The sequence below is a fragment of the Mangifera indica genome, chromosome 15 (assembly GCF_011075055.1).
Source record: "Mangifera indica cultivar Alphonso chromosome 15, CATAS_Mindica_2.1, whole genome shotgun sequence".
Taxonomy (NCBI): domain Eukaryota; kingdom Viridiplantae; phylum Streptophyta; class Magnoliopsida; order Sapindales; family Anacardiaceae; genus Mangifera; species Mangifera indica.
This window is the reverse complement of record NC_058151.1, coordinates 11,427,367-11,496,908: the sequence shown is the minus strand read 5'-3', so window position 1 is coordinate 11,496,908 and position 69,542 is coordinate 11,427,367. Positions and strand designations below refer to the sequence as shown.

Sequence of the window (69,542 nt, the reverse complement as noted above, 5' to 3'; positions counted from 1 at the left end):
ACCAGCAGAAACTTACACAGACCTTCTGGATTCTGCAACCTCATTAAACAAAGGAAGGGCTGGTGATCAAACAGTGATTGAACTTATAAACCAGATTTCTAGATTCCTGCATAGTATCAATTATGCTGGGCTAGGATTAACAGGAAGCAAGCTAACTTATGCAAAGGATGTTATCTTGAATGCCGAGTTGTTGTTTGGAAACACGAGTCTTCTAGGTGAAGTGAGAGACTTTCTTGTATCTTCGGTTGTACTTGATGAACTTGAAGTTCTTGCTACTGCTATGTGGCCAAATTTCAATTGCCTTCTTGGGTTTGAAGAGACAAAAGAGAGTGTTCAGCTTAGAGGATTTCTTTTTGACTGTGTAATAGAATGCTTTGATGTAAAATATGTTAGACACTGTAACTCCGGATTCAAAGCTTGGACAAGATTGCCATTACGAATGAAAGCAGAGATGCTGATCCGAGAGGTTGGGGAGGAGGTTATAAGGTGGACTCATTCGGCTGGTATGACCCCTGACGAGGTGATAGAATGTGAGATGAGTCATCATTCCTTGGGAAAATGGACAGAATTTGATATAGAAACTTTCGAAACAGGTGCTGAAATCGGCTTGGACATACTTCAGATTTTGGTTGAGGAGACTGTGATGGACATCTGGGAGCGCAAATGCTTTTGCATTTCATGAAGCCCTTCTATTTTGTGAGTTTCTTTTGTTGGGAAGATGGCCTTTTTTGCACAAATTGAAGGGATAGTCTTTATTAACAAGGGGGATCAGTGGATTCTTAGAGAGTATTGTAATCATGCACATGGTTCTTTTTGATCATCTGATGTAACTTCAAAAAGGCTAACAGCTCTTGACTAGTCTTTCAATTGGTAGTGTATGGTGATGAAATTTGCAAGGTGAAAATCTTTTCGGTTCCCTCCCGTGACATTTGATATAGTGACCGTGGGGTTAATTATTAAATCTTGTCTCAAATAAAGTCCCAATCTTTTACATCTCATTTGGGCTGTCAAGAATGATTATGTTCTCACTTCTAACTTCCAAATTTAATTACCTCTTATAATCCTGACAACTAAAACTTTAATCTTTTCATCTTATCATCACCAATTGCTATTCTTTTCCATGTTTTTTGAATTGCATTAGGTATCGATCTGATGGTAGAGACGATTTAGTTCAACTAGTGATTCAATCAGTTAACCGATGGTTAAACATGTTAACTGTTTAAAAATAACATTTAAAAATTTGTTATATAATTGACCATTAATTATATAATTTAACTTATTTAATATTAAAATAACCTTAATTTGATGGTATTATATTCAAATGTGATAACGAAATCTTAGGTTTAAGTTTTTACAATAAATTTTTGAAAAAAAATTAATTTTTTATGTTGATCAAGTTAAAGCAAGTTTATACGAATCAAAACTAGTTTGATTAGTGGTTGACGGTTCAATCCATCGGACTGAGTGATTTAATCCAGTTTTTTAAACCATGACTCCTACTTGAAAACACCCAAGAAAATCAAGAAATAACACAGTAAACTGCACATTGAAAGTAGGACTTCATTCATTACATAATAATCACATGTAAACAAAGATTATACCATATCATATTCAGAGCTTTACAATCTATCAAAAACATTGAAAAAAAGGTCTTGAACCGTGAGCAATTCCACCGTTACGAATCAAATCAACAACCATTAGAATCGTGAAGAAGGTAAAAAGAATTGAAGATGATGATGAGAAAACAGAGCAACTTAACCAAACATTGAAAACTGTCTACTAGCAGAAGCACCCAGAATAGTCTTGGCTCTACCATTTCTCCCTCTGTTTTCACCACAAATCTCCCTTGAAACCCCCATTGACAACCCCTTCAATTCTTCAATACTAGCGTAACTCTTCCTGGTCATCACTCCTCTCTTCTCCCCTGCATTGGCCGACTTACTCCCTCGTGAATTCGATAAATTCCCATTCATTCTTGACCAATTCTTCGCCGGAGGAGTCAACTCAGGTGTACTAGTCACCGGTTTCCGATTCTCCTTCCGTAAAGTCGCGGAAAAATCAGGCACTGACTGGGCCAACACATTCGAAACAGAGGACCCTTTTCTTGAACCAGTCAGATTCGCTTGAAACCTCACTTGTTTCTTCAAAGGCGATCTTTTTGGCTCACAAACTTCATAAACTTCTTCTTGTTGTCTCTTTCTTCTCAACTTTAGTTCTCTGAGTTTTGCGTATTCTTCGTACCTGGGTCCTCTCTCCATGAAGAAACTCTCCGTAATAAGTTTGAGCGAAACCGGTGGGTTTTGAGGATCAGAGTTTTGAGAGAGAAGAAGCGAAATAGGGTCAAGTGAATGAACGAGAGATTGAAGAAAAGCGGGGTTGTTTTGCTGCAGAGAGCCGTTAGTCTCTGCCATTTTTGTCTACCAAGATTTGCTCTGTTTCAGAAGAAATTAATTTCTTTTGTAGTTTCTCTCTTGGGCCTTTAAAATATTTCTTTCCTTGGCTTTCCAACGGTCATATAAAAAGAGGAACTTGTTTTTACTGGGTCCCTTTTGAAAATCTCCAAATAGGGTTTGATTTGTTTGAATCACATTGGATTCTATACCAACCGTCCGATTCTATTGGAAAATGATGATGGGTTTCTTAACATAGAAGCGGATACAAGGGGATTTGTGTCGTTTTATGAAGGAGATTTGTGTCGTTTTGTAAAGGAGTCCTTTTGTATTGGCTTTTGAGAAGCAGACGGTCAAGCTTGGTTTCTCCAAATGGCTTGGAATTAGGCTCTCCCATTTCTTGTTAATCATTTTGTTTAGTCTTTAAACACCCTTTTAATTTGAGATATAATTACACTTAAATTTTTTATTGTTGTGATAAATGAATAGGCAGGAGAGTCATTTCACATGCATTTATTAGTTAAAGTACTTCAAATTTAATATAAAATTATACATACATATTTTTTACACATAATTTAAAAATACAAATAATATATTATTATGTGATTAAATAATTTTGAAATAAAAATAAAGTAACATTTAATCATATGATAACATATTATCTATGTATTTAAATTATATATAAAAAAATACACACGCATAGCATTGCCCAAAAAATTAAACAATGCCCATTTTAACACATTTTAATCTATATTTGATGCATCAAAATAAGTCAATTCAAGCTAAATTTTAAGCCTTTCTAAAGAGATTCTAATTTAACAATCGCTAAAAAGAAAATCTCCCAAAGCCCCAAGACTACATAAATTCAACAGTAAACCATCAAACCAAATCCCTACCTATTGTACCGTATTTAGACCCACAAATTTGATAAGATCCATGACACAACCCAGAGGTATGTTCTTGTGGGCTAACCCATCATTTTAAATATTTTTTTATTATTTTTATCAAATCGATTTCGTACCCGAGAGCTTGATATGACCCACAAATCTAACACAAGTTACAAAATCCCCAAGACCTTGGTATGACTCACATGACCCATGGGTTTGACACAGCCCACAGTTTTGTAAACTGTACCCTAAAAATGGTCTGGGTCGACCCTAGCCCTCTTGACAATGTCTAATGTCTAATGCCATATGTTAATAATTCAAAGGAATCGTTTAACAATTTCATAAGAGAAATTTTTGAAGCTCCATTAGAGCAGTTACATAATTACAGATAATCTATATGGCATAAGAAACATGGAAAGCTACAAGAGAATTGATCGTTTGGGGTATCTAAATTTCGTATTCTTGGTTTTGAATGGTCATACTTTGTGATACTTGTACTTCTGCCCCATATTAAATTGAATGGTCATATTTTGTGATACTTGTACTTCTGTCCCATATTAAATCTAGTGACATTGCTGCTGAATCCATTGAGCACCAACGATCTCACTGCCTCAACTCCTTGTTCTAATGCCAGATCAATCTGTCCAAAATCAAAATCCCCAAATACAATTGAAGTTAGCAGTGGAAATTTTCGAAACATAAGATGCATACACCCACATCTGAAAATTTGTGTTGTGTTTTTGGGCTTGAGCATTTGTGTGGCATTAGCAAACAAATCTGTGAATAATTTGGAGATTTATGTCAAGCTGCCATCTTTGCATCAATACAAATCCTTCTAATCGCATAAATAGTAGATTATTCTAAGGGGATCTGAAACTAGTAAAACTAACACAAGGAGACAATCAACATAATTCTTAATTGTTATAGTGTTGTACAACTTTATGGTTCATATGCTGAGGCTGCAGCAGATGGACCACAAAGCCACTAGACATCCTTGTCTGAGTAGGCTTGGAACAAGGAAGGATTAAGTCTCAGCTTATGTTTATCAGCCATCAATGACTATGTCACTATGTCTAGTTGCTAAGAGATCAGCAAATATATCTTCAAGGTGGCATAAGGAATTGTATACCTGTTTCCGCTCCTCGGAGCTGAATTTCTGTAGAAGAAATGCTTTCATGTCCATTTTACCAGGAGGATTTCCGATTCCTGTGACATACAAAATTTTGAAGTTAAACTGTGTTGTACAATCATCGAAATCACCAGATAAAAAGAAAATAACCAAAAAAAAAGGAACAGTTTTTTGAGAAGAGAGGGCTGTAAAAATGATGGCACCCAATGAACCAACCTATAGACAATCGAGGAAAGTCACGACAACCATCCAAATGGCCCATAACACTTTTCAACCTGTAAGACAAAAGATCAGTAATTACCAATATATACTATATACACAGGAGAAAAGCATCATCTTGAGCAGGGACTTAGACACATGAACATGAATTTCATACAGCAATATTTGCAACAGTATCACTCGTGCAGGAAACTAAAGCTGGGTCAGCCATCGACACACAGCAGTTAGTTACTATTGTTTTTTTCATCTTGTCATAAAAATTTTATCAAGTAGCCTTCCCAAACATGTTGTGAGCTGCAGAACACTCAAAGACTTTTATCAAAACAAGCCAAACATATGCAATTGCTACACTGCTTAACCAGTCAAAAGCAAAAGCAGTCCTTCAGGGAGAAGAATTTTCTGCAGGATAAAATGGAAGGTGCAATATCCTTCAAGAAAAGTTGGCACAACTTAAACATTTGTAAAACATGTGTAACAATTGATATTCAGATAACCAACCCATTGTGATGACCATGGCCTCCTTTTGGCTGGAGTCGCAGAACACCATTCATCAGACTCATCTCATCATAAATCTACCAAGGGCAAGTCCCAGAAAAAATTATGTCAAAACACCATACTAAATGTAGAAAGCCATTAAATTTCTTTTACAGAGCTTGAAGTTTAATAGTGGATACCACTAAGATATGCCGCAAGGGTACTTGATAATGTGCAGCAAGTGGCCCAACCTAACAGTAGTCAAGAGAAAGAAAAAGTTACAAATAGAACTGGCTATCATAAGTTGGCAAGAACTGAATCATGTCAAAAAGTTAACTAATTAGCCCAATAAAAAGCAGATGAGAAGGGAAAGCACAAGGAAATTTGAGTAATAAATATGAATCACTTAACCATTCACAATGAACACTTAATTGATGACAAACATTATGCCAAACCAACATCAAGATATACTAAAATAACTTTGTGCCTGCAGCTTAAGAGGTGTAAAATTCTCATATATGCAAAACGTCTCATTGACTTCCAGAATAATTAGCAGCTTGTGATATATATGCAGAGATAATTTCTAATAAAATAGCACCCAGTCATAAAGATGCCTCAGTGCCAACCCTAAATGAAACATAGATGCCTTATAAAAATTTCTTAAATATAATAATCTAGTCTGCAGAGTCAAATCAAGTGTCAAAATACTAAGTCCATTTGCAAACTGCTATTTACACAAGTACAACAATCTTGTCACTGTGAATTCATTTGAGAGCTGGAATTCAAAGATGAAAACTCACTGATTCCCCACTGAAATTCATGTATGCCTGAGGTTTTGCCAACAAAATTGGTACTTCACCAATGGAACCTGTACTGATCATACAAAGAATCTGAATAAACAACTGAGCATCAAGCGAATCATAACGGCAGAAAGAAGTCCAATAACAAAAGAAAAAGAAAAGAAATAAGGAGGAACAACAGAAAAAAAAAATCAACTGAATGAGAACCTATTCCAATTAATGCCTTTGATTGAATTGTATTCATCAATACTCCTTGTGCTTGAGCAATGTGATCAATCATTTCAAAACCAACCTGATACAGAGTACCTCGGATAATCATAAACTGGTAAAAGGGAAAAAAGAGCTAAAAAGACAAATGCATTTGGTCAATATTCAATTACATTGTGCCTGGTTCCATGGTACTTATTCCCAGGGTTACCCAAACCAACAATCAACCAAGGTGTGTACTCCACTTTAAATCTACCATTGTCATCTGGCAATGAGGCATGCACACAAAGGCTTGTTGAAACTAGATGCTTTTGAGGAAACCGAAGACTTCTTGGACAGAAAATGCTAGTGTTAGGGGCAGAGACTGCATGCAACATTGACCTGTTAACAGAAAGAACACACTATTAACATTCATTAAAATTTTCGCAGGTTTTTTTAACTACCGGAAGACACTTGGTTCAAATGAATGAAAATTTCCCTTCTTTTAATGGAAAAGAAGATATTATTTAACTGAGTAAAGTAGTTGTGTTAGGCATGGTTCAATTGCTTGTAAAATTTACGGAGAAAATTAATGTGTGACTGCTGCTCAATCTTCTATACTTCATGCTACTGGCATGCATATCAACATAAAGTCAGCCTCCTTAGTTAGCTAATGAATCAACATATGAACTATTGTGCTAAGTGGTCAAAAAGTAATTAGGTGTCATTGCCATTTCTTTTGCCAGTCGATTCCTCCCCATTCCCTCCTAGCTCTGATTGCTTTCTGCAGCTACCTAACTACCATCTACTGGCTTCCTCTATTCCCAATGCCATCTTGTACTTGCTTGTATGAGTCTCAAGGAGGAATAGCAGCAGGGGAAATGAAGAAAGAAATCTCTTTCGTTTATCGTTTTTTCAATTAGATTAAGTTCATTAGCCAAGCTTCCAAGGGGGCTTGTTTGCTTCAGTGGGGCTGGAACATTACAAACGTCAAACGTAATAAGATACCTTAGCTTACTCTGGAAAATGCCACCTGCCTTTTCCCCAAAGAATCTATCAATGAATTCGCCAGCTCCGGCTGAACGAAGGGAGAGGAAGCGAGTTCAGCTCAAGAATGAACAATTTCATAAAGGAGGGGAAACTGAAGATTTTTTCTTCATTCCATAAATTTCTAAGAAAATGACTATGGCCGGAGGGAACAAGCAGATTAATCCAAACAATTATAATAACAAGCTTACATTACTTGGTTTGAAGCCACCAGGCTAACTAACAAACCATAAAACATTTGGGAACGAACAGGGAAAACATAACATATACTTTAGAAAAATAAAAAAAAAACACTTTCATTCCAGTAAATTCTTAAAAATGAAATCATGTCACACTGAACCCAGTAATGATAACACGCAAAACAGAAGTACAAACAGTTCATATTTTAGAGTAGAAAATGCGAAATAAGAGAGAAACCCACATCACGAACTTAAAAACTGAATAAATTAAAAGAAGAACTGACCTTCTCTTTCGTTTTAAAAGATTTCCACTTTGATTCGAAGACAAAGTGTTGCAGAGTTCGGTTTGAGTTTCAGGGTTGTTCCTGTAATCGTCTTAGAGATATTTGAATCATTTCGAGGACAAAATCTACATCTTTTCAGTGGGCTTCATTTGGGCCTTTACTACTTCAACTTATATGGCCAATTTGAGCCCATCTTTGACTTTCCCTTCACCCCACAACCAAATATATTTTTCTATGTTCAAATAACTTAATTAATTAGGACAAATATGATAAATATTATTTAGCGTATTTATCTATTGTAATTGAATTGCATAGTATAATATATATTAAAAATTTAATATTTTTGATATTGTGTATTATATTGTATCGTAGACTATACCTTTCTCAAAAATAATATTAAAATAATAAAAATTATAAATATCACGGTATATCTTAGAAAATATCATAAACATTTCTTAAATTTTAAAAATTTTTTAAAGGCATTCTTATTATATTATCACTTTTTTCAAAAAAATATATCGATTTATATCGATAATATGTGTTGTATTTCAAATATATATATATATATATATATATATATTATATTATATTAATTCAGTATGTTGTACGATATATACCGTCTTCTATCTATATCATATCGTATGTTAAATATATGTAGGGTATAAAAATATGTAGATAACTATACACTTAAAGTGTAATTATTTAACCAAATTTTGTCATCAGTTATGCGTGAGCTTTAATATATTTGTAGAAGGGATATTATTGTAATCAATAAAACAATTTATTAAAGTGTAAAGTTATGTATACATATTTTTTATATATAATTTAAGTATATAGATAATATGCATCATGTGATTAGACCATAATCGTCTAAACCAGTAACTATGAACCAGACAAATCAAACCCACAAATACGAACCGAATAAATTAAAGATAAACTTTATTATAATATATTAAGTTAGGTCACTCAAATTTTAAATGTTTTATAAATTATTGTTAACTTATACGATCCCTAAGTCAACTATAATATTATTTCACTATTAATATTTGTGTATGTCGACATTCATGATGCTTGCAAGCGTGCACCAAATATATTATATACCTTAACAAGTTAACATATAAAATACTTTAACTTGATATGATATGTCGACAACTGAACTTGTTCTTCAATAATCCATTCTTAGCTTAAAAAAAAGAGATTAAATTATTTATTTTAAAATATTATCTATTTTATTTTTATCTTAATATTTTTAAATAATATAAAATACGTATATATATATATATATATATATATATATATATATAACATCTCACATATTTTACTAACGTGGAATTCGCATATACGGGTCACATTTTCTCTCCATAAATTAAAAGAAGTTAACTACTTGATTAACAAAAAAGTTAAGAGATTGGAAAGATTTTACAATTTAAGGCACAGCGGGCCCAATTCCCAGTTGCAAATCCAATGCTACCCCCCTTGACCTATCATTGACAGCCGGGACCGGAGGAGCCGCAGTCACCATTTTCACATCCTCCCCGACGCGTCGCCCTCCCAAGGCAGAGTTTTTCTTATTACAAACATTATAATAAGCACTACCATACTGATGACTTTGAGGCACCGGCAATGGCGACACTACAGTGTTGTTCCCATGCAATACGTAAAACGACGAGGCATGATACGGCGGCGGAGTAGCTACCACCGGAGCCGGGGCAAGGAGGCGGGGGAGTGATGACGTGTACGGCCGTAACATGGGGTCTTGAAAATGTACAGAAGAAACTACAAAATTCCGAGTGGCTTGCATTTGTGCACGTTTCAAGATCCGCCTCTCTTTCTTGTGGGCGTTTTGGTGGCCGCCCAACGCTTGAGAATTGGCGAATTCACGGCAGCAATATTGACACTCGTATTTACGAGTCAACAAATCATTCTTATCTTTAGATTGAAAAGAGAAGTCGTTGAATTCATGATCTATCTGATGAGTTTTGTTTTTAACGCGATGACCTTCCTCTGATGAAAGGTTGAAACCGAAGAGCTTCAAGCTAGCTGGGTTATTTGGTTTTGTTTGGAAATGATCTATGTCGGCCATTGCAGCGACGGAGAAGGGAAAATCAGTGAGAATACTTGTGTTTTGAATTGTATATATATAGAGAGAGTGAAGAAGAAGAAGGGTTTTGATTAATTACAGGAAACAGCGTTGGTTGAGAAAATTCTGAAAGAGGAAAGACTGCGAGTAAACTAAGCAAGGCCTTTCTAATACTCCATCTCCGTTTATATATACACCAATAGGTTGAGATCTAGGCACAAACCAACAAGAAAATTGAGATAACCCCATTTGGAAACCCTAAAATATACCAAGAAATATTATATGTGTTTATTTTAAGCACAAAAATAAATACATATTTATATATGTTATAATGTGATTAGACGTTATTTTAGTTTTAATTCAAAATTATTTAATTATATGATGATATATATAAATATATATATATATATATATTTATATATTCAAAATAGATACGTATAATTTTATTGAATATATAAATTGAAATAGATAGAAAAGTTTTCGATTAGGTGCAATTTCTTAAAACGTGTTAAGTTTTATTTAAATAGCAAATCCAAGCATAAAATTTAGTTACTTACTAGTTATACCCTTAATTAAATAGTAAATGTTATAGTACTAATGTATGACATTAGATTATGTAGACTCGATTACGGTTTGGTAATTTTTTTTAGGCAAAAAGACTATTTCCTACCAAATGTTTGTTAAAATAACAAATTATCACATTTAAATTTTAAAAAGTCTACTAAGTCAAAGGGTGAAAAAGTTATTTTATATAAATTTCTCACCAAGGATTGATAAATTATGTTTTGTTTGTGTTATTTTGGATTTTAAGATAATTCTATTAGGTGTATGGATGATTAAGATAAAGTAAGAGTTGAGTCAAATTTGATTAAGCTCGAAAATGAGCTCAATCAAATTTATCCAAAACGAGTTCGGCTTAAACTTAAGCTTTAAAAGTATTTGATTTGTCAAACTCATAAGCTTAAAAAACTTTAATACGAATGTTATAAAATAATTCATTTTAATTAATATATATTAAAATAATATTATTTTAATCTTTTTTTTATTTGATTATGATATTAAATCAAATTCAAATAATTTAAAAAAGAGTTTGATGAATTTAAATTTAAATTTAATCTTATTCAAATTACGATAAACTTGAATTCAACGTGATTCAAATCTACCCCCCCCTAATGGAAAACATGAAGTACCTGCTAGACAGCACATAATTGAAGATTAGACAGAGAATAGGACAGAGGGTTTAGTTGAGAAAATTGGAACCTAACATGAAGAAGGTGTTTTAAGGGGGCCACCAGGTCCATGAGATGAGTGGACATGTATTAAGGGAAACATAACATGTTTGCGTGATTGACGTTGAGATTTAGCTTTGTGAAGACAAAATCTTCACGAATCTTACTTACTACCATTAATCTTATTTAATTTCAACTAATTAATTAATTAAGCCAATAATTTTTAAGCCGCCTCTCGTCACCCGAACTTCTGACTTCTTGACTCATTTCATCTCCCTTTATTTTTTAAACTACAGTCTTATGTTGTCCAAATTTAATTAACTCAATTTCAAACTCTTTTATTATCCAGATAATTAACCTAATTTATTATTAAGTAATATTATGCATAATATTAAAAAAAAAAAATTTTCCTAGATTTGAAAAATGAATAATTTCTCTTAGAATTAAATTTGAAAAGTTAAATTTTGTCTAAGAGGGTTTCTATTTTCCAGATAAAACTTTTGATGAATAACTAACGCTCTATCTCTCCTAAAAATGTTTCTCCCTCTTTGCAGCTGCTGTCGACGCTCTCTTTAAGCAACATTCAGACGCTTTTTATTGGCTCATCTGAGATGAGACGAAAAATCATCTTCATCAATTATTAGTTTTTTAAATTTAGAAAGAAAATAAGATAAAATTTTAATTTTTTAAATATTATTTATAAAATGATAATTTTACTCTTGAAACTAACTTATTCTATTAGTTTTGACGGTCCACAGGGTGGAAGTTTGAATTTTTAATAGTTAACCGGTACTAGTTTGAGATTGCATCACACCTTAGGTGGAAATAAGTGCTTTGGCCTTCAGTCATTTATTCAAATAATGCAGGTGTAGGTGTGTGTTAACACTGAAACATCACCTGGATCACCAAACATGTGCCACTCCCACTCATATATAGCGATAGTAAATATATAAAAAAACTTAATAAACTATATAATATACAAGGAATATTATTTGTACTAAGTAAGCAGCAATCGATACTTAATATATGAAACATGAACTATAATTGAAACATGATCTTGTCGTCACTGAAACGCTGAAGATTGTCATCTTTTGTTTCTTTCGTCATATAATATTAAGCATATCCATATATGCCTTCAATCCGATCGCACAAGTGGTTTGTATTTTTTTTATAGGGCAAAGGGGTTTATTCCCACCTACGGTTTAGTAGATTTCTAAATTCTGATCCGTTAAGTTTTAAAAACTTAAATATTTATTTATGAGTAGTTAAAATTAAAAAAAATTGTTATTTCTTGGAACAAAGTTATTATTTAATCAGTAATATTAAAAAAATAAAATTTTATTATTATTTTTTAAAGCTTTAATATTATCTTATTTTCTTATTTTCTCTTTGTTAGGTGAAATTAAAATTTTATCTTATTTTCCTCTTTAAATCCTAAAAAATAATAATTTTCTTCAAGATAAAAGTTTTAAAAGTTACATTTTCACCTCTACTAGGTTTTTAGTTCTCCCGCAATGTCTCTCCCTCTCTAACGTATCTCTCCTTTCCAGCTATCTCCTCCCAACGTCGATGACCTTCCCTAGTGTCTTTGTCTTTAGACGAAGATAGTCGTCTCGTCGATAGACTGGAAACTAGCAAAGGTAAAGATTTAATTTTTTAAAGTTTAATTCTAAGAGAAACTGTTAGTTTTTAGGGTTTAGAGAGAAAATGTGATGAAATTTTATTTTTTTTAATATTATGATTAAATGATAATTTTACCCTTAGAACTAACAGATTTTATTAACTTGAACAATTTATTAGTAAATATTTAAAATTTTGAAACTTCATTGGTAGGAGTTTGACATTTAACTAAACCCTGGGTGGGAAGAAGTCCTTTTCCTATTTTTTTTAATTGTCAAGGCAATTAAATTAGATGCTTACTGAGTCATATATTTATATATTTATTGGGTCATAATCAGAAAAGTCTAGTTTTTCCAAATTGTTTCTATCCTCCCACTTCACATGATTGGTGGAGTTTTGGTGATGCCATCTCTAAGCTATAATATATTACAGGTCTCTCCTTCTTAGATAAGTGCTAGACAAAACTTACCCAGAAAGATAAATTATGATCATATCTTAAACACTTGACTTCGTAAACACTGTTGTAAGTTGAGAATCTTTCGAAAAAGCTGAGTAGGTATAAGATTTCAACACATGAAGACTACCTAAACGGAAGACAAAGTCACAGCTGAATGAATAAATTACTCGTGCATAAGCTCGAAACTGAAGGATACAAGTATGTTTTATTTATTTATTTATTTATTTATATATAATATTTGCAGGAAGGTTAGATAGATTTTTATGGAGTCTGTCTGTCAGCATCTAGAAGCGCTGAAATATGTGAGTATTCAGTAAGCAGTTCAAAGACTTTAGACGAAGATGGTGATATGAACTTGGATCTTAATCTACATCACGTTCTGCCATTCCAATGTTCATATGGATTGGTTTTGCGATAACTTAACATCCACACTCGTGGTGTTGGTCTAACGATTACGATTAAGAGATATGATGATGGCTTTAATACTAAATTATATGAATTTTAAAAAAAATTATATTTCAAATATTAGTTATTGAGATTTAAGAGTCTAAAGGTATATAAAACTCATATTAGAATTAGAAACTCTTATTTTATAATATAAGCTCTACGTCTCGTAATTACACAATTTTAAATATATATTTAAGTATACAGATAATGTGTTATTATATGATTAGATATTTTATTTTTAATTTAGAATCATAGTTTTTAATATTATACGATATATGATATGTATCCTATGATATGCGATATGTATCATATGATATAATACATATCTATGATATGATACATGTGAAAAATAATATATATCATAAGATATATCAAATTAATACGATACAGTGGACGTATTATACGATATGATACTTATTCTACGATACAACACATATCACCAATACGGACGACATATTTTTTATAGAAAATAATTATTAGTAGAGATATATATGCGAAATTTTAAATTTTTTAAGACTGTTTATGATATTTTTTAAAATGAGGACATATCAATTAAATTTTTTATTATTTTATTTTTTAAAAATTATATTATAAAATATGATATTTGATACATAATACAGAAAATTAAATTTTTAATATACAATATAATACATAATTTAACTATCATATTTAGAATTATTTTATTACATAATATATCATATATACATTCAATAAGTATGCGTATTTTCATTGCATTGGATATTGTTATAAATATAATGAAATAAATGGCAAAGTGATTGACTCGCCAAATGAAAATTATGATTTTATTAAGCCAAACCCATGGCAAAAGCAAGAAAGAAGCAAGAAGAAGCAAGAAGAAACGTATCTATTACATGAAGAGAGGGGGGGTATTTATAAGAGAATTGCCGCCCCTCCAGCCAGTAAAAATAACTTTCTTCCAAGCTAAGTTTCTAAAGCCATTAATGCATTCTCATTGCCTTTTGGCCAAAGTCAACAATATGGGGTAGAAAAATCTACCATCTGTAACACTCCCTCTTAGATTTTCATCACTTACAAATAATTATATTAACCTTGCTAAGGAAAACCCAGTGGGATAAAAACCAAAGCAAAGGAACATAATTATTAAATGTCCTGTAAGTTGGCGTTGGACGTACTTAAACTACCTCATTAAAAACCTTACCAGGAAAACCCAGTGGGACAAAACCTAGTGAAGGGAAAAAGAGTACAGTGCATCTTTTATCCAATATTTGATAAACTTTAGAGCTTTGCCTGATGAATGCTCCCTCTGATGAACGCTCCCCCTCTTTATAGTAGGATTAACTTGGTTGCTTGTTGAGCCGTTGTATACTGATGTTATACACTAACTTCTCAAATGTTGATGTCGGTAGTGTCTTAGTGAACAAATCTGCAAGATTCTCACTGGATCTTATTTGCTTGACATTAATCTTTTTACTCTGCTGGAGCTCAGGAGTGTAAAAGAACTTCGGTGAGATATGTTTGGTTCTGTCTCATTTGATGTACCCACCTCTAATTTGGGCTATACATGTTGCATTGTCTTCATATAATATGGAAGGAGTGTCTGTTGTAGAAGGAAGACTGCATGCATTCTGAATATGATGGATGACAGACCGTAACCATATACATTCTCGGCTGGCTTCATGGAGAGCTAAAATTTCTGAATGATTTGAAGAAGTGGCAACCAAGGTCTGCTTGGTAGAGCGTCATGATATAGTTGTGTCATTATAAGTAAAAACATATCCCGTTTGTGAACGGACCTAATAGGGGTCAGAAAGATAACCAGCATCTGCATATCCAATCAAACTAGGATTTTTAGGGGATTTGACAGAATAGAATAATCTCAAATCTCTAATTCCACATAGGTAACGGAGTATATATTTGAGTCCATTCCAGTGACAACGGGTTGGTGCAGAGCTAAATCGGGCCAATAAATTAATTGCGAAGGATATATCTGGTCTCGTGCATTTGGCCAAATATAATAAAGCTCCAATGACATTAAGATATGGTATTTCAGGACCAAGTATCTTTTCATCTTCTTCTTTAGGACGAAATGGGTCCTTTTTTGGATCAAGAGACCGAACAACCATTGCGGTGCTCAAAGGATAAGTCTTATCCATATTAAAGCGTTTTAATAATTTTTCAATATATGCTGATTGATAGATAAGTATTCCATTTGAATTGTGCTCGATCTGCAGGCCGAGACAATATTTTGTTTTCCCCAAATCCTTCATTTCAAATTCTTTTTTCAGGTATTTAGCAGTTTTTGAAAGCTCTTCAGGAGTCTCAATTAAATTTATGTCATCAGCATAAACTGCTACAATAGCAAATCCTGATACTGACCTTTTGATAAAGACACATGGGCATATAGGGTCATTTACATAGCCCTCTTTTTTCAAATATTCACTGAGGCGATTGTACCACATACGTCCGGATTGTTTTAATCCGTACAATGATCGTTGTAATTTAATTGAGTACAAGCCTCTTGAATTGACCCTTTTTGCTTAAGGCAATTTGTATCCTTCAGGGAGTTTCATATAAATTTCAGTATCCAAATTTTCATATAAATAAGTAGTAACTACATCTATTAGACGCATATCCAGTCTTTCAGAGACTGTTAAATTGATTAAATATCTGAATGTGATTATATCCATCACAGGTGCATATATTTCATCAAAGTCTATACTAGGCCTTTGGGAAAAGCCTTGGGCTACAAGCTTGACTTTATATCTAGCAATTTCATTTTTCTCACAAATACCCATTTATATCCAACGGGTTGTACGTCTTTAGGTGTTGGAACTACGGGCCCAAACACTTGACGTTTTACTAGAGACGCTAATTCTGTTTGAATTGCTTCTTCCCATTTAGGCCAATCATGTCTTTGTTTGCACTTAGTCATAGTACGTGGCTCAAAATCATCATCATTCAGTATTTCAGTAGTTACTGCAAATGAAAATATGTCATCAATTATAAATGTTTCACGATTCCATATTTCTCATGTATGAACATAATTTAAAGATATTTCAATATTCTCATTTTCCTGTTATACAGGATTTTGTACCACTTCAGAGGTTTGTGTCACTTCAGGGGCTTGTGTCTCTTCAGGGACCATAACCTTTTCTAAATGAATATTTGTTTGATTATTTGTCTTTCTTTTTTGAGGAATAGTGTCCTTTGAGCCAACAGGTCTACCATGTTTCTGGCGTGAGGTAAATTGATCAGTCACGGCTCGAATAGACTATTCAGCAATCACATTGATTCTTGCTGGTGTATTAGTAGCTGAAACATGTGATCTTGTCACTTTTGCCTTATCCACAAATGCATCGGGGTATTTGGTTGGCAATAATTTGTAATCGCACTATCCTTTGCACTTCAGTTTCATTTTGGGATGTGCGAGGATCTAAATGAGACATGGTAGGTACATACCAAGTAAGTTCATGCCTAACTTCAGAAGGCATTTTCTTTTCCCCTAAAGATGGGAAAGTTGTCTCATCAAAGTGACAATCTGTAAATCGTGCAGTAAAAAGATCATCTGCTAATGGTTCTAGGTACCTGATAATGGATGGTGAATTATATCCAACATATATTTCCAAATAACGTTGGGGTCTCATTTTTGTGCGTTGAGGAGACGCAATAGGGACGTATACAGCACAACCAAATATTCTCAAATGAGATATATCAGGTTGGTGACCAAGAACCAATTGTAGGGGGGAATATTGATGATAAGAAGAAGGTCGCAAGCGAATTAACGCTGCAGCATGTAATATAGCATGTCCCCACATAGAAGTAGGTAATTGACTTTTCAGTAATAAAGTTCGTGCAATTACCTAGGATCGTTTGATAATAGACTCAGCTAATCCATTTTGTATGTGGACATGCGAGACTAAATGTTCAACCTCAATCTCCATTGACATGCAATAATCATCAAATGTTTTGGATGTAAATTCACTAGCATTATCTAGCCGTATTGACTTGATCGAATAATCTGTGAAATGTGCCTTTAATTTGATAATTTGTGCTAACAGTTTAGCAAATGCAACATTTCGGGTAGACAATAAACAAACATGAGACCATCGTGCATATGCATCAATTAAGACCATAAAATAACGAAATGGCTCACTTGATGGATGAGTGGGTCCACATATATCCCCTTGAATCATTTGCAAGAATGATGGGGATTCACCTCCAATTTTGGAGGGGGATGGTCTTATTACTAATTTGCCTTGAGAACAGGCAGTGCAGAATTGTTCATTGGACAATAAAATTTTATGATTTTGTAATGTATATCCATGTAAATTTTCAATAATCCTACGCATCATTGTAGATCTTGGGTGGCCTAAACGATCATGCCAAAGCATAAATACTTTTGGATTAACGAACTTCTGATTCGATACTGCGTAGGTTTCAATTGCCTTAATGATTGTATAATACAAACCAGATGATAAAGCATGCAATTTTTCTAGTATAAGCCTTTTTTCGAAGGCATTACTAATTATACAGATGAATTCTGCACCATTTTCACTCATGGTTTCAAGGTGATAATCATTTTTTCTTATATCTTTAAAACTCATTAGATTTCTTCTAGATCTACTTGAATATAATGCATCATCGATGTTTAATTTGGTCTCATTGTTTAACATAATTGTGGCTCTTCCGAAGCCTTCTATCAGATCAATTGATCCTGATATGATATTTACTTTAGCTTCAATTAATGCTAAAGATAAGAAAAATTTCTTTTCTTTGAGAATTGTGTGCGTTGTTGCACTATCCACCAAACATATGTCTCCCACATCAACTTTTGAAGTCAACGCTTCAATTTTAGAGTTCATTTCCTTTCATTCAAAAATTACGTTAGTTATAACGTACACAAAATATTGAAAGGAAGAGAACATGATACCAAAAGACAAAATAATATTTATGAGTCCAAAATAAATATGATGAACTTATAAAAATCTTGGGCATCCTTGTCACTATTCAAGTGACCCATATTGTTATTCTTTGAAAGAGGATTTGAAACATCAAGAATCATTAGATCGACAAGATCTAACTTATTAAAAATTTAATTCTTATGGGTGTTTAATATAGATCCACCCAACGTTTGTGTGTACTACAGGTACACCACCAATGACATTTATAACTACACTTATTATTTTGTAGTTTACTCTGCATTACAACTACTTCTGGTAGTTGCATTCACTTCAGGGAACGATATAATACAAGAAAATATTAATTCAGAATTTTCTTTTCCGATATTGTTACTACAGGAACATAAAATAAAATGTGGGGAATATTTTATCTGCCACATTCAAGAAAAGATTCTAAATTTTGCAGAGTTATACTAAATATAGAGTCATTGAGAGTATTATTAAATTTGATGTTCAAATCTATCTTTCAAATTTCTGCACAAATTTAATGGATTTATCATTATATCCATATTTCGGCTTGCAATCCTTCAGGGATATGACGCCCAAAAATAATAGTCTTGTATTTGCCCTTCTGAAACATTTTATTTAGTTAGTTTTTCAAGGCTCATAAATTCTAAGTGGAGACTAAAGCAAAAAACTCATTTAATATTATCCATCCAATTTTAGGAATTTTAGGTTCAATTATTGTCATATTTACAAAACTTCTGATTTTGTAGACAATATATATAAGTTAATCTTTGAAACTTCAGGTTCAACTATTATCTCATATTTACAAAATAACTGATTTTACAAGAGAAATATTATGATTAATTTTAGAAGCTTCAGGTCCATATATTATCCCATATCTACAAAACTTCTAGTTTTGTAATTAGTATTCAGAATATTATAATACGTATTCTGATTATATTTCGGACTTCAAGTCCATATTTTCACACTTTATGCAAACTTCAGGTTGCAAATGTGATATCATTATAAAGACTTTGATGAAACTTGGGACTTCCGGCCCATATATATGTATTCTCATGATTTTACAAACTTCAAATTGTAAATCGTAAAACTTGAGACTTCGGGCCCATATATATATTCTTACGATTTACAAGCAAGTTGTAAATCGGATATAAATAAAAATAAAGATTCAAATAAATAAATATGCGAATAAATAAGTATTCAAATAAATGGAATACAATAAAAATAAATATTTAAATAATATCAGGACTTCTGGTCCAGATTATTGGTTTTTGTAAACTTCAAGTTACAAATAATATTTGTGACTTTAGGTCGCAAATTTATAATTTCGTAAACTTCGGGTTACGAATGATATTCAGGATTTCAGATCCAGATCATGATATTCAGGACTGCAGGTCCAGATTCATAATTTTGTGAACTTCAAGTTACAAATAAGATTAAGAACTTCGGGTCCAGATTTATGATATTTCAAACTTCAGGTCTAAATTCATAATTTTGTAAACTTCAGGCTACAAATAATATTCAGGACTTCAGATCTAGATTCAAGAGTTTCAAGACTTCAAGTCTAGATTCAAGAGTTTCAAGACTTCAGGTCCAAATTCAAAAGTTTCAAGACTTCAGGTCTAAATTTACAATTTTGCAAACTTCGGGTTGCAAATATTGTATGATTATAAATAAAAATTAAGCAGAAATATAACAGAAATTAAAAGTCAACTGGGATATCCGTATTTATAATATTTAAGTAGCATAACAGCATAATAGAAAGATATAATATACCTGAGCTGATCGTGCTGATAACGTATTATAAATATAATGAAATAAATGGCAAAGTGATTGACTTGCCAAATGAAAATTATGATTTTATTAAGCCAAACCCACGGCAAAAGCAAGAAAGAAGCAAGAAGAAGCAAGAAGAAACGTATCGATTACATGAAGAGAGGGGGGTATTTATAGGAGAATTGCCGCCCCTCCAGCCAGTAAAAATAACTTTCTTTCAAGCTAAGTTTCTAAAGCCATTAATGCATTCCCATTGCCTTTTGGCCAAAGTCAACAATATGGGGTGGAAAAATCCACCATCTGGAACAGATATGACCATTTCTATTAATTTTCATTTCGTACTTTATTTCCTTTTGCCTTGTTAATTTATGTACATATTTCATTATTTCTGGGCACATTTCGTTAAGGACTCGGGAAAATAAGTTTGGGCCTAAATATTTGTAAATGAAGGCCCAATAAGTAATCTACGGCTCAGGAGAACAATGCTGTAAGCCTTCTCTGAAAGTAGTAAGGCCAGTAACGGTGTTTAAATCTGATTAATTAAATCGGCTTAATTTTTTAAATCAAATTAAATTTTTTATTTAAAAAAATTATAAATTGAAACTAAATTAATTTAAAAATTAATCGATTTTAAATCAAATCAAAAATACCAATTAACCGAATTGAAGCTTTAGTTAACTAGTTTTTGAACTGAATTTTAAAAAATTATCACATTTTATTATTTTTTCTAATTTTTTTGAAAATATATTAATTTTTTATTCAACTTTTTAAAAACCGGTTCGGTTTGATTAACCAATTTTAAAAATTAGATAAACCGATAATTGAACTAAAAAACTAGTTTTTCTATATTTTTTAATGTGAACTGGTTTTTCGAATAACCTATTTTTTCATTCTATTTTTAGTGTAAAAATCTATTTAGTTCAGTTGCCAGATAATTTTGAACACTCTAAAGGTAAGAGAATGAAGCAATTTGATCTTCCTCTTTGTTTGGTTTGTTAGTTTGAATCATATTACAAAAATGCAAGAGCAATGCTATAATTAATATAACATATGATTGAATGTTAAAAGATAAAAATTGTATAAAATACACGTTTTATATTTTTACCATATTAAACGTGTATTAAATAACTATAGTATATGTTGTTGTATTTTTGAATTTGTTCTTTGACAAAAGATAAAACAACGTTGTTATACGAAACACAAAACCACACTATTTTACACAAAGTATATATAACTCATCCTAAGTAATAACAAGTTGTGTTCATTCTCTTTCAAAATTGAGAATCTCTAACAATCGTAGGGGTCATTGTAAGGAAAGATTATCTTAATAATCTATCTTTTTGTTACTTGTATTATCTTATTTAGTTTGTTAATAATAAAATATTATAATAATTTTCTATTCCCAATAATGTCGTGACAAGTAATGTTAATGATAATTTAATTATCAGGTATTAAAAGATTATTAATATAATATTGATTTTATTATAATTTTATCTTTACTTACTTTTTAGAAGTAAAATACTCTTATTTTTAATTAATATAAGAAGTAATATGAAATATATTTTAAAATAATTATACTTAAAGACAGTTAAGTAAAATAATATTTTAATATTCTTTTATTACTTTCAATCAAACATAATAATTATTTATAATTATCAATTTTTATCAAATATAATAATAATTTATACCAAGTAATTTTCAAAGTAAACAGAAAATTTATTATAAATAGAAAAATCAACTATCCTAATTTATTAATTAGTTCTATTAATTACTCATTAACTTTAAAAAACTTAAATATTCACTCATCTTTTAAATTTTAAGGTTATTATTAAGGGTAAAATTGTCATTTAGTTAAATATATTTAAAAACTAAAACTTTATCATATTCTCTCAATTTAAAAATCTAAAATTTTCTTCTATCCAAGGTTTAAAAAATGATCATTTTCTCTTTAGGTTTTTTTTTTCTTTCTTAGGTGAACCACTCCCTCTTGGTCATTAACATTCTCCCTTCCAGTGGGCTTCTCTCTTCCTTTTGGTCTCATCGTAGCCCTCTCTTGGTCAGATGAATCATCTTATTGAGACGAAGATAATTGTGTCTTCGTTAGACCAAAGGAGGGTGGTGATGAGACCGAGAAGGAGAGAAAAGCCGACCGAAAGAGAGAACATTGATGGTTGAGAAGGAGCAGTTCGTCGGAGAGAGGAGAAAAAACCTGGGCTGAATAGTCATTTTTTAAATCTTGAGTAGAGTAAAATTGTTAAATTTTTAAATTTATAAAAAAAAAATATAATAAAATTTTAGTTTTTTTAATGCAATTTGTGAGTTCAATTAACACCATAGATTGTGAGAATGTTGAATGTGAGTAGGAGAAGATAGATAAAGTAGTTAGGGTTTTTTGTTTTTTGTTTTTTTGAGAGCTTTTTAGCTATTTTATAAAAAGAGAATATAAGTAACCATACAAAAATTGAAAATTTCCGAGCAATCATTTAAAGATATTCCCGTCTTTTAACTAAATCTATGATATACTCTAATAAAGGAAAATTAATTAAAATAAACAAAATTTTAAGCGTTTATACGTTTTTAGGTCACCCTAGAAAAGTTTTACCAAAATAAGCAAACTGTATTTTTTTTACCCTTATATTGAAAAACCAAGTAAAAATATTTTTTCTGAGAATGTGCGTTGGTTTATGATGGTTACAATGGTGGCTAGGGATTTTAGAGTGAAACCCTAAATATGTCGAATTATGTATATGAATGTTTTTGAATGTTTCGAACACTTAAAATAATGTAGTTTCGATGTTAATGGATGTCTGGAAGTGTAGCCGTTAAGAGACAAAAACGCGCAAATTTACAGTTTCGCGCAAATTGCGCAAATATACAGTGCCGCACAAGTCGCGCAAACATTGTTCACACCGCGCAAAAGTAGATATCATAGTCTGTGAACAGGATTTTTGCGCGATTTTGCAAGCGGTTTACGCAGTTGAATAGTGTTTGCGCGACACTGTAAATTTGTGCGCTTTTGTCTCTCAACGGCTACACTTCCAACATCCATTAACATCAAAACTACATCATTTTAAGCGTTCGAAATATTCAAAAACATCTATATACATAATTCAACATATTTAGGGTTTCACTGTAAAATCTTTAGTCACCATCGTAACCATCATAAACCGACGCACATTCTCAGAAAAAATATTTTTACTTGGTTTTTCAACATAGGGGTAAAAAGGATAAAAAAAATACGGTTTGCTTATTTTGGTAAAACTTTTCTAGAGTGGCCTAAAAACATATAAACACTTAAAATTTTGCTTATTTTAAATTTTTAGTTTTTTTAATGCAATTTGTGAGTTCAATTAACACCATAGATTGTGAGAATGTTGAATGTGAGTAGGAGACGATAGATAAAGTAGTTAGGGTTTTTTGTTTTTTTTTGTTGAGAGCTTTTTAGCTATTTTATAAAAAGAGAATATAAGTAACCATACAAAAATTGAAAATTTCCGGGCAATCATTTATAGATATTCTCGTCTTTTAACTAAATCTATGATATACTCTAATAAATTTCACTAACAAAATTGGTGAATGAGTGAAAAAATAGGTTTTTTAAATTCTAAAATACGGTTAGATTTGAAACAAGCTTGTTCAAATATGATGTAAGTTTTATTCAAATGAATCTAAACTTAAGTCTGATATGTACAAATTTAAACTCGAATTTGAGCTAAAATTTATTTAAAAATTGATTACAAGTCCAAACCTGAACTTGATATAGACGAACTTGAATTAAAATATATTAAAACAATTTTTTAAATGATGTCATATAAGTCACAAGGGAACCAAAATTGACGAATGAGTTCGGTGAGTTCGAGCCAAATTCGGTTTGTCTATATGAATCTATATCAAATACGAACTCTTAATCTATAAAGTGAGTTGAACATAAATAAATTATTCTCTAGACTTGATAAGTCCAAAATGAGCCCCTCAAAAAATGAGTTTTATCATATTTAAATTTGATTTAGTTTGAATCTAATCATACTTTAGAAGATGATAAATCATGATTTCACCGAAGTTTGATGGGAAATTGGCATTTTGCCTCGGCTCGGCTTTTTAAGGGCCGGCTTGAGTTCGGCTCGAGCCGAATTCGGCTCGGCTCGAGTTTGGCTAGTTTTCAGTTCGGCTCGGTAACGGCTCGGCTCGGCTCATTTTTTATATCAAAACGACACCATTTTGTATATATATATGGATCAAAACGATGCCATTTTGTATAAAAAAATTTTTAAAAAAATATACCGAGTCAACCCGAGCCAGCTCGGACTCGGCTCGAGCTCGATCAAGCCGAGCTGAGCCCAGCTCGAGCTCGATCAAGCCGAGCTGAACCCGGCTCGTTTTGGGCTCGAACCGAGCCGAGCCAAGCTCGAGCTCGAGCTGGCTCGGCTCGAATCCAGCCCTAATTTTGCCTACTTTTAGTCAATAAAAAAACCTTCTGTCGAAAACATCATCTTGTAAGGCTATCTGAAAGTCTAAAGTCAGCACCTGCAACCAACCACACAAAACCGAAACTCCTAAGCTCCATATCCACGACATCCCTTCAATCTAAACCCACGTAATCATCCAATAAATCATTTCATTTTTACTATCCAAAACGATACTATTTCAAGTAAAAAAATAAATATTTACAATAAAATAAAAATAATTTCATTTGATTCCAAAATCCATCGGAATGAGAGAATAGAATTCTCCACCAAACTTTGTTTTTGCTGCTGTCTTCACTCTCTCGACGGAACTTCCTAAGCTCCTCTCTGTTACTGTCAAATAACACAACAATCTTATTTCTGTTTCTTTCGAGTCAAATCTTCTGATTCCTCGCTCACTGTTGCTTTACTCGAACTTTCAATCTGAATCAGACACTAAACGGTGCCGTATGTACTCTCTGTTTTCTTTTTCTGTTTTGTCAATGTATTATTTGTAGGTTTTTTTTTTTTTACTGATTTTGACTTTTGTGTTATGTTATTTGAATTTCTTGGATCAGACGACAATGCAAGCGTCCACATACGCAGTCAAACCGAGTGTAGGTTTTCAGGCGCGGAGTCGGCGGGGAGTTTCGGCTTGTTTTGGTGACTTTAAGGGGTTAAACTTAGCTTTGAATGGTAGTTTTGATAAGAATAATAGTATTTACATTAGAAGTGGGACCTCTTGCTGTGGATTGCGTCTCGACGCGGCTACTATGGGAGCTGAGCTCACGCGTGCGAGATTTGGAGTTGAAAGTCTGTTCAGGTCAACGGCTAAGCCACGATCAGTTAGAGCTCAAGCCACTGGTTCGTTTGATTCTCAATCGTTTCGTTCAAGTGATATATTCTCTGTTTTGGTTACTGCATCTATGAGTTTGTGTTCGGAATTGGTTGACACGTTATGTTGTTTATCTTTCGAAATCAATGATGGCCGATTTTTTTTTTTATTTATTTATTTTTGCTTATTTCCATTTTATATGATAAGTTCCAGCTGATTGGATAAGTGTTTTTTTTTTTTTTTTTGGTCTATTGATGTGGAGAGTTTTAGCTAACTGTAAATAGCTGGTCAGTTGAGCCGATGACATAAACGCTACAAGCCATTTGGTAATTGAAAAGTAAAACAAATAATTTAGTTAAAAGGCTGATAAAAAAAAGATGATGATGCTCTTAAACATTAAAAAGCAAAAGACGCAATTTAATGTGATAACTGTGTGTTAAATTTCATTGCTTGTAACTCTTGAGCAATACCATGGTGGTCTGAGTTATCAACATATATGCGTTAATGCAACAAGCACAAAATGGTGGCAATATATTTTCATTTGGATGAATCAGCATGGTATGCATGTGATGTGGGATATTTCTAATCAAATGATTGAAAGTTATCCTTACTGTGGAGATATTAATTTATTTGTTCTATTTCCATATTTGATGAGTACCCTTTGAAAATGGACAATAGATGGAGACGTGGAAGATGTTATGCCTTACAAGCCTCAGGAGAAATCTTCTGGAGTAGTCTTGCCTTTTGTTGGGGTTGCTTGCCTTGGAGCTATTTTATTTGGTTACCATCTGGGGTATGTGTTTGTTTAACTCAGATATAGCATTCACTTTTCTTTTGTTTTGGAGTTATAATTCAATAACTTTGTTGATACCCTTGCCATACGTTTTATTCAGTGTGGCTGTATGATTGGTTGTGATTACATTGTGAAACTTGGTTGTGGAATTTTAAGGCAAACATTTGTAGTTATTCTAGTGTATCATTGAACTTGTTTTGTTCATGTGTAAGTGATTCGCTAATATTTTTTATTACTTCAGGGTTGTAAATGGTGCTCTTGAATACCTTGCCAAGGATCTTGGGATTGCTGAGAACACTGTCTTACAAGGCAAGTTCAGTAAATTGCTTAAGTAAAAATTCCAATGGAAATAAATGTGTGTAACAACAATGAAATTAAAAAATATATATAATAAATTAATTCTTGTAGTTTCAAGCCATAATCATATTGTCACGGGCTACATATAAGCTTGTAAATCATGCGTCTTTTTTCTTTGGTTTCATTATGCTTTTCCTTTTTGTGTAATTTCACGATTGCTGAAAGTTTCACAACCTAATAATTAGCTAGCTTATATCAATTTGAGTAGGATGGGTTGTCAGTACACTACTTGCTGGTGCCACTGTTGGTTCTTTCACTGGAGGAGCATTGGCAGACAAGTTTGGCAGAACAAAAACTTTTCAATTAGATGCAATCCCTCTTGCAATTGGAGCATTTTTATGGTGTGTCCTTTTTCATTTATTCACCCGGTAGTATTAGGTGAAACCCAAAACTATATATATTTTCTGGAAACTGATGCTTCAAATTGTTAATGTTTTCAGTGCTACGGCCCAGAGCGTGCAAACGATGATAATTGGTCGCATACTTGCTGGCATTGGAATTGGCATCTCATCTGCCATTGTACCACTTTACATATCTGAGGTAGTATATGTGTGTGTATTTTTTATACTGTATAATTTTTTGAGGCAGAACATCCTAACAGTATCTTTATTTCTTAGATCTCACCAACTGAAATTCGTGGTGCCCTTGGCTCTGTAAACCAACTTTTTATCTGTATTGGGATTCTTGCAGCATTGGTGGCTGGATTACCTTTAGCTGGAAACCCTATATGGTAATTATCCTTCCATTCTTTGCCTTTTGTAAACATTATTGACCTTGTTAAAGTTAAAATCAGGCTGATTTATTAGTGGTTCACGAAATCCTTGGAATAGTCATAATAATCCTCTGGAATTTGTTTGGAAAACTTCCTTGATTGAGGTTTTTGATGTTTTTAAAGAGGCCAACTGCGGCAGCTAGATTTTTTATCTAACTTAGTGGCAGGTCGTTTTATTGCTAAATTGAATGAGATGAATCAAATCAAAAGCATTTAAGTGAACATAATGTATTATATAGTCTGAGACCATTTGATCATCTCCTAGATAAATTCTAGAATTTTGAATGGGCACGTGTTTGGATCCCAAATGCAAGGTATGAGACTTGGATCTCATATTAGAAAGTATGAGTTTCTAGTACAGGTTTTATATAGATTTAGGCTTTCCTATCTCAATAGCTAGCTTTTGAAGTCTAGTTCTGTCAAGGTTCATATCAGCACGTCATTTTGCTTTAGATGTTCTAAAAATAGTCTCTGGATATCTTACCTTGGTCAAATAAGTTGATGTTCTACATGCCATTCATAATTGGAGCACCCGGAAAACAACTATTTTAAGATTGCTTCTTTGAAAATATGAGCGAATTGATTTACAATTTAGTATTCTTAGTTAGAGATCCTATATGATTTTACTTGTTAGAGATGTTCAGCGTGATTTCTTTCCTCAGAATATACCAGTAAACCTGTTTCCTTTAGAAAGATAATTGACTATTGTGCTGCAAAAATTCCTCTTACTAACTTGTGGATTAGATAGTGGTACAGAGTAGCAAGATACTCTGAATGTACTACCTCTTGATGTGGTGATTTAAATATTTTTTGAAGTTGTGCATGAATTATTACTAGCCCTTTCTTGATGTGTATTGTCATTTTTTTAATAAATACATCTGAGTCTGTACAAATTTTTTGTGTGAATTTGCTCTTGTAAATATGTTGAGGGAAACATTTCTGCCATCTTTAGTCAATATATTGTTTATTGAATAATATTGAAATTTTTGGGGAAAAAAAAACTCTTTTTTAGGTGGTGTTCTTTTTTTGTTTTTTACAAAAAAAGAAAAAAGGAAATTTGCCGTTGATTGTTGGAGAAGCTTTGCAGAAATTAAAATCTTTTAAATATTCAAATGTTCGATTGAGGATTTGAACATCATATTGACCAAGCAGTTTTTGCTTCTAAATTTTCCTCTCTTGTTATGTTCTCTTTATGTAATTTTAGGTGGAGGACAATGTTTGGTATTGCAGCTGTACCCTCTATTTTATTGGCACTTGGAATGGGATTTTCTCCAGAAAGCCCCCGGTGGCTTTTTCAGGTTTTTTTGCAGATAGTCTCACAGAAATATATACTCTATTTACATTGCCCATGTATTTGTTTTCAGCTTCAAATATCTATCATCTGAAGGCATTTTATTTTGCAGCAAGGAAAGATTTCTGAAGCTGAAAAAGCTATAAAGACACTATATGGGAAAGAAAGAGTTGGTGAAGTTATGCATGATCTAAGAACAGCAAGTCAAGGATCTGCCGAGCCAGAGGCAGGATGGTTTGATTTATTTAGCTCTCGCTATTGGAAAGGTATACATAAAACTCATTGAACAGAGCTTGTTGTTTTTTATTTTAGATATCAAGTATGGATCTTCTTAGGCATTGTACTTCGCATATGTTCCATGCTGCAAGCTCCATCATTTGATGTGCCATTGGATTGTTGTGGCTTGATTGTTTCACATGATCTGGTCTCATTTGAATAGTGATCTGTTTGAAGGACTAAAGTCAAACCTGATGTTCCATTCTCTTGGATAAACCTCATAATGGTCACTATTGCATGAATGACATCTATAAACACTAGATCTTTCACATTGGGTGGATGAACATTTTGAACTATGAGGTCAAGTTTCAACAACCACATGACCCCATAAAACAATGGCAGTTAGGCGATTCATAGATTTTAACTGAAATGATGATTTCTTAGTGGTACCAATGAGTTAATCTCAAGGGGAATAGTGCTTAAGTCTGATATGACTAAAAACATGTTCAAACCAATATATTATAACTTTCTATGCGTTGATCCCATTTCTGATACCTGTTTGATTATGTTTGTGGTGACTGATACTGTCTGATTTAAAAAGGCAAAAGTTTTCTTCAATTTCCTAACATATGCCTTCCTCTAGTTGTGAGTGTTGGTGCATCACTTTTCTTGTTCCAACAATTGGCTGGGATAAATGCCGTGGTATATTATTCTACTTCTGTGTTCCGTAGTGCTGGAATTGCATCTGATGTTGCAGCGAGTGCTCTTGTTGGGGCAGCAAATGTCTTTGGTTAGTGATTTGTTATAGTTTTTGGAAATTTTGGGCTTTTTTCTTTTCTTCAAAATTTGGTTGCACTTTTAAGTGTGGCTTACTTGTGCTCTTGCAGGAACTGCTATTGCATCCTCTTTGATGGACAGACAGGGAAGGAAAAGTCTTCTGTTGACCAGCTTTGGAGGAATGGTAGAGTTTTTACTACCTATCTTTTTATCCACCGTAGGCAAGAGATAATATGACATGTCTTGATGATTCATACTATAATCAACAATGTAGCACAAAAATTTATATACTATGCTTTCTCCTGTGTTCTATTTCTGAGTCACTAGGGGATCCTATTTATAAGGTCTTAGTTTTCCATCTTCATGTAGATTATGGCTTCCGTTAAAAGTAACAAAATATGGTCTTACGAATCTTACTGGTTGAAGATCAAATCTGAATTTTTATATATACACCCTTGAAGTAGAAAATGCTTAGCAAATCTAGATCGGAGGTTTCAGTGTTTAGAACTTGCATATACAACTCCAAATATGTATATTGACAATTAAATACGAACATTTGGTTTCTGCAACATGAATTCACTTTCAAGATTTGATTAGATTTCTTGTTATGCCTGGTTTATTAGTTTCTTAAACAAGTGCATGCTAATTATGTGCTCGTTGGGGAATATGAGTTCTCTCATTCTGTCTGTATCTTAAAGTAGTCCTGTATGAATGTCTCAAATGTTAGTTCTAAGAAAGTTTTTTAGGATGGCTTTTACTTGCATGGAAAGCATAATATGAAGCCTGACTTCATTCTTTTCCATATGCATACCAATATTACCTCATGTGTTTCTCAGATTCTGGATAGCGGATCAATTTTGTAAATTAATCAAACTCAGCTATGACAACTATTCTTCATGCTTGAATTGTAGTTTAAGATTTACTTAGTGAAGGATGACAAATTGAGAGTTTGTCAGAGTGTTTATTTTGAATGGGCACTATGGCTACCTGTAATAATACTGTGAAATTATGTTATTTTCTTTCTTTTAGTTTGCATGCGAGTATATGTATTCATCAGTTTTGGATGTTCCTTCCTGCCAAAACTGTTATGCACATTTATTTACTCATATTTATTTTCTATTAACTGATAAAATTTCTTTTTGTGCTCTCTCCCTTTGCTCTCACTTAAGGCTGCTTCAATGTTGCTGCTTTCCTTGTCCTTCACATGGAAAGTCCTGGCACCATATTCTGGCACTCTTGCCGTTGTTGGGACTGTCCTGTAAGTTTACACTGTCCTTATTAGTAATTTCCCCCTTCCTGCCTTGGGAGCTGTAATCCTTTGAGACCTAAACCTTCCATTTCTGTCCGCTAATGTTGCCCATGAAATCTAACGATGATTTCATTGCATTAACGCAGCTATGTCTTGTCCTTTTCACTTGGTGCCGGTCCTGTGCCTGCTCTTCTCCTGCCAGAGATCTTTGCTTCAAGAATCAGGGCAAAAGCAGTTGCATTGTCATTAGGCATGCATTGGGTAAGTCTTAAATGAGCAGCTAGGATTTTTGTGGTTTTTTGGGCTATTGAAAATGATTGAATTATTTTTTAAAGGAACCTATTTTCCCTATAACTAATTAAAGAGTAATGCTATATGCAAATACTGATATATCACTATATGATTAAACAATTTTAAATTAAAGATAAAACAATATATAATCATATAGTGATAAGTCATTATTTATGCATATAGTTTTATTGCTAATTAAATTAAGGCGAAATGACTATTTCTCACTCAAAGTTTGGTACAAACTCAACTTTTCATCCGCTAATTATTGAAAACCCAAATATCTACTCATCTGTTAAATTTTACTATTATTGTCATGGTTAAAATTGTTATTTATTAAAATATTTTGAAAAACTAAAAATTTATCACATTTTCTCCTCTACGTTTAAAAATCTAGCAAAATTTCCCTCATCTAAGGTTCGAAAACTTAACATTTTTTCATAAGGTTTTTTCAGTCACCACTGTTGGCAGTCGGAGACGGCTGCATTCTCTGTATCTCTTGGCTTCTCTTTTAGTGGCACTTTATTTCTGGTCATTGTCAGTCGAAGAAACTAGCCAATGAAGACAAATCGTTCATCTCTAAACAAAGATGTGATTCGTCTGTGTCTATAGATAAAAAATAGTCTTTGTTAACTGGTTTCCTCGATTGGTGATGACAAAAAATGGAGCGAGACTGAGAGAGAAGCTAAGAGGGAGGGAGAATACTATCGTTGTTGTTGTTGATTCTGGCCACCGACAGTGTGTTAGAAAAGCTCTAGGGGGAAAATATAAGTTTTTTAAACTTTGGGTGGGTGAATTATTACTTTTTAAACCTAGAGGGGTGGAAATATGATAGTTTTTTTAATATTTTGAAATATTTTTGTTAAATAACAATTTTACCCCTGACAATAAAAGTGAAATTTAACAGATGAGTAAGTATTTGAGTTTTCGATAGTTAACGGGTGGGAAGTTGGGTTTGCATCACCCCTAGGGTGGGAAATAGTCATTTGGCCTTAAATTAATCAAAAAATGCTCAAAAGATGGGAATGATGATATTTGACAAGCAATAAAACTATGTATATACCATTTTGAATAGATAATTGAGTACACATATAATGTATCATTATGTGGTTGAGTGATTTTAAATTAAAGATAAAGTAATATTCAATCACATGATGACACATCATATATATTGAATTATCATATGACAGTACTCATATTTTAATCCATAAAATCATAGGCCGCCATAAGATATTGGAAGTATAAGATGTTGGTGTCTATCATTTTGTTTAACGTCAATTAGGCTGTATTAAATTCTTATATTTTATCGTTCTTCCATGAATTTGCTCTCTTACACTGGGTTTTGTGTGACAGATATCCAACTTCGTCATTGGCCTGTATTTCTTAAGCGTTGTGAACAAATTTGGTATCAGCTCCGTCTATTTGGGATTTTCAACCGTTTGTCTTCTTGCTGTCGTGTACATAGCTGGTAAAGTCGTAGAAACAAAGGGGCGATCTTTGGAGGAGATAGAGCTAGCTCTTAATCCAGCAATTTAAGTCTGGAAATCTAAGAAGTTGCATACGGTAATAGTCTCACTTTGGCTTCCGGACACAGACCTTAAAATCAGTGGTGTTTTTCTCCTGTAGAGAGCTTCCCCTTGTTCTACCCAGACTTCGGTATAAGACCGACTTGTTTGTTCAGCGTCATTTTGCTCTTTTCTGAATAAATGTTTTAAGATCAAATGTAACCGGATTAAATATTTTTTTTTATGTTTCTGTATAAAATCCCAGACATGAAGCACAACTGAAGAGTCATTGGAGCTGAGTGACATAAACAGGTGAGATTTTTGTTCTTTGGTGGTTTTACAATTATAAAATAATCCAGTTACATGTTGAAATACTCCCTTTTCTTCTTTGCTGCCAATTGTTTCACACAACACTGCTACAATATATACACCAGAAATCAAGCATTCGCTCTAAACATGTCAATAAAATACATATTAATAGCTTCAAAATTGGCCCCCCAGATAGTGTCTAAAGCTTGATCTGGTAATACCTACATGTTGGCTTTTCTTTCCCACCTTTCCTTGGTGTCAAGCCTGCCAACACAAAGAAAAGAGTTAAGGTTATACAAAGAAACTGAAAGAATGGTGATCCATGATGCAACATAAACATAAACTATTCTTCATTTAAACTGTTTTGGCACAAATTTTGGGTCAAAGTGTTGAAATGGAAAAGAGAGACGGAAAGTGGACCGATGATATTCTAAAACATACAATTACATATTCTAGTTAAATGGTTCAGCTTATACATATGTTTACTGCATGATAATGGTCAACAAAACTCAGTGAAATGAAGATTACAAAGTCGACTAACTTCAGAAACCTTAACCATCTCACACACAAAATCTCCAAATGATCCCTCTACACGGACTGAAACATGAGAAAACACGTAACATAAAGTGCAGGTTGGTGCGGGTGGAAAACACTGCCGGGAAGACTACTAAACGTGTCACCCCACTTATTGTGAAACTCAAATCAGATATTGAAGGGGAGAGATATATGATATATGCCACCTACTCGTTACAATTTTCAGCTGTTTCGTTCCTAAAGGATAATACTCTTGTGACTCATAGATTCAGTAAAAATTTTGCATTACAAGGAAACAGTGAACTTAGGACAACTGATTTCTCATGAGACTCGGTGTTTGAACATATGCATAGGTTTAATACAAAAATGCATATCAGATCTAAGAATTCCAACTACCATAAAAGAAACTAATATGAATTATGTGTTTTTTTTTTATTTTTAAATTTTAGATGCAAAATAATAACTAGCAAGTGGCTGAGTAGAAATCATACCCCCAAAATAGTTTTTGGCGCTTCTTTGTAGCAGACTCTGCCGGAACAGTGTCTTGATGCACAGAGGAATTATTGTTCCCATCGCTTTTCAAGTTTGCAACACTTGAATATTCAGTTGACGTAGTTGAAACTGTATTGACATGATCCTTGGAATCAAGGTCTTTTTCATGAGATTTGCTGGTCCCATATACCTTTCCTATGAGGAATTTAGATAGGTGACCCACCCATACATCCCATATGAAAAATAAAAAACATGATTATGCAAAGATAAAAAGGTACCTTTTGATTTCTTATGAAACTTTGATTTTGATTTTACTTGTAAGCGCCTCCTATGCAGCTCCTAAAATACAGGTGATTCAATCGTTATAGAAGAAGTTAAACAGATGCATGAAAGAGAAAAGAAAAGGATGTTCAAGAAAACCAAAGAAGTAAACATTTAGCCAACAATATCACAAAACAACATAAGAAATTTTACAAAAGCACTCGGCATGAAAGTATGTACAGCAGTAAACAGTTCCAAATCACTAACCAAAAAAATAAAAAAAATCAGTCAGTAATTTCTAATGTCACCTGCAGCTCAAATTTCCACTCCATGGCCTTACAGCATGTAAAGTTGCACTGATCTTAGGTTAACTGGCAGTTTTTTCTGCAGCAAAATCTGATATTATAGCATCTAAGAATCCTGCTTGACTTTTCTCTAATTGCAACAATCTATTACTTGAAAAAGAACAATAGCCCTAAGCGAATCTAACCTGCAACTCCATTCCCAATTAGACAATCCCGAAACAGATGCTGATGCCATGCCAGCCTCTTTCAGACTGGTTCACCATTATAAATCTAAAAACCAAGTTGGCAGGAATCTTGCATGAATGAAAATTTCATAAGGCTAAGAAGTAATAAGAATTAGGCACCAGCTTTATTAGGGTTCTTTATTAAATTTTACATTCCACACAAAAGAGAAAATCAACAGGCATATCTTGCGACCCTATTCCTATCTTTTGCACTTTCATTGAACCAACTTCAAAACCTTTGGGGCTGTCCTTCTGAACATCTGAAATAATTTTCCCCTCTGAAAAAAGTAAAAACTAAAATATGTATGACAAATTCAATATGCAGTCATACAATGGCAGACTTTTTCGGCTCAAAAACATAAACTTGAGAGAGGAAAGTCAATAAGCTACAGAACTAGCTTCCTAACAATTAAATTATCAAAGATGCATCATCACCATCTAAGACATAACAAAATTCATCAATGATCATCAAGTGGGTTTCCATAATTTGCAATAAACACAAAAGAATTTGGAGAAAAAGCAAAATACATACGCAAATATGTGGTAAAGAGAGAGATAAGAGAGGTAATAAATAGATGAAATTACTTGGAACTTGGATAGCTGGTCTTGGGTGACACCTTTCGGCTTGAAATTGGGTTGTAAAAGTTGGGTTGATCGTATCGCGGCTTCTCTTTTTTCATCTTCTTCCTTGTCCGTTACCTCATCTTTGTCTTGTTTTTTCATCCTTACAAAGCGATGCCTCAACGCTGCGTTTAATACCCAGATTTTCCCACTAAATGGAGGGCGCTATGCTACTCTGCGGTTATGTAATAAAGAGTGGTAAAATAGACTTTACAATTTTAAAATGGGAAATTTTAAAAATTAGGCAAAATTAAAGGGGTCTAAGCGAAATTGCCTAAAAAATTCAGGTTAAAGCAAAAATGCTCAGGTTTTGTGAAATGACGAAAATGCCCCCATATATAAACACAGCAAATTTTCACTGTGCAATTCAAAGAAAATTCGAATTTTTAACGCATCCCACGGCAATCCCACGGGGAACGTCATTTTCGCCGATTTGCTTGCTTTCCGACAACCGAAAATGGAAAATAATGTTATCACATCTCCCGTAATCTTGTTTGGATCAAGTTATTGCTCATATTATTGAGATTTGATTGAGATTTTTCGGTTTGAAATTTTAGGGTTTACGGTTTGAACAATGCTTAAAATGTTTTGATTCTTGATTGTTTTTGTTGAATTAATTGAGGGGTTTTGTGTTATACAACGTGTAGATTCGATTTATGTGAAAATCGGTGGCTAAAACGACCAAAATTTGGCCGGAAATGACTGCCGAAGAGATCGGCAGTCGACTGGGAACAGTGTTTCCCACGTCAAAATCAATAATCCCACGTTCAGCCTAATTTCGGGGGGGGAACTTAGCTTTTTAAAATAATTGGGGCGACGTGGGAAATCCTTAGCCCACGTGGGGTTTTTTTGAATTTTATCACGTCAACGTGAGTTTTGCAAAATTACAAAAATGTCCATATATATAACACAGAAAAAATTGCTATTTCCCACATTAATATTAGCGAAATTACTGTGCATTTCTCTCAAATTTCAAAGCATTTTCACGTCACCACGTTCATCCCACGGGCGAGATTTCCGTCAATTTTCTTGATTTCCGGCACCCACAAATGGCAAAGAAGATTAGTATATCTCCCTTAATCTTGTTTGGATCAAATTATTGCTCATATTATTAAGATTTGATTGAGATTTTTCGGTTTGAAATTTTAGGGTTTACGGTTTGAATAATGCTTAAAATGTTTTGATTCTTGGTTGTTTTTGTTAAATTGATTGAGGAGTTTTGTGTTAGACAACGTGTATATTTGATTTATGTAAAAATCGGAGGCTGAAACGACCAAAATTTGGCCAAAAATGACTGCCGAAGAGATCGGCAGTCCGACGTGGGAACAGTGTTTCCCACGTCAAAATTGTCCAGTCCACGTTCAGCCAAGATTGGCTGTTTTTGGGGGGGAAAAGTAGCTTTTTTAAAATATTGGGAAGCTGGGGAAATTCCTTAGAACACAGTGGACCTTTTAGAATTTCAGTTTTCATGAGGGGGTAAATTGAGATTTTTCTTATCTAGGGTTTTTGATTGTGTACTTTTCAAATTTTATATCCGTTTTTTCTGTTCTAAGGTTTTTCAACTTTTAGAATTCGAATTTCAATTCCGTTTTTTCGAATTTCATCGTTTTACGCGATATAAACTCGTATTTTTAAGATTTTCGAAGGATTTTTCGATTGTTCCCATTCTAGGATTTTTCAACTTTTAGAATTCGAATTTCAATTCTGTTTTTTCGAATTTCATCGTTTTACGAGATATGGACTCGTATTTTTCAGATTTCCGAAGGATTTTTCGATTGTTCCCATTCTAGGGTTTTTCAACTTTTAGAATTCGAATTTCAATTCCGTTTTTTCGGATTTCATCGTTTTACGAGATATAGACTCGTATTTTTCAGATTTCTGAAGGATTTTTTGATTGTTCCCATTCTAGGGTTTTTCAACTTTTAGAATTCGAATTTCAATTCCGTTTTTTCGGATTTCACCGTTTTACGAGATATGGACTCTTATCTTTCAGATTTTTGAAGGATTTTTCGATTGTTCCCATTCTAGGGTTTTCAACTTTTAGAATTCGAATTTCAATTCCGTTTTTTTGGATTTCACCGTTTTACGAGATATGGACTCTTATCTTTCAGATTTTCGAAAGATTTTTCGATTGTTCCCATTCTAGGGTTTTTCAACTTTTAAAATTCGAATTTTAATTCCGTTTCTTCGGATTTCACCGTTTTACGAGATATGGACTCTTATCTTTCAGATTTTCGAAAGATTTTTCGATTGTTGCCATTCTAGGTTATTTCAATTTTTAGAATTCGAATTTCAATTCCGTTTTTTCGGATTTCATCATTTTACGAGATATGGACTCGTATTTTTCAGATTTCTGAAGGATTTTTCGATTGTTCCCATTCTAGGGTTCCCAATCTTGTTTTTTAAGTTTTGTCATTTCCTTTTTGATTATTTGATATTTTTCATCTTTTTATGTTTTTTCCACGTATACATTTGTTTACATATTTGTTTTTACTCATGTCTAACGAATTTTTTACATTGTCTCAGGATATTTCTTGTAAAAGAAGACGGGTTGACAGCGAGCTGCGAATTCCTGACGAGACCAGACACTTCCGGGCAGAGGCGATATGTCGTGCACAGCGTGCCGCATTATCTCGGATTACTGCTACATTGACCCTAGATCAGCTACGACTATTTGAGAGGACATGTTTCGGGTATCTCCTTCGTTTACCCGAAACCAAATTCTCCGGGATGTTGGTTCATGCGTTTCTACTCCGACAGTTACATCGACCCTCTACCAGAGACGATTAGCGACGCAGTTGTATTTTCATTGTATCGAGTAGCTCACAGATGTATATTTATCGTTATTCCTATATTTAGATGTATATATTTATTGTATGTTCATATGTGTATGATATACTTTATTTGTGGTTATATATGGATGTGTATCGTATTTGAGTTCATTTTTTAAATAATCTTGTCATGAAAAAACAAAAAAAAACGTATAATTACTCAAACCCTAGAATGACAACAAACGGAAAATCCTTCAGAAATCTGAAAAATGCGAGTCGATATCTCGTCAAACGGTGAAATTCGAAAAAACTGAACTAAAATTCGAATTCTAAAAGTTGAAAAACCCTAGAATGGCAACAATCGAAAAATCCTTCAGAAATTTGAAAAATACGAGTCGATATCTCGTAAAACGGTGAAATCCGAAAAAATGAAATTGAAATTCGAATTCTAAAAGTTGAAAAACTCTAGAATGGCAACAAACGGAAAATCCTTCGGAAATCTGAAAAATACGAGTCGATATCTCGTCAAACAGTGAAATTCGAAAAAACTGAACTAAAATTCGAATTCTAAAAGTTGAAAAACCCTAGAATGACAACAACCAAAAAATCCTTCAGAAATCTGAAAAATACGAGTCGATATCTCGTAAAACGGTGAAATCCAAAAAAACGAAACTGAAATTCGAATTCTAAAAGTTGAAAAACCCTAGAATGGCAACAAACGAAAAATTCTTCGAAAATCTGAAAAATATGAGTCGATATCTCGTAAAACGATGAAATCCGAAAAAACGAAACTGAAATTCGAATTGTAAAAGTTGAAAAACCCTAGAATGGCAACAAATGGAAAATCCTTCAAAAATCTGAAAAATACGAGTCGATATATCATAAAACGGTGAAATTCGAAAAAACGGAACTGAAATTCGAATTCTAAAAGTTGAAAAATGAAAATGTCTTTACAATGTAAAATATCCAAAAACCCCTCATATTTATCTAAAATTATTTTAACCCCCATAATGAGTGAGGGGAGTTATATAAATGAAGGGAAGAGTAATTTTGACATTTTAGAAAAAGTTTGAAATAAATAAATAAATATCAAAATGCCTTTATAATGTAAAATATCCAAAAACCCCTCATATTTATCTAAAATTACATTAAAACCCTATAATAAGTGGGAGAGTTATATAAATATGAGGGGAAGGGTAGTTTTGGTATTAAAAAAAGTCATAGGCATTTTTTTTTTGGAACAGTGATTTTGGGCATTTTGGCTTGAAAATAGTGATTTTGGGTATTTTTGCTTAATGGGTGGGCATTTTGGCCATTTTTTAAAATTTCCCTTTTAAAATTGGCCAAAAGACTTATCCCCACCCAAGGGCTACAGTAAACCTAAAACTCATACTCGTTAAATTTTGAAAATCTAAATACTTATCTATTTATTAAATTTTATTATTACTATAAAAAATAAAATTTTTATTTAAAAATTTTATTTAAACTTTATTTAGAATTACCCTCTTGAAATTTTTATTTTTACCCCTACCTTTACAAATTTCTATTGTTAAAAATTGATTTTTTCTCCTCTATGCTTAGGGTTGTAAAACTCCTATTTTTTTTATATCCGTTGCCTCCTAGAGTTCTAAAAGACTTCATTTTCATCTTTATTCAACTTTATCCTCATCTTTAGTGACCAATCATCGTCATAGATCATCGACTTTCTCTCTCTTACCTTCTTAGTTGCTCTTCTTTGACTCTCTGACCACCTTCATTCGAGACGAAGACGAAATTGCTTTGTTGGAGATAAAGCAATTTTTTATTCGTCTTCAATAAAGACAATCAGAAAGAGAAATGAGACTAATTAGGAGAGAGTAAAAAGATGGGAAGGAAAGAGTTGACGGTCAAAGACGACAAACGGTCATCGAAGAGAAGGATTTGAAAACCTTAGGGAGAATAAGAGTGAAAATGAAGTGTTCTAAGAATCTAGGGGAGTGACGTATATAGGAAAAATATGAGAGCTCTGCAATTTTAGACTTGAGGGGTAAAAGTCATTTTTAAAATATGGAAATTATGAGGTTACAGGATAGAAATAAAAATTTTAAAACTTGAGGGTAATACTAAAATATGAGTTTAAATAAAATTTTTAAATGATGACTTTACCTCCGATAGTAACAATAAAATTTAACAAGTGAGTAAGTATTTGAGTTTTTAAAAGTTAATGGATATAAGTTTGGATTACATTAAATCTTGAGTGGAATAAGTCTTTCAGCGTTTTAAAATTAGAGAGAACTCTAGTGTGTCACTAGCAGCCAGGGTATTTTTTAATAATTTATATTTAATAAAATTATGAGTATAATTTTTGTGTATAATTTTTGTGTATAATTTTATACATAAATAATAATATATCACCATATGATTAAGTGTTATTTTATCTTTAGTTTTTAATTATTCAATCATATAATAAAACATCATTATTTGTGTATAAAATTATATATATAAATAGTATACATAATATTTTTTTTTATGAAAAGTAGATGAATTATATAGTAAAAAATAATGTTATATATAATTTAAATATATAAAAAATATATTATTATATAATTTATTATTAATTTAAAATTATTTAATTATATAATAACGCTTTAAAGATATAAAAAAAATTATAAAAATATTTTTTATTTTTTAAATAAATGATCTCACATGGGTGAAAAAATCCACGAATTAAAAATAAAAACAACTCCATTCATAAAATTATAAAATAAAAAATAGAAAACCATGATATAATAAATATATATTATACTATATATCTACCAAAGACCATATGCGGGGAGCACGTGGAGGCTCATCAAAACCTTAAATTCAGTGGAATCTGGAATGCATGCATGTAAGGACTTATAGTGAATGATGTACAGCGCACCAACAAGTTAACACTACAATTATAAATTCTATTTAAATTGAGTTATGAATTAAAATTAAAATTAAATTAAATTAAATATTTTTTATTTAAATTTATTTAATTTTAATTTAATAAATTTAAATTGAATTTGAGTGGAGGATTCAAATGTATTACCAATTATTAATTCTTTATAAAAAGGGGAGAATTTATTGAAAATAGCAAAATAATTGTGTGAAAAATAAAAATTCTATTTTCTTGTAATGGTTGTCGATGCAACCTATAATTACCCTTTCCAAAGATTAATGTAAAGGTACATGGGAGAACATAGTAGGAGCGTGTAACATTGTCCGAAAATCTGACACGTACACATTAGATTTTCACTATTTCCTTGTCGTCCTTGTCGTCTCTGATAGCCTTCTTCTGTTGTTAACAACTACACCTCACTGATAAGAATCTCTAAACCAAAACAAAACAAAATTGCCAGCTCATTTCTGTCGCCTCTCTTCTCTCTCTCTCTTTCTAAATCTCCGGCTCCTTACTCTGACCCGCTGGAAAAAGTCACCAATGGGGGACGATTACTTGCAACTCTTTGTGGAGGAGACCACTTTCTATAACCGCATTGTTTTGCGCTTCTTGTTGCCCTCTTCTTTGTGGGAACCACTCCCGTATGTCCTCCAAACTTGGCTTCGTAACTACCTTGCTGGTTCTCTCCTTTACCTCATTTCTGGATTCTTGTGGTGCTTCTACATCTACTACTACAAACGAAACGTTTACGTCCCGAAAGGTATTTTCTTTTATTTTTATTTCTTTTTTAGCGTGGGAGTTTTCGGATTGATTTGAGATTTATTTCTTTTTATTGGTATGATTATTTTGAATCTGGGTTTGTTTCTTTATTATGAACTGACGATGGTCTTTCTGTAAAGTTAAATTTTAAATTTGATTGTCTTTGTTAGGTTAATCATGTTTTGAATGAGTTTTGGTTTTGCATTTGGAAATGCATGTTTGAGACTAGATGGGTTGTCTTCAAAATGGTAATTGATTTTGATTAGTTGATTGTTCAATCAATACATAGAATATGTCATGGTGGATTGCCTTTCGCTTTCTTTGGCTATCGATCTTTGTTCCAATTTTAGTAAATTGGTGACGTGAAGAAGCATATTTGACTTCAAATCTGTTTCCACCTTTGGTAAATGGATGCGATGCTGCACCTATAATTTGTCACTTTTTTATTTGTCACCTAAAATTTGTTCATCTTTTTTCCATTTAAAAAATTTTTACCTAGCTTTTTGGTGTTACCTGATAGCTTAAGGATGTCTGTTCTAATTTGATGTGACTTTCAACTGTTGCGGTTTTGTTTAAAGATTTTTGTTCTGTAAAATGGCCATGATTCTTCTTTCTCGGCTGAATGAGTCATGCAATATTCTCGAAATTTGGCTTGGCGTTGTCTTTAATTGTATGCTGATATTTTGATGAGAGTCTCTTCTACAAGAGCCTAAGATGATTTCTTTTTTTTTTCTTTTTGGAAATTCTCCTACAGATGCCATTCCTTCTACAAAGGCCATGCTGTTGCAAATATACGTTGCTATGAAAGCCATGCCTTGGTACTGTGCCCTTCCAACCCTTTCTGAGTACATGGTTGAAAATGGATGGACTAAGTGTTTCTCTAGAGTAACTGATGTTGGTTGGCTTGGCTACCTGGTGTATCTAGCCATTTATCTAGTATTTGTGGAATTTGGGATTTATTGGATGCATAGAGAGTTGCATGACATTAAATTTTTGTACAAGCATCTTCATGCAACCCATCACATCTACAACAAGCAGAATACTCTTTCTCCATTTGCTGGTATGCTCTTAATCTCTCAACTTTGATTTCCATGGTTTATGTTGTTTCTGTGAACATGTTTTGTTCTTTCTTTAATTTGATTATAAGTTCACTGGTAACCAGAATATATAATAAATTATAATTTTTCCACTCCTGAGTTTTGGCTAAGGGTCACTTTGGGGAAAGCATTAAAAAAATAAATTAGAGAAGATGATTCTTGAATTCCAAATTGTATCCACTTTTTAATTTTAATGAACATAAGATATACGATTACTCTTCTCCAAACAAAAAGGCATAATGTAGACAGGAATAATTTAGTGAGTTTGAAAGTTGTTTGCTTCTATTAATGATGAAATGCAGTTCCATCTATATTGGTGCCTTATATTTGTTTAGATACATCTTCCAGGTTTACCTTCCAGTCCTGATTGTTAATTTCTTCTCTTCTTGTTATGTCAAACATCCTATACTCAGTTGATGCATGTCATTCTTATCTTTATGGTCATCAAATTTTATTTTCAGCTGGATACAGTGGCTTCAATGGGTTGATTGGTAGTGGAATTCTTGGTTGCTAATAATATACCTTTCGTAACCATCATTAACTCAATAGCTCTGTTGCCTGACTTGTGCACAGCTATGAATTTTATCTATTTTATTTTCTATTCTCTTTTATAAAATGGATTTGTGTGAACTATCAAGTAAACCCGGCAACTATCTTATTAAAAAGTCCTTGGTCATCTCTGATAAGCTGATGCTGGTTGAAGCATTTTGGATCCACATCTTGTTTGCTGTCTGCTTTGATCCAGAAATTTGTCATTGGATCTGAAATTATCATTCAATGGAGTTTGAAATAGAATTCGTATCTTATGCCTTAGCCAGGTAAGCTAGTCTCAACATAGATATATGTAGAGATTATTTACTGAAATAAGTGATCATATTGGTGGATAGTGCAAATTTTAATAAATGAAACAAGATGGTTAAAACGGTGATTCCATTACATCTGAAATTTACGTAGTGGCAGTTAAAATTCTGATTCTAATCAATCTTTGTCTTGCTGAACCAAATCCTAATTTAGTTTTTGGTTCTCTTAGTCTTCTTGAAAATTTACATCTCTGTTTGATTTAATCCACCTGACCATATATACTCATCCTTATAGGTAAATATTTGTAATTATAATTTATTAATCTGATGGAAATAAGGGAACTGTTGTGGTCACTACTTCGAAGTCATGTCAGTAACTTCTTAGGGGCTTTGAGTCTTGTTTCCTATTAAACATGACTTAGTTTAAAGATATGTAGAGATGGAATTGTTTACATGCTAAGACTAAATTCTTCTTCAAAGATGGGATTTTAGTTCATTTGTCTTTTTTGCTTTAAACATTGTATTTGGCTTTTCTAATCTAGCTAATTGAACTCATGACCGAAAAGTATTTCATTATTTCAGGTTTGGCATTTCACCCACTAGATGGTATACTGCAGGCAGTGCCACATGTTATAGCACTCTTTATAATTCCAACTCATTTTACCACACATATAGGGCTATTATTTCTCGAAGCTATATGGACCGCAAACATTCATGATTGCATCAATGGCAAGATATGGCCTGTGATGGGTGCTGCCTACCACACCATTCATCACACCACATACCGTCATAACTATGGCCATTATACAATATGGATGGATTGGATGCTTGGAACCCTTAGTGATCCTATTGATGGGAAAACGATGTGATATGCATGTGCTTGTCTTAAATCAATCATCTTCGAAAATATCCGATGTTTATCTTGGTTAGACTTGCCCTTTGGTTGGTTTTTGTTCTGATGTACTTGATCTTCTGCATATAAATCATGTTGATTTTAGGGTGTGTTTGGTTGACGGTTTTTAAGTTTATCTTGCTGATCTATCTTTTATTCCCTTGTTTGGTTTATCAGTAATAAAAGATTACAGTAATCTTCTATTACCAATGCTGACGTGGCAGGTAATATAGGTGGTAATCTAATTACCACCTTCACCTTAGGTATTTAAAGATTACTGGGGTAATCTTGAGTTTATTATAGAAAAATTATTATTTATTATTTTTTTGAGATAAAAATAAATTTATTTTTAATTAATATGATAAAAAATATAAAAAATATTTAAAAATAATTATATTTAAAGGCATTTAAGCAAAATAATTTATTAGTAATATTTTATTACCTTTAACCAAACACAATAATTATTTATATTTATCAAATTTTATCAAACATAGTAATCATTTATACCTAGTAATCTTCTAAGTAATCTATCTTCAAGGTAATCTTTCTATTTTAGTAATCAAATATTACCTAAACCAAACGCCCTTTTAGTGTTCTTTAGTGTCCATGGCTGCAAAGTGGTGTTAGAGAAGAAATAAGCTTTTCCAGTGCCAGGGGGAGGTTTCCACCCCTTAGTATTAGTTTTACTGCTAGTCCTAAGTGCCAGGACCATGAGGCTCTTTTAAAAAAGTTCCAATGTCCAATTTTTGGATCATATTTTGAGTGAAGGATATTTTTCTCCAAACTTGTATTAGTCTATCAGAAAATAAAAAAGGTGCCTAGATCTTGATTCTTTCTTATTTCCTCTGCTGCTTCTGCTTGAGTTCATAATATTTTATTATAGAGTTGAATAGAAGTTTGACAGAAAGTTCTCATACTAATGTATCATGCTTGCAAACCATTTTCTTTACGCTAACAGAAAGGCCAGGAAAGATTAAGAAACGAAACAAATGCATTGAAATCAGCAAAATTTTGGCCAAATTCTTTCAGAGTTTGAATCTTTCTCCATGGTAAAGTTGCGACCAAAATTTGAGGTTTTTTTTTTTTTAAATTTTTTTAAGCCATAATATATGAAGTTTTTATGTAATAAAATTATATGTACATATTTTTAATTACGTAAACAGTTATATATTATTATAGATTGAGTGATTTTAAATTAATAATAAAGTAACATTAAATTAAATGATGACACATTATATATCTATTTATGTATTTAAAAATGTATATACTATTTTTTTAAGAGGTTATTTAATTTTGAATAATATTATGCGTATATATTTTAGAGTAAATAAATAAATATATATGTATATAATTTGTTATCATATGATTGAATATTATATTATTTTTAATTCAAAATTATTTAATTATATGATGAGATATATGTATATACTTGTTTATATAAGGCCAAATGACTTATTCACACCTAAAATTGGCTTTTTTTTTGTAAGTTTCTATTTATTATTTTAAAAAAAACTTAAATATTAATTTATAAATAATTATTTGATTAATTATATTAAAAAAATATAATTTTATTTTATTTTTTATCTAATTAAAAAAATTAATAATTTTTTTTAGATTTAATTTTTAAAAAATTATACTTTGATTTAATTTTTGAAAAATTATACTTTCTTATGGTTACGCTTCAATAGTTCAATGAGTTTTTCTGACAAATGACCACACTTTCCTGCACTCTCTGTCAAAGTCTCTCCTTCTACGGTGCTATCTCTGTTTCTCAATCATCCCTCAGTGCTTTGCTCATTGTCATCCAAATGAGCAATTCATTTAGATAAATCGTGTTTTTCTGGATGATTCGCCATAGTCCAGACAAAGATGAAGTCAATTACGGCATGACAATATGTACATGATATCGGTGTTCAACTTAATTACTTTTTATTCCCAAATATCCGATAAAACAGATAAGTTAATATTGGGAAATTCCAGATATTTTTATCTCACAGAATTCTGTTCACATAGGTGGAGTTTGACATGTGAGCAAACGAACGATAATAGCAAAGCGGTGTTGAGTCGTGAAAACTCACCGTCTTCAGACCCATGCCTTCCACTCTCTTTTTCTCCTTCCAAATTCGCTCTTATCCTCCAATTTCATCAGCCTTAAACCCGAACCAAACCTCTCCCAGAACCTTCGAACTCAGAAACCCAAATGTCTCCCTCTCACAACCCAAGGTTCCAGTTAAAGATCCCACGCCTCCATGGATAGTTTCCTCTCCCCTTCACCAATCGCATCAAACAATCGGTCCTTCACCACCCAAAACGAACAAGAATGTTGAAAAAGTTGACAGGGCTTTAACTGGTAAAGTGAGCGGTGTTAGAGGCAACAAAGCCATGAAAAATATTATAAGGAATGTTGAAAACCTTCAAAAAGAGCAAGTTTTGAATGATGCCCAGAAAGATTTTGGTAGGTTTGAGTTCAGGGGACGTTTGGAAAAGGTTGATAATGGGGAGGAGGTGACAGATTTTGGCGGGAAAATGCCTTGGTTGAAGGACGATAAGTTTGTGTTGAGGAGGATGAAGAAAGTGAGGGTGATGACTAAAGCGGATATGTGTCTTCACAAAGATTTGCTTGAGAGATTGAGAATTGAGGCCAAGAAGATGAGGAAGTGGGTGAAAGTGAAGAAAGCTGGAGTGACTGAGAGTGTTGTTAATGATATTAGGTTGGGTTGGAGAAACAGTGAGCTTGTTAAAGTGAGGTTTGATTTTCCTTTGTGTCGAAATATGGACAGAGCAAGAGAAATTGTTGAGGTTTGGTTTTGTTAACTTTGTCTTACTCTTGTGTTGGTGAATATATTTGATTTTTTGGATTGTTCATTTTATCTATGAGATGAACTGAAAAATTATTCTAAATTTCATGTTGGTGAGATAGTATGAATATAGAAAGAATGCGTTTAGAGGACTAAATCTGAATAATAGATTTTTAGGAATATGAGTTTTTTCTGTATTTGTTTTATTGTTTTGCTTGCTGAAGTAGTTAAAATTACACATTCACAATTTTAATCTTTATTTAAACAATTTTCACTTTTGTATATGTATAATGTTGGCCTGTACCATCTTTAAGAATATTATATATTTTCCTCTTAAATTGTTTATCCTGTAATTCTTTTGTGATGCCAAGTCCTACTGCTTCTTCATTTATTTTCCTTAATTCCATTTTAGGAGTTCTGGAGAGGAAAATATCTTTGAGAACTCTGTTAAACTGTAGTGCCTAAAATTATTGGTGAGAAATAGGTTAAATGTATTACCTTCAGAATTTGTAGCACTTTAAAGGTTTATCTGATGCTATGCTTTTTTGCAATTGAGTGTATTAAATTGTATTGCCAAATATTATTGGTGAGCAACAATTTTATAAACATAGACTTTGCATGATATAATAATTTATTTATTTTTTATTTTTTTATAACTAGTTGAAGACTGGAGGTTTGGTTATTTGGACTTGGAAAGATTTCCTTGTTATTTACAGAGGAGAGGATTATGAGTTGACTTCAAGATCTTCTCTGAAGATGTATCAATGCTTTGCTGGTGGTCAAGAAAGACCTTCATCAAAACTAAGCTGCTTGAATTTAGAAAATAAGGTTAATATTTCCCGTTTGATTTCTAACACAATTGCTGTGGATGGAAATGTGTGTGGAAAAGGTGGAGAAGAGGACTATACGCTGACTAGCATTTTTATGGAAGAAAATTCTAGATGTCAATCAATAGATAGGTCACTATATGAGAGGGAAGGTGATAGATTATTGGATGGCTTAGGTCCTCGCTTTATTGACTGGTGGATGTGGAAGCCACTGCCAGTAGATGCAGACTTGCTTCCGGAAGTGGTTCCTGGATTCAGGCCTCCATTTAGACTTTGTCCACCAGCCGGTAGATCAAAACTGACAGATGATGAATTGACATACTTGAGGAAGCTAGCTCACCCTTTACCAACTCATTTTGTCCTTGGTATGTCTTGCCTACTGTAAACTTTTTATGATTGTGGTGGGCCTGTGGTTTTGTGAGGCACATAATTTTTTACTTCATAAACTTTACTGTTATGTTTGTGCTTGGATTTATTTGATTATGTGCCTCACAAAATTGATTATGTGCATTGGATTTATTTGTGCTTTTGCTTTTGTCTGTAAAGTTTCTTAATCCACTATTATTTTCTGAAGGGAGGAACAGAAGACTTCAAGGCTTAGCTGCTGCTATCTTAAAATTGTGGGAGAAAAGCCAAATAGCAAAAATTGCAGTGAAGTGGGGAATTCCAAACACTGACAATGAGCAAATGGCTGATGAGCTTAAGGCAAGTTAGACCAGATGGAAATCTGTTTCGCTGTCACTTTGTGACATCCATAACCTGTTCTAATTTATCCTTTTACAAATATCTTGAGGCAAAAGTAGCCCATTGTTTAGTCTGCAGGCAAGCTTTCTAGGCATGCCATTACACATCATTAGGCGACATCAGGTTGATATTGGTCTCCTGTACTTTTGGACAGGGTAGCCCTGCTTCTTAAGTCTCCACGCATAAGGTCTCTTGATCTAAGCACTACTATTGCTGCTTCTTTCTTTGCTTGAAGCACCATAATATTACTGCATATCAAGTGGTTGCTATGATACTGTTATTGTGATCAGACCACATTATCAACTTTCTCAATTGCTTTGAGATTTGGATTTGAAATGCTTGTTTCAGGGAGTTGTATGGTGTAGGCTGCCAGATCTCAAAGCCCAGTATGCTTGCCCCCATTTGCCACTATGCTTGTTTTGCTTTGCATGCTCATCATGCATGTGTATGTAATTAATTTCTACAGATGTTAACTTATTCTAACAATGACTAATGCAGTGTCTCACTGGAGGAGTTCTGTTGCTGCGTAATAAATTCTATATAATACTTTATAGGGGCAAGGACTTTCTTCCAAGTAATGTTGCAAATTTGATAGTCGAGAGAGAAGTGGAGCTCAAAAGATGCCAGCTTCATGAAGAAGGTGCACGTCTTAAAGCAATCAAAACTTTCTGTGTGCCAGATGAACCACTGGGAAGGTCTAGCAAAACAGGAACTTTATCAGAATTCCATGATATTCACACTGAATTTGGAAATCTGGAAAAGCGTAATGGAGAGTCTGAATTTCAATTTGAAGCGGAAAAAGTAAAATTAGAGGGGGAACTGAAAAAACAAGAACACAAGCTTTACATTGTAAGATTTGAGCTATCTTCTTATTCTATGATATCTGTTTCTGTGAAAATACTCATTATTGGTTTTGCAGCTTAACATCAAGATACAACGGTCAGCAAAAGCGTTATCAAAGTTGAATTCTTTGTGGAAACCCAATGAGCAGGATCCAGACCAAGAATTGATTACAGAGGAGGAGAGAGAATGTCTTCGTAAGATGGGACTAAAGATGAATGGTAGCTTGGTGCTTGGTGAGGCAATATTTTCCCTCTATTTAGATATTAGTATTTTTACTTGATATCTGAACACCAATGTGGAGCTGTTAAACTTTGTGGTTAGATATTTAAACTGCCATATGATCAGTTATCTGTAAATTTACTTTTTGATTTAAAATTTGCGATCAGGTGAAGCACTCTATAAAACTTTGTAGAATAACTTGTTTAAAAATTGCTGTATAGGATAAGTTTCTGTGATTCAAGTTAGAATATTTCTCACACACGCACACCCTAAGCATATAAACTCTGTTGCTTCTCTATGATATCTTATAGCTGGATAAGTCATTGATATGGTCTTCTTTTTGTGAATTACCTTATATAGTTGTTGAGTTACTTTTCTTGATCAATAAACTCATTTGTGGATGAATGCTAACTTTTTGGTCATGTTCTTTGCTCATTAGTGATCTTTTAGATTGACCATGCTTTATGTTAGTTTCTGTTTACAGTCTGAAATTAACCTCAAGGTCTCATCACTCGTTGCTGAAACATGGAACTGCCTATTTGTAAAATTGTCTTAAGTTTGCAATTTGGTATGGGGCTCTATGGGATACTGCAGTGGCAACAAAGTTATTTCATTTATCCCGGCACTGACTTTGACCTATAGTTTACTTGATTATACCCTTTGACTCACAAATATTATACCTCCAATCTCTTAATTAGAGTGTGTTTTCCATTGGCTGTCTTTAACGTAGGTTTTACCCTAATTTGAAAGCATTTTTTTTTAGCTCCAGTCATCGTGGTAGATGCTTTTATTAAGCGTTTCTGTATATTTCTCCTGGTAGTTATGACAAAACTTCTACTTTGCATTGTCTTTTTTGGACTTATTACTGGCATCATTGTTTCAATCTTATTTTGGCTAATGTATTTAAGTGTTTATGCTAGTTGACCATTCTTAAGAATTCTTGTCAGACTCCACTTTCAGTGGCAGTTCTATAAATAATTTTTGGGTGCCTCATAGTTGATGCTGATGTGATGTGTAACACACAGGCTTCATACTTTGGTCTTTAATTCTATCAAATGATTCATTTTTAATGGCTTTAACCAAGTGCTTCACATTGTGAAAATCAGTCCTAATTGCTACTGTGCTCTGTGCTTCTCCATTGTCTCTCTGGTCATAAATATTGGTTTAATTTTGTCTTCAGGCAGACGTGGGGTCTTTGATGGGGTGATAGAAGGCCTGCATCAGCACTGGAAGCACAAAGAAGTTGTGAAGGTGGTTACCTTGCAGAGATTTTTTGGTCAAGTTATTTATACTGCAAAATCATTGGTTGCAGAAAGTGGTGGAATTCTTGTTTCAGTGGACAAGATAAAAGAAGGCCATGCCATCATTATCTACCGAGGGAAGAACTATAGACGTCCTTCAAAGTTAAGGACTGAGAATCTTTTAACTAAACGAAAAGCGTTAATGAGATCTCTTGAAATGCAGAGACTTGGAGTGAGTATTCTCAAAACTTCAATTTCCTGTATTATTGGTATTCATCTACCAGTTTACTGTAATCATTGTTAGACTTGAGTCTGATGCACTTCTCATACTTCTCTCTCTTGTTCTTTTTCTTCTCTGACGTGTGTGTGGGGGCTTTTTTTCTCTAGTCATTGAAGTTTTTTGCATATCAGAGACTGCGGGTAATCACAGATTTGAAAGTGAAACTGGTAAGTGTTAAAACTTTTGTTTTCATCAGAAATGCCTGAATCTTGCTTCTTCTAAACTAGTTTTTAATGAGACTGGTGGAAAACTCATGAAGAAATACCATCTGTATTTTTGCTGACTATTTCAAACTGATATTTCACAATTTTGCTTCTAACATACCACATTTGATTCAGAAACGGTGGCATAAGCAAGCACTTCTATTGAGTTAATCTATTAATTCTTTGGCTTATGATTTTTGCAGGCAGAGCTGCAAGAAAACAGACAAAAAGAATCTGAAATTCATTTAGCTAATGGATGTACTATGTGCTAGAACCTCTTAAATTGTGAACTCATTGGAGAAATGATGTCGATGTGCCATGGAATGAAAATTTCGTGGCTGTCCGTTACCTTGGTGTTTTACTAACTGGTAAAATTTCTTGATTTTAAGATTGTTTAAAGGCTTAGTCTTTGCATTATGTTCTTCCTCTGACATCTTATTCTAGTTAGCATGTATGCAGACATGGATGGAATAAATGTGTCTGAGATGTTGGGGCATGCTTGAAATATAAACAAGCTTGCCTGTGCATTAACTTTTGGACCTGAATTTTGGTTTTATCTCAAGAGACAAGGTATCCTACTTTCTTTATCTTAATGGAAAAGGATAGAATGATTGTTATGTCACAGCACTCTGCATTCTGAATGTAGAACAAACTTCATTTTCAGTGATTTGGTGACAATCTCCTGCACTGAGGGCAAAATTTGTAAAAGTTTGATGTGAGGAACTTTCTAAGTGTAAGCAAAATTATGTAAACTCAAGCTTAAAAAACGCAATGAGTTCCTCTGCAGCATTGTGTATCTTTTTTACTATGTGAGCCTTTTCTTATGCACACGGTAGTCAAACTCAGCCACCTTATTCCTTTTTATTAAGTAGCTGATAAATCTTGATGTTTCAGATTCAACCAGGGAAAGTTTAGCCTTAGATCATGGCAGAGTTTGATGAGTATAATGTGTAATTTACTCTGTTCTGAGCACATATTTACATCTTCAAATTTTGGTTTATACGGAGCTTAGTGTTGAATGTATCTTTTTTTGGCCCTAAAAACCAACTCTTAACCTAGAATGAAGAAATTATAGTTAAAATTCAAAAAATTACTTTTCAAAATTCATCCATCTTAATCTCTTTGGACTATCTTGGTACCTTCCAGTTGTTAAAGTTTGTTATATACTTCCACCTTTTGAACTCTTTATACTGGTACACAAGGGGACTAGCTGGAACATCGTTTGCCAAACTCCAGAACCTGAATTTTTCTCTCCCAGTTAAGAAACTCAGTATATGAGTTTTGTAGCCCTCTGTCCAACTCCAATTTTCGAGATTGGTTGACAGAAAAGCTTTGCTATAACGTTCTGTGATCGATCCATTTGAGAGTAGAGATTAAGAGTTAGGTTAAGGATGTGGGTTGGTACCACTGTGGTACCAGATATCTAGGCAGTAATGCATTTATATTAAACTGACGTAAAGATGATTCATGATTATTTATCTCTTCTAATTTGCCAATTCATGGCTGAGATCCTCAAAGTAAAGTGAAGGTATTGCTTGATGGACAGATGAATATTGTTTGAGCTAGTGTTTCATGAGACTGGTTTTAAATTCGCGGAAATGGGATGTACAGCAAGGATTTGGAACAAGTAGCTCATCAATAAAAGCTGGAAAATCACTGGTGGTCTGGATGTTTTTCTTTAGGCTTTTTTTTTTTTTCATCTAATATGTCACGTTCATTTTTTTTTAACTTATCATTAGCTCTTGCTTTTGCATTTAAATTTGATCCAGAATTTGATTTAATTGTCAGAAATAAGATGAATACCGATACCCTTGTATTTGGTTGCTCATTATGTGGTCATCTTGCCAATGATGGATTAATATGTCAAGTGTATCTATTTTTCTCTTCTGTGCAGATTTGTAATCTTTGTTCGTTCATTAAATTTACTTTCAGAAATTTTGAATTGTATTGAACTGAAAAGTAAAATTACAGACTGCTTTGCACATTGTTTTTCATTGACATTTGCAGAATCATCTCGGCTAACTACTGCTCATTTTGTAACCAGTTGCCAGTTATTCCCAGTCCCAGCTTTTCTTGTATGCATCAAATCTTATGATATTCAATTCTCTTGAAGGCATTTACTCATCTAAAATTGTAGAATTGATATGAAATTTCTTTCTGGACATTGTTCCGGATTGTGGATGACTTTCCCAGAATTCATTCATTCATTACTGAAGACTGATGTAAATCTGATGAGTAAAAGTTTCAGTCTAGGTTGAATTTTGCTGCAATACTTTGTTCGGTATTATACATCGTAAAAGAAACTTTTTGTTTCCTCAGATTTTCTTCTGGGTTGAGCGGGTGCAGGTGCCTTTGAATTAACCAAGCTCTGAAACTAATTCCCTTACAACAAAAGCATTTAATCTCCTGAGATGTCATATTTGGAGCTGCAAGCAAGTACTTAAACTTATCTTCATTATATTGAACTTGAGGATTGAAGCTTTTGTGCTCTCAAAATTGAATGGTCATGTAAAATTGTCAGCTAAATGTTCAGTATTCTCCTCCCTCTCTATACCTACATTCTCCATGTAAAAAAAAAAGGTCCAAGGTTATCATACATTTCACATATTAGTCAGATCTTTGAACGGTTGTTCCACTGATGCAAGACAGTGTTGATGGAGATGCCTGGGAAGAGTGTTTGGGGATTTTGGTGGAGAAGACAGATGAGGTTCTCTTGGGATTGGCAAGTTTTCTTGCCAGCCATCCAACATATCCAAAACTATTGTCATTGATGGGGTATGAGATGGACTGGTTTGAACGCACCACAAACTCACGAATGTCATCTTCTTCCTCTGTTGTGATAATTCCTGGAAGATTACAATCATTACTTGGTTCAAGAAGGTTATAAATCTAATTATGGGAAATATATTTCATTTGTCTGTGATACCCTGACACTAACGTTTCTTTCTTGCTCCAACTATTTCCTGAATCATCATTCCATAACCCGTTTAGATGATTATTATAATCCCCATAACATTTAATGTAATTTGAGTGATTTCAAAATAAAGATGACAATTTGACCCTCCAAATCGGTTCTTTGATCCACCTTTCTTCGTTTCTTGATAAGAATGGGGATTCAAATGAGGATAAAGATATATACAGTTAAAATCCTTGTAATTGAGGATAGTAGGGGTATTCAAAACCGGTTAACTGAACTGTTTTATTAATTTTTTGAATCAAACCAAATTTTTAGTTTGGAGAAAATCATGAACCGAAACCGAATCGATTTAAAGATTAACCGATTTTAAATTGAACCGAAAATATCAATTAACCGAACCGAAATTTCGGTAAACTAATTTTTGAACCGAATTTCAAAAAATTATTATATTTTATAATTTTTTTTCTAATTTTTTGAAAATATATTCAATATTCTATTAATATTTTATTAAATTTTTATTAAATTTTTAAAAACTAGTTTGGTTGGTTAACCAGTTTTGAAAATTAAGCAAACCAGTAATCAAACCGAAAATTCGATTTATATATATTTTTGAACCGATATCCGAACTAATTTTTCAAATAACCTATTTTTTGGTTCGGTTTTTGGTTTAAAAATTGATTTGATTTAATTACCGGAAAATTTTGATCATCCCTAGGGGATAGGGCAAAGAAGAAAATAAATACATCTCTAATCTAGTTTTTTACTTATTTGTCTTTTCTTTTGTATATCCTTTGAATTCTTAAATATTAAATTACCTTTAAAAATTTTGAATGGTTACAAATATATTATAACATTTTTTAGTCATATTTTACGTGAGTTAACCATTTTTTGTTTTCAAAGAAATTAATTTATTTTCTAATACAAATATAACAACTTTTTATATGATGAGGGAAAAGTATTTCTCTAAATACTGATTTATTATCATTGCTTATTAAAAAAAAAAAAAACTAATTATCTACAGCTAGGGTTGGATTCGAGTCGAGATGAGCTCGGCTCGCAGCCAGCTCGAGCTCTGGTCAGTTCATATATGAGCGGCTCGAGTTCGAGCTCAGCTTGGCTCGGCTCGTTTCGGGCTCGCGTTCTGCTTGGCTCATTTCGGCTCGGCTCGGCTCGTTTTTTCTTATAAAAATGACGTCATTTTTAATATATATTAATCAAAACGACGCTGTTTTGTATACAAAATTTAAAAAAAAATCTACCGAGCCAACTCAAGCCAGCTCGAGCTCGATCGAGCTCTACTTAACCGAGCTCGTTTCGGGCTCGAACCGAGCAGAGCCGAGCCTCGGCTCGGATCCAGCCCTATCTACAGCATTTAAGTCAATAGAAGAATCTATAATTCTTGCATCACAAGGCAATCATCCACAATTTGTGTATAATGTTTGCTATAATAAAATATGAGTGCCACGAGTAAGAGTATTGTTATACGTAGGGCTGGATACGAGCCGAGCCGAGCCTGAACAGGGCCCAGCTCATTTTCGGCTCGTTTTCGGTGAGCCCAAGCTCGGGCTCGCGCGAGCTCGCTAAACATATGTTCGTGTTCGGTTCGTTTCATAATTTTAGTGTTTGGGTTCGTGTGTTCAGGCTCGGGTTCGCTTTAGGCTCGTATTTCCAAGGAAAAACGGTGTCGTTTCTTCTTTGAAATAAATGTTTTTTTATTTGAGTGTTTGGCTCGCGAGCCGAGCTCGGCTCGCTTAACCAATGTTCGTGTTCGGGCTCGTATTCGTTTTTGCTTAAAATTCAGGCTTGTGTTCGGGCTCGGGCTCGTTCAAGGCAAGCTCGGGTTCGGGCTCGTTCGAGCAAAGCTCGTTTCGAGCCCGAACAAGCTCGCTTCGAATCCACCCCTAGTTATACGTATTGTTATACATATCTATTTTAAATATATAAGATATATTTATAAAAGAGGTATCGTTATGTGATTAAATATTATTTTATTTTTAATTTAAAATCATCTAATCGAATAATAACATATCATTTATATATCTATCTTATATATTTAAAATATGTATACATAATTTTATTATACTTATAAATATATTTTGTGACCAAGACCTTTCCTGACTGTACATAATTGTGTTGATTATGTTAGAATTTTGCTTTTTGTAGGACCTAACATCTTATTATTCGATCTAAAATTAATTAATCTAAATTTTTTATATAAAAGATCATATTATTCGAATTCTGGTCTCCACCCTAGGAGTCTCCTGGGTCAAAAGTCTATATATTAGTGCTATAGTGCACTTGGCTGTGTCAAACAACTCGCAAGAAATATCTTTGAATACCAAAAACAAAAGAAGTCCATTTTTGTCAAAGTCCTAATGATTAGAAGGTTCAGCAATTGAAAAAATTCTCCGCACCTACGCAGAAGGAAAATCATTTTGGCTTCATGTAGTCAGACGAGGCTGTTAAGTTCTTAGACAAAAATGTGAAAAAGGCAAGCATTTATTCCATACTCTTTCTACACAAACACACAGCACAACCCATTTGACAACATGACACCCTACAAAAATTTTGCCTTACATATATTGTCTCCTTGAATTAAGTAATATACACTTTTAAATACACAATTATATATAAAGATGATGTATCATCATATGATTGAATATTATTTTATCGTAAATTAAAAACATCGAATCATATGATGATACATTATATATGAAACTAATTGTGTACTCAGAAGTGTGTATGCGTAATTTTATTATTCTAAATACTGCTAGTGTAATAGATCTCTCAAGACACAAATCGCTCAGCTTCTGGAGGAGCCTTCCTGTGAAGCAAACTGTGTTGATGATGAAGTCGGGAAAGAATCTTTGGGTGACATTGTTGGAGAAAACCAGCAAGCCCTTGGTGGAATTTGCAGGTTCTCCAGGCCACCTTCCAGCATCTCCACAGCCTTGCTCATCGATGGTCTATCAGCGGGGTTGGTTTGAATGCACCACAAGCTCACAAACAGCATCTTTTTTGCCATATCTTTTTCCTCTTCAGTGACCACCCCTTCAATCTTATAGTCGTTGCTGGGTTCAAGATGCTTGTAAATTGAATCTGGAAATGATATTTCACTGGTGTGAGACACCCCAGAATCAATGTTTTTCCTTTCACCAATCATTTCCAGGATCATCATTCCATAGCTGTAGACATCAGACTTATGAGAGACTCCTCCGAAATTCCTGCAGTAAACTTCCGGAGCAATGTATCCTACAGTTCCTCTTGCATCCCACATCGATATGGTGCTGTTTTTCCTTTTGGCTTGTTTTGCAAGCCCAAAATCTGATATCTTGGGGCAAAAATTTTCATCTAGAAGAATGTTGTGAGGCTTTATATCAAAGTGCACAATCCTTATATTGCAGCCTCTGTGCAAATATTCTAGTCCCCTGGCAATACCAACTGCAATCTGATACATCGTCTTCCATTGCAGCTTCTGGTTTATATTTGAAGGATCTTGATCGTATATATACTTATCTAGAGACCCATTTGACATGAATTCATAAATTAGAGCACTTTTGTGCCTCTCATAACAAAAACCCAGGAGAGTGACAACATTAACATGGGATGTTCTGCTAATGCTGGTGACCTCATTGATAAATTCGTCTCCATTATGCCTTGATTCCTTCAGGATTTTCACTGCAACGAGACGACCATCGGATAGAGTTCCTTTGTAGACATCGCTATAGCCTCCTTGGCCGAGCTTGTCGCTGAATGATTTTGTCATCTTTTTGACATCAGAATAGTTGTATCTCTGTGGAGCAAGAGATCCATAGCTTCTAACAAAGGCCTCAATGTTTTGATCTTTCTCTGTTTTCTTATTGCAGAGCAGCATAGCCTTATCTAACATCAACTTTCGTCCCTTGACAGCCATGAGAACAATCAAAAGGATTATTATCCCAACGGTGCTAGCTGCAATTCCTGGATTCAACAATAATATGAAATCTGCTTAACTAATTATTATCACTCCTGATGAATACTTAATAATAAAAAGACATGTAAATTACCTATGGCAATACTCCTTTTGATTGATGATTCTGAAACAGATTGTCAAAAGATTACGTCAATAGAAAGTCCAACAGTGAAACATACTTTATTCGAAGTATCAAAATCTACAATATTAATTGCATACCTGATGATTGTGAATTTATAGAACAGGCTGTAGAGGAGTTAAATGGTGGAGTTGCGCAGTAACAGACTGTGTTATTTGAAACAATGTCAAAACCACAGCGCCCATTAGAATCTAAGCACTTATCACATAATTCTATGCCCCTCACCGTCCATTTCACATCAAATCCCTGATTAAGGGCTTCAACCAAAACTGACAGGTTGATTTCCGCCCCCGGAAGAAGATTTTTAGCCACCGGAACCGTGACACTAACATTGAAGTTCAGACTTTCAGTAGCTTCTGTTGTTACGATGCGATTATGGTATTTCACCTGCTGCCCATAACAGGTTAAATTTTCAGGAGAAACAAAGCCATAGAGCAGCGTGAACATGTCATATTCAGAAGTGTAATTGAAAAGCTCGTGATCAATGGAAGTGTTGAGTAACCGAGGTGGGCAAATTCCTCCCAAGTAGTCCAGTCTGGCAAGCTTGAGAACTCCAAATTTCTCATCGATTTTTAAAACCCGGTATTTCATACCAGTGATCTCCATGGAAGGCGTCTCATTTTCACACATGAGCTCGAAGTCAGGATGGCCACAAGGCTTTTGTCGATGACGTCCCCAGAAAGGATAACAGGCGGAGATATTCCCACACTCGAAGCGAGGAATACACGTGTTGACCATGTCAGGATGGCTCAGAAAAAGCTGAAACTTGACAAGAAAAACAAGCATGAAACACAGAAGAGAAGGAAAGAAAAGCTGGAAAGCCATTTTGGAGGAGGAGATTAACAGTGAGCAACTTGAGTTGATACTTTTCCACAATTTATCGGAGTGAGATACATTACATCAACCAAGAAAGTTCAAATGCTGGAAAGACTTGGAAAGCTGGAAAAAGTTGATAGAGTATTTGTTTTTACACGCTTAAAAATATCAATCTACGTCTCCCATGGTTGGGAAAGTATAACGGACGGTCCCCTCCCATAGCACTTTTGAGTGATCAAAGTGGATTCAAACAAGAAAAGGATTCAAATCTTCTTGCTTGATATTTCTAAGATTTGATTTTTGTGATTACATAAATACATATATATTTGTATCGATATATAATTAAGTTTTATTTTATCTATAATTTAAAATTATTTAATCACATAATAATATATATAAATTGTATATCTATTTAAATACTAGAGATAGTAACGAGAAAAGACAGGACAAATATTTTATTCTCTGTTTTTGTTTTTGTAAGAGATTTCAATTCTCGTCCTCATTACAGGAATGATAAAAATTCTTTGTCCTATTTTCATGAAAAAAATTCTCTCTCTATCTCCTATCTAGACGAAAAAATCCCCTTTTCATCCCTATATCGACAGAAAAAATCTCTTTTATGTATCCTTTAAACAAAATATAAATATATTAAATAAGGAAATTAACTAAAACAAAAATAAACTTATATGCACATATGTTAACCACCTTAATATGCACATAAAATATATAAATATATTTAAAAAATATAAATATTTTAAATAAAAATATTAATATAAAATATAGAGACATAACAAAGAGAAAATACATATATTTTTATCTTTAATTATAAATATATATATATATATATATTTTTTCTCTATATCTATAAAAAAAATCGTATCTTTATTAAGATTGAAAAGCGTTGGTGGTCCTAAATTTAGGACGAAATTATTATTTTCGAGAGATACTGAAAAGGAATTTATTGGAAAAAAGAATAAAGGACGCATTGACCTGTTCAATCATGTGACTAATCAACCTCACACGAAGAGATAAGACATGATGTTTAAATTTTTGGACTGCGTATTAAAGACACAGTGGAGACATTTGCGGCCACATGAAATCCAGCCAATTGATGTTAAGATGTATGAATTTAATTGTCGGCCCAGCGGCCACTTTTTGTCGGTAATTATCCACTCAATTCAATTGAAATCCTTATACATTGGCCAAATCACAATGGCCCACCAAGGGTTTGATGAATTAACAAATTTTTATCCTATAATTTAAAAAAAAAAGCCAAAGCCTCACCTGTCATCTATTTTTGTTAGTTAATTTGTTTGGATTTTTAAAAATGATTTTTTAACCCTTTTATTGAAATTTGGAAACTGTTTTTAAATCTAAATATTAATGTTAAATTATCAGTTTTAAAAATTTTCACTTGATCCCCTAAAATTTATCGAAACTTTAACTAATTTTATAATGAATAATACTATATGTGTATACTTTAAATATGTGATTTGTGTATACAGATGATGTGTTATTATGTTATTAAGTGTTATTATATTTTTAATTTAAAAATATTCAGTCACATGATAACAGATTATTTGTGTATGAAAAATAAATACATATAGTTTTATTATTTTAGCATTTTATGCTCGATAGGTTTTTTAGGTGTAATTATCATTTTTGAAGCTATCGATGAACACGTTGAAATTTAAAATTTTTAAAAACAGTCCTAAACTTTTTCACATTTCTAAAAATCCTACTAAAAATTTCATCACCCTCTTTAATGTTATTTTAAAATTACAGTTTTATTATTAATGGAATTGGATGACAGGCTAAAATTTGGCTTTTTAAAATTTAAGAGTGGAAATGGTAATTCAGCAAACATTGGGTGGGAGATACTGTTGTGGCCATTGAAAGGCAATTCTTTAAGAGATGGTATAATTGTTTCTCATATTATTCCCACATTTCTTTTTTTAATATATTTATTGGAGTAAGTGGCAGCTAAGTTAGAGGAAGATTAGTGGATTCCAGATTATCTGCACTTCTGTTTTTTTAAATTCAATCTTTTACAGTAAAAGCATTGATACATGTTACGATTTGATATCAAATTATCAATATATTTTTATTTGATTAAAAATTTATTAATTAAATTCTTAAAAATTTTAAAATATTTTATTTTAATTTATTTTTGAAGGTATAATTATCATTTAATAAATTATCAAAGTGTATATTAAAATTTTAAAATTTCAATTTTCACTTTTTTTTTTAAAATTTCAAAACCCTTAAAATTGTTCATTAAGACCCCTAAAAATTTTAAAAACTTGTTTGCTCCCTAAACTTTTGAAATGGGAAAATAGAAAAAATACAAGGGAAAGGAAAAATAGAAAGAAAAATAAAAATATGCAAAATAATTATACTACCCTTTTATTTTACCGAATTTACTAACAGAAATAGATGACCGGTGATAATTGACTTTCTTTAAAATTAAAAGGTGGGGATTTATCATTTCAGTAAAACTAGAGTGAGAAATACTTTTAGCCCCATATTAATTCAATACAAAATTTTAGATTAATAAAATTATATATATAAATAATGTGTATAAATAATAATATTTTATTATATAATTAAGTATTATTTTATTTTTAAGTTTAAATTATCTAATCATATAATAATATATTATTATTTGTATATATTATTTTTATATATAACATTACTTTTTTCAGAAATATCCTCTATGACTAGAAAAAGACAGTACAAGACATTTATCTTGAAGTTGTTAAAGCTGGCAGTTTCCATTTCCAACATGTATAATTATTTGATGGCCAAAGGACTATTTCCCCACCCCCAAGTTTAGTTGCGTTCTTAAAATTATACTCGTAGAATTTAAAAAACTCAAAGTGTGCTGTTAGAAAAAATAGGAGTAAAATTATTATTTTATTAATAATATTAAAAAAATAAAACTGATTACATTTTCCCTTTTAAACTTTAAAAATTAAAAACTTTACCCTTGCTTAAAGTTTTTAACTTTGAAAAACCATATTTTTCCGTCCAAATCTAAGGTTTTTTCCTACATTTCTTTGACCATCATCTCCAACACTGACAACCTCCCCTCTCCACTTTAAAATGTTGATCGGTGCATGATGGGGCACAACGATCTGTGCTCTCCAGATCTCTTTGTTTCTTTGTCAAAGATGAACAATCTCCAGATCTTTTCCTCTTTTTGTCGAGATGAAGAGATCTAGAGAAAGGAGACGTCGACTGATGTTTTAGGATAAAAAGAGGAGGTTGTTAACGTCGGAAATGGTGACCGAAGGGGAGAAGAAAAAAACCATTAGTTTGGGAGAAAAATATGATTTTTCAAAATTAGAAAACTTTAGGTAGAGATAAACTTGTTCATTTTTAAAACTTAGGAAGAAAATATAATAAACTCTATATTTTTTTAATATTTGTAGTAAAATGACGATTTTATCTCTGTTTTTAACAATAAATTTTAACCCCAATTGGTCAATAGGTGAAATTTTAAGTTTTCTAAACTCTATAGATATGATTTTAAGAACACAACTAAACTTGAGTGGGAAATAGTTGTTTTGGCCTTATTTGATTAATATCTTATATGTAGTCAGTTGTCCTGATGTCACAAATTTGTGGGAATTATTATTATTATGCCTATAATTGAGTTTGGCCAGCTCGATTAAAGTTTCATCAGGGCAAACACAATGGGCGTCAAGGAGGGTCACTTGACCCTCCCTTTGACTTGAAAACTATGAATTCCCCTCGTAGGTATAAAAAAGAGTATTTAATATCCCTTTAAGTTTGAAAATTTACTAGTATAATATATTTAAATTATTAAAATAATTTCTAAAATTTAACACTGACATTTATTAGATTTTATCATTTATTAATTAATCCCTATATTTTTATTTTTTTTAATTATAATCTCTCTATATTATATCTCTAGTCCCTCACTAATTTTAGTCTTAACATGTTTGTTTTTTTCTACCTTAAATTGAGGCACTGTAATTTTGCTAGTGATCCCACATCGTGTGGGCTCTTCTGTTGCTGGCTTTTTGACACAAATTTCCTCTGTTTTTTCTGTTGTTGGCTTTTTGACTCCAATTTTCTCCCTTTTGTTGTTTCTACTATATTAATTAAAAATTAATATTTTTATTTTTTATTGATTTACTTTTTGTTTTTTATTTGTTTTAAGGGGTAACGACATTACCTAGTCAATAAATTAAGTAATATTATATATATATATATATATATAATTTTTAATACATAATTGAATATATAAATAATATGTTATTATATAATTGAATATTATTTTATTATTAATTCGAATCATACAAACACATGAGCCGAAAAAACAATCAATTTTGTTGTTAGGTCTGGCCAAACGACTATTTCCAATCCAAAGTTAAAGGAAAAAACAAATTCTTACCTTTCAAGTTTAAAAAAATCAAATTCTTGTCTGTTATTTATTTTTACTAGTTAATTTGTTAAGTTTTTTTTAAAATGACTATTTTGGCCTTTTTATTCAAATTACAAATCGTGACTTACACTTAATATAAATTTTAAATTATCAATATACCCTTATCAGTTAAAAATTCATTCTTTAAACTTTTAAAAAATATCAAAACTCTAATCAACTTAAAAATATTATATTTTGATAAAGTGTTAGGAGTGTAACATTATTTTTTAAATTATTGAGGGATATATTAAAAATTTTAAAACACCTTTTGAACTTTTTTGAAGTTTTAAAAACCCCCTAAAAATTTTATTAATACAACAAGTATTTTTAAAATTTTTATTTTTCTCTCATAAAGTTGTAAAAAAAAGAAAATAGTAAAACAAGAAGAAAAAATAATAATAAGAATAGAGAGAAAATGAGATAATAGAATAATTTTTTACCTTTTCATTTAATAAAATTTCTAATAAAAAAATAAATAATAGATAAAAATTTAGTTTTTAAAAATACAAGAATTTGTCATTTTGTCGATCGATAGGTGAGAATTAGTCTTTTGGCCGGTGGATTTTATCACATTTTCATTCTAAGTATCAAAACGATATTATTTTTTTCTCGTCAAAAGAAAATCAAAAGTCTCTTAAAGGGAGTAGACATAAAGTGACAAACTTTGGTCATAAAATAGTGCTGTGCTTGTTTACAACGGCAGTTCACATATTACTAGCACATTTACTACGTTACATTCCTAAAATTATGCAAAAGGCAGCACAGCTTCACGTGGAGAAACCAACAAGCACGGCCCCTCCCGTTACGTTTTGGACTGACAAAATGACGACTAGAGTGGGAAAAATCAATGGAAATGACACGGAGAGACTCAAACGTCATGCATTCTGACAGGCGTGATTAAAATTTAGTGTCTTAATTTTTCAAATCAAATCGGATTTTTAGTTTTAAAAAAATTATAAACTGAAATCGAGCTAATTTAAAAGTTAGTTAATTTTAAATTAAATTAAAAATATTAATTAATCAAATTGAATTTTTAATTAATCAGTTTTAAATCAAAATTTAAAAGATTATTCTATTTTTTTATTTTTTCAAAATTTTTAAAATATGTTTAATATTTATTCAATTTTTTAAAAACTGATTCGTTTCACTTAACCAGTTTTGAAATTTAGATAAATCGATAACTAAACCGAAAAAGTGGTTTTTTTATAATTTTAAACCCGTTTTTCATATAATATATTTTTCAGTTTAAAAATTTGTTTAGTTAGGTTACCAAATAATTTTGAATACCTCTACATTATGTAAATAATAAAATTATGTGTATATATTTTTTAATAAATTATTAGGTATATAGAATAAAATAATATTCAATCATATGATAACATATTAACTGTATCTAATTGTATAGTTAAAAATATGTATACGTGGCAATGCTCTTCCAAGTGCTAGAGGTCCATAACTTAGAATGAAGGGCTCAATGTTTTGATCTTCATGTGTTTCCTTATTGCGTAAGAATGGAAAATTTTGTTAATATCCCAATAGCACTGGCTGCAAAACCGGCGTGATCAAGATTCAATGGTATGAAATTCGTTCTCCTAAGAGTCATTACTATGGAGATAATGTTGACTAAATTCTAATTCCACATGAAAACCTTCATTCATGGCTTGTACCAAAATTGACAGGTTTGTATGTATATCTCACATCATTTGAAGATATTAAGATAAGATCGGTTAAATAGTTTATAAACTTTTTAATGTGCTAAATTGTGTTTTGGGTTTTAAAACCCAAAAACGAAGCAAAACCATGATATAGACTGTATATTCAAAGTGAAAAATATCGAGTAAAGCTACATCTCATACTAAGAAGTTTATTTGAAAAACTTTGAATCAATGCTAGTGGGTTTGTGTATGTATTTCATATCGTTTGAGAATATTAAGATAAAACTTATTAAATAATTTGTGAGTTTTTCAAACTGTTAAAACTGTATGAGTATTTTATGTGATTGTTTATTATATTTTGTTTTTTTTAATAACAGATTATATATTTAAAATAAATAATAACAAACATGAAACATAAAAGGGAAGAGAAAAGCTGAAAGTCACCTTGGTGGGAAATGAAGAGTCCACATCCGTGGAGTAACAGTTGAAAATTAGGAAAGAAAATTCAACAAAAGCCGCGGAAAGACCAGGGGAATTTTCTAGCAAGTCTTTGATTCACTGTTTCTGAGCGGGAGACATCTCTATCCATGAAAGGTGCACATAAAGACAACAATTAATAGAGCCATTGACTTGCTTTATCATGAATCTAGTCAAACACATGTGATGTGCGATTCTTCATTTGTTCTGAGGCTTGAATTTGGGTAATACCCCAAGATAGAATCAAGAAATAATTGAGTTATTTGGGACCAAATGCCACTGTCACCTATTGATTTCTAGATGTTTCAATTTAACTGCGAACCCATCTTTACTGTTTGTCATTAATGATCTATTCTTTCTAGTAGACGTAGCAAAACGGGTGATTTGCTCGTATAATCTATGGATAACTCATTTAAAAATAGATATAAATTTTAAATTTTTGGATTCGTGCATATGGATAATGCATTTTTATGGGTGGTTCGGATACGTTGGCGAGTCATCAATTTTTCTTATTTATTTTCTTTTTTCTTTTTAACATCAAACTTATGACACATCCAACGTAAATTTTACGTATTTTTTTTTCTTTTAACATAAAATAAACTTAAATCCATCTTAAAATTAAAAAAATTATTGTGTTGAAAACAAATTTAAATAATATAAATACTAAACACTTTGTTATAAATATTTATTTCGTGCTTAATACTAAAATTATTTAAATTTATAGAAAATATTTTTATAATTTAAAGTAAATTTTTGTTCTTTTACAAAATATTTATATATTTGAAAAGAAAAATATTAAAACTTACGAATTCAATACATTAAAATATTAAAAAAAAAAAAAAAAAAAGTAAGAAATTAAAATTTGTAGGTGACCCACAGGTGAGCCTGTACCCTAGAGTTAGTATAGGTTTTAAGAATTTTTATTGGCATAAATTAACCTATTTTTTATTTGAATCTGCATCGACCTAACCTAGACTCAACCTGACCCACCCGTTTATTAGGTCTACTTTCTCACAAAACTTTAAAACAACATAAAAATAAAATAATAATTTTATTATTTATTAACTTTGAAAATGTATAAAAAAAAAAAAGTTTTTGATTACATCCAAATGTTTGAAAATGACACTTTAATCTGTAAAAATGTTAAAAAATTCACAAATCTTTTTAAATCTTTGTATATTTTTAAACTATTATATACCCTTAATAGTTATAATATGATATTTATATTTTTAATTTGTTATATTTTATTCAATTATATGAGATGTAACTATCATTTTTTATCTTATTGGAGCCAGACTAATATTTCAAAAATGTTAAAAAGGCCCTTAAAATTTTCAAATTTTTAATGACCCCTAAAAATTTAAAAAGGCCATAATATTTTAAAAAATTATAATTTACCCCTATTATACAATTATATGTCAGACCCCTAATATAGTAGAGATAAAATATGGTAATTTCACTCGTAATGTTATTGTTTCATTAACATAGTTACGGGTAGACATGTCACATGTCAATAGGCTAGGCGAACTCCGACTTGGTCTATTGGGCTAATAGACCAGGTTGGGCCTTAGACCTGCACAATAATGGGTTTTTTGGATTAGGCTGGGCCGGCCTTAAACAATTTTTTAAAATTTTAATTAAAATTTTTAAACATGAATTATTTTTCAATTATTAAAATTGATGATAGTATTTCAAATATTTTATTTATAATCTCTTACTTCTGACGGAGGAATACTATAGTTACATAATAAAAAATATTATAAATTTATAATATAATACAAATAAATTAATTTACGTATGATATAATTACACACATAAATAAAATATATATACTATACAATTTATCTACTTATCCTCAATGTCCAAAGTTCTGAATTCATTTGACATTAGATTCATTTAACATTGGATCCATTTGTAATATTTTATTACAATAAAATTGAAATGAAAATAAAATTATAAACACAAAGAATTATTATTTGCAAATTCAAACAGTTTTCGAAAGAAAGCTGATGAGAGAAAATGAAATTGAGAATATAATAAAAGAATTAAGATTGAAAGATTTGTAAATAAAATTGAAAATGAAAAAGATTTGGATTGGTTTATGTAAGAAAAATAAAAAAATCTAAAAAAACATAAAGCTTCCGCCATTTTTTTAAAAAAGTTTTAAACAGAGTCAAGTTGGGTCTGAATTCTGGGCCTAATATTAAAACCTACAACCCAATCTGGAAGGCCTATAGGCTGGGTATGACAAGCTATAGTATCAACCCAAGCTTGATTTCTGGGCTTCGAGCTAGGCCTCCATTTGGTCCAGCCCAATTGACGTTTTGTGGCTCAAAAAGCGTTATTTATACTTTTTTGAATAGAAAAGTGTTACACCAATTAAGGGGTGGAAAAGTGGTTTAAGGCCAACCTATGGGTGGGAAAATGTCATTCGCTCTTAAATAAATTTATCGGATTGGTAATTAGGGACAGGAGAACCAACTAATAGCAATTTGTTACCTGCAAATAAACTTAATGACCAATAAGTAGTGTTATGTGTATAAATAATATATACGATTTTATACACAAATAATAGCATGTCACTATATAATCGGTTAATTTTAAATTAGAGATAAAATAATATTTAATTACATAATAACATATCATTATTTGTGAACATAGTTTTATTTATAACAAATAATAGAATAGGCACAATCGGAGATTCAACTACACAATTCAGAAGGCAGGAAGTCTGAAAATTACTACACTTTCTATCGAATGAAGTTTTTTACAGAAAATTTAGGATGCATGATTTCTCTTCATTTGACTCGTACATACAGAAAAATTAGAACATTTATTAATACAATCACACGCAAATCTGACATCTTATGCTGGATTCGTGCAAATTACAAATGCAGAAGCAAAAACTAAATTACCTTTTCAAGTGGACTGATGCACATAACTTATTGAAGAAGCTCTTCGTATAAGTATTTACCACACTAAGCCCTTTTTCCTCCTTATTCTATCGACACGGTCAGTGCTCATCCGAGACTTTTCAGGCTTATTTGATTTCTTAGATTTCTCAAGCCGACTATCTAAACTGTTTCTAGAAACCTCTGGAAGGTCAGTGCTCAATTCAAAAGTATCCGAAGGACCACCTTCTGATGGTTTGCTCTGATTGTCAGGTTCAGCTGTTGTTTTTTTAGAAGCATCAGTTGCTGGCTTTGATTTGCCTAGTGACAGTACAAATTTCTTCAGATGCCTGATGAATTCTGGATAAAGCTCAAGATTGCAGTGTCCTCCTCCACTTATCCATAAAGGATCATACTTCTCCTTGCAAAGTTCCCAAAGCTGTTTTCCATGGGAGCAATCAACAACTTCATCTGAAGTGCC

The 69,542-nt window shown here is 32.3% G+C and overlaps 10 protein-coding genes across 26 annotated transcripts in view; 4 read left to right on the top strand and 6 right to left on the bottom strand.

Moving 5' to 3' along the window:
• The window catches only part of LOC123197333, a 4,967-nt gene extending 4,051 nt beyond the window's left edge, over positions 1 to 916 (top strand). Inside the window, exon 5 of the mRNA XM_044611583.1 lies at positions 1 to 916. This exon is cut by the window's left edge and continues 49 nt beyond it. Within this exon, the coding sequence (XP_044467518.1) occupies positions 1 to 682 (682 nt within the window). The 3' untranslated portion in view covers positions 683 to 916.
• Positions 917 to 1,540: 624 nt separating this feature from the next.
• On the bottom strand, positions 1,541 to 2,488 carry LOC123197674. Its single transcript, XM_044612016.1, has one exon. The coding sequence runs from the start codon at positions 2,409 to 2,411 to the stop codon at positions 1,755 to 1,757; it is 657 nt and encodes a 218-aa protein (XP_044467951.1). The 5' UTR covers positions 2,412 to 2,488; the 3' UTR covers positions 1,541 to 1,754.
• Positions 2,489 to 3,567: 1,079 nt separating this feature from the next.
• LOC123197294 (chloroplastic group IIB intron splicing facilitator CRS2-B, chloroplastic-like) lies at positions 3,568 to 7,733 on the bottom strand. 2 transcript variants are annotated; one of them, XM_044611518.1, is made up of 10 exons: positions 7,596 to 7,697; positions 7,094 to 7,163; positions 6,280 to 6,487; positions 6,107 to 6,191; positions 5,900 to 5,967; positions 5,300 to 5,350; positions 5,124 to 5,197; positions 4,623 to 4,681; positions 4,407 to 4,483; positions 3,568 to 3,917 (listed from the first exon to the last, which is right to left on the bottom strand). In XM_044611518.1, exons 3-10 carry the CDS (start codon positions 6,481 to 6,483, stop codon positions 3,801 to 3,803), a joined length of 735 nt encoding a protein of 244 aa, XP_044467453.1. In that variant the 5' UTR covers positions 6,484 to 6,487; positions 7,094 to 7,163; positions 7,596 to 7,697; the 3' UTR covers positions 3,568 to 3,800. The 2 variants fall into 2 exon arrangements, with proteins under 2 accessions (XP_044467453.1, XP_044467452.1); XM_044611517.1 differs by lacking the exon at positions 7,094 to 7,163 and having other exon boundaries at positions 7,596 to 7,733.
• Positions 7,734 to 8,961: 1,228 nt separating this feature from the next.
• Positions 8,962 to 9,827, bottom strand: LOC123198364 (zinc finger protein 6-like). The gene has a single exon (XM_044613056.1). The coding sequence runs from the start codon at positions 9,676 to 9,678 to the stop codon at positions 9,022 to 9,024; it is 657 nt and encodes a 218-aa protein (XP_044468991.1). The 5' UTR covers positions 9,679 to 9,827; the 3' UTR covers positions 8,962 to 9,021.
• Positions 9,828 to 24,802: 14,975 nt separating this feature from the next.
• Positions 24,803 to 33,010, top strand: LOC123197807 (plastidic glucose transporter 4). The gene is made up of 14 exons (XM_044612214.1): positions 24,803 to 25,021; positions 25,132 to 25,417; positions 26,067 to 26,181; positions 26,423 to 26,490; positions 26,747 to 26,879; positions 26,979 to 27,078; positions 27,156 to 27,268; positions 28,515 to 28,608; positions 28,714 to 28,867; positions 29,461 to 29,607; positions 29,705 to 29,778; positions 30,764 to 30,852; positions 30,990 to 31,104; positions 32,485 to 33,010. The coding sequence occupies exons 2-14, from the start codon at positions 25,138 to 25,140 to the stop codon at positions 32,665 to 32,667; spliced, it is 1,665 nt and encodes a 554-aa protein (XP_044468149.1). The 5' UTR covers positions 24,803 to 25,021; positions 25,132 to 25,137; the 3' UTR covers positions 32,668 to 33,010.
• Positions 32,916 to 35,568, bottom strand: LOC123197809. Of its 4 annotated transcripts, none has more exons than XM_044612216.1 (4): positions 35,347 to 35,568; positions 34,250 to 34,310; positions 33,971 to 34,100; positions 32,916 to 33,209 (listed from the first exon to the last, which is right to left on the bottom strand). In XM_044612216.1, exons 1-4 carry the CDS (start codon positions 35,482 to 35,484, stop codon positions 33,167 to 33,169), a joined length of 372 nt encoding a protein of 123 aa, XP_044468151.1. In that variant the 5' UTR covers positions 35,485 to 35,568; the 3' UTR covers positions 32,916 to 33,166. The 4 variants fall into 4 exon arrangements, with proteins under 4 accessions (XP_044468151.1, XP_044468150.1, XP_044468153.1 ...); XM_044612215.1 differs by having other exon boundaries at positions 33,971 to 34,166; positions 35,347 to 35,566; XM_044612218.1 differs by lacking the exon at positions 35,347 to 35,568 and adding an exon at positions 34,541 to 34,991.
• Positions 35,569 to 41,422: 5,854 nt separating this feature from the next.
• LOC123197378 (delta(7)-sterol-C5(6)-desaturase-like) lies at positions 41,423 to 45,445 on the top strand. Of its 2 annotated transcripts, XR_006497868.1 has the most exons (4): positions 41,425 to 41,818; positions 42,572 to 42,877; positions 44,297 to 44,712; positions 45,198 to 45,445. XR_006497868.1 is itself a non-coding variant. In XM_044611643.1 (3 exons), exons 1-3 carry the CDS (start codon positions 41,599 to 41,601, stop codon positions 44,581 to 44,583), a joined length of 813 nt encoding a protein of 270 aa, XP_044467578.1. In that variant the 5' UTR covers positions 41,423 to 41,598; the 3' UTR covers positions 44,584 to 44,711. The 2 variants fall into 2 exon arrangements, 1 of the variants encoding a protein (XP_044467578.1); XM_044611643.1 differs by lacking the exon at positions 45,198 to 45,445 and having other exon boundaries at positions 41,423 to 41,818; positions 44,297 to 44,711.
• Positions 45,446 to 46,315: 870 nt separating this feature from the next.
• LOC123197860 (chloroplastic group IIA intron splicing facilitator CRS1, chloroplastic) lies at positions 46,316 to 54,673 on the top strand. Of its 9 annotated transcripts, XM_044612330.1 has the most exons (11): positions 46,316 to 47,405; positions 48,065 to 48,596; positions 48,806 to 48,936; positions 49,474 to 49,824; positions 49,895 to 50,051; positions 51,218 to 51,510; positions 51,666 to 51,725; positions 51,965 to 52,129; positions 52,221 to 52,331; positions 53,769 to 53,836; positions 54,081 to 54,673. In XM_044612330.1, exons 1-8 carry the CDS (start codon positions 46,698 to 46,700, stop codon positions 52,031 to 52,033), a joined length of 2,301 nt encoding a protein of 766 aa, XP_044468265.1. In that variant the 5' UTR covers positions 46,316 to 46,697; the 3' UTR covers positions 52,034 to 52,129; positions 52,221 to 52,331; positions 53,769 to 53,836; positions 54,081 to 54,673. The 9 variants fall into 9 exon arrangements, with proteins under 9 accessions (XP_044468265.1, XP_044468266.1, XP_044468268.1 ...); XM_044612331.1 differs by lacking the exon at positions 53,769 to 53,836; XM_044612333.1 differs by lacking the exon at positions 53,769 to 53,836 and having other exon boundaries at positions 52,206 to 52,331.
• A 2,488-nt stretch (positions 54,674 to 57,161) lies between these two features.
• LOC123197573 (LEAF RUST 10 DISEASE-RESISTANCE LOCUS RECEPTOR-LIKE PROTEIN KINASE-like 2.4) lies at positions 57,162 to 59,853 on the bottom strand. Its single transcript, XM_044611893.1, has 3 exons — positions 58,850 to 59,853; positions 58,725 to 58,754; positions 57,162 to 58,638 (listed from the first exon to the last, which is right to left on the bottom strand). The coding sequence occupies exons 1-3, from the start codon at positions 59,592 to 59,594 to the stop codon at positions 57,482 to 57,484; spliced, it is 1,932 nt and encodes a 643-aa protein (XP_044467828.1). The 5' UTR covers positions 59,595 to 59,853; the 3' UTR covers positions 57,162 to 57,481.
• A 9,045-nt stretch (positions 59,854 to 68,898) lies between these two features.
• The window catches only part of LOC123197919 (alpha/beta hydrolase domain-containing protein 17B-like), a 5,158-nt gene continuing 4,514 nt past the window's right edge, over positions 68,899 to 69,542 (bottom strand). For all 4 annotated transcript variants that reach the window (XM_044612437.1, XM_044612435.1, XM_044612436.1 and 1 more), the window contains one exon: positions 68,899 to 69,542. In XM_044612437.1, the coding sequence (XP_044468372.1) occupies positions 69,141 to 69,542 (402 nt within the window). In that variant the 3' untranslated portion in view covers positions 68,899 to 69,140.

Bases quoted from the DNA above. Each gene is read 5' to 3' on its own strand.
- LOC123197674 (XM_044612016.1), bottom strand. From the start codon at position 2,411: ATGGCAGAGACTAACGGCTCTCTGCAGCAAAACAACCCCGCTTTTCTT.
- LOC123197294 (XM_044611517.1), bottom strand. From the start codon at position 6,483: ATGTTGCATGCAGTCTCTGCCCCTAACACTAGCATTTTCTGTCCAAGA. The intron at 4,484-4,622 runs GTTGGTTCATTG...TGTATGTCACAG, and splicing joins CTTTCCTCGATTGTCTATAG to GAATCGGAAATCCTCCTGGT. The intron at 3,918-4,406 runs GTATACAATTCC...GATTTTGGACAG, and splicing joins GCTCCGAGGAGCGGAAACAG to ATTGATCTGGCATTAGAACA.
- LOC123198364 (XM_044613056.1), bottom strand. From the start codon at position 9,678: ATGGCCGACATAGATCATTTCCAAACAAAACCAAATAACCCAGCTAGC.
- LOC123197807 (XM_044612214.1), top strand. From the start codon at position 25,138: ATGCAAGCGTCCACATACGCAGTCAAACCGAGTGTAGGTTTTCAGGCG. The intron at 26,491-26,746 runs GCAAGTTCAGTA...CAATTTGAGTAG, and splicing joins TGAGAACACTGTCTTACAAG to GATGGGTTGTCAGTACACTA. The intron at 29,608-29,704 runs GTTAGTGATTTG...GTGCTCTTGCAG, and splicing joins TGGGGCAGCAAATGTCTTTG to GAACTGCTATTGCATCCTCT.
- LOC123197809 (XM_044612215.1), bottom strand. From the start codon at position 35,484: ATGAAAAAACAAGACAAAGATGAGGTAACGGACAAGGAAGAAGATGAA. The intron at 34,167-34,249 runs GTACCTTTTTAT...AATTCCTCATAG, and splicing joins GTTTCATAAGAAATCAAAAG to GAAAGGTATATGGGACCAGC. The intron at 33,210-33,970 runs GTATGATTTCTA...TTGTGTTGGCAG, and splicing joins CGCCAAAAACTATTTTGGGG to GCTTGACACCAAGGAAAGGT.
- LOC123197378 (XM_044611643.1), top strand. From the start codon at position 41,599: ATGGGGGACGATTACTTGCAACTCTTTGTGGAGGAGACCACTTTCTAT. The intron at 41,819-42,571 runs GTATTTTCTTTT...ATTCTCCTACAG, and splicing joins AAACGTTTACGTCCCGAAAG to ATGCCATTCCTTCTACAAAG. The intron at 42,878-44,296 runs GTATGCTCTTAA...TCATTATTTCAG, and splicing joins TACTCTTTCTCCATTTGCTG to GTTTGGCATTTCACCCACTA.
- LOC123197860 (XM_044612331.1), top strand. From the start codon at position 46,698: ATGCCTTCCACTCTCTTTTTCTCCTTCCAAATTCGCTCTTATCCTCCA. The intron at 47,406-48,064 runs GTTTGGTTTTGT...TTTTATAACTAG, and splicing joins GAGCAAGAGAAATTGTTGAG to TTGAAGACTGGAGGTTTGGT. The intron at 48,937-49,473 runs GCAAGTTAGACC...TGACTAATGCAG, and splicing joins AAATGGCTGATGAGCTTAAG to TGTCTCACTGGAGGAGTTCT.
- LOC123197573 (XM_044611893.1), bottom strand. From the start codon at position 59,594: ATGGCTTTCCAGCTTTTCTTTCCTTCTCTTCTGTGTTTCATGCTTGTT. The intron at 58,755-58,849 runs GTATGCAATTAA...AATCTGTTTCAG, and splicing joins TATAAATTCACAATCATCAG to AATCATCAATCAAAAGGAGT. The intron at 58,639-58,724 runs GTAATTTACATG...TGTTGAATCCAG, and splicing joins CAAAAGGAGTATTGCCATAG to GAATTGCAGCTAGCACCGTT.